We start from the raw sequence: 72,089 nt of genomic DNA, 5'->3' as shown, positions 1-72,089 counted from the left end.
ATTATTACAGATAGAGAAGAATTTTTTGTGGAAAAGTTTGCATTGGTTTCCTGTTGCTGCGGTAACAAATTACCACACACTTGATGGCTTAAAACAGCAGGGGTATATCACTTACAGTTCTGTAGTTCGGCAATCTGAGATGAGTCTCATGGGCTAACATCAGCTGTCAGCAGGGCTGTGTTCTTTCTGGAGGTTGTTGGGGACAATCTGTTTCTTTTCCCTTTCCAGCTTCTAGAGGCCGCCTACATTCCTTGGCTCATGGCCCTCTTCCTGCATCTTCAAAGCCAGCAATGTCGGGCTGAGTCCATACTATCCTCTCTCAGGTTCTCTTTTCTGCCCCCTCTTCCACTTTTAAGGATCCCTGTGGTTGGTTACATTGGTCCCACCTGGAAATCAGGATAATCTATTTAAAAATAGGCTGATTAGCAAACTTAATTATATCTGCTATCATAATTTCTCTTTACCATGTAACCTAACATGTTCACAGGTTCCAGGGGTTAGGATATGGATGTCTTTTGGACCATCCTTCCTACTACAGGAATCAGTTCAACAGGCAACAGGAATATGTAATTCTAAATGTATCGTCTAAATCTAAAACTAAGTCTAATCAAGCAAGAGTTGACAACTGAGAGTCCTCTGCAGCCATGGGTGGGGTGGGGGCACTATCCTGTCAGACATTAGAACAGTGCAGAGCCTCTGTTACTAAGAGCAAGGCCCTGGAGCATGGGTAGCAGACAGCCCAGTGGAGTGGAACAGAGAGATGAGAAATAGACCCAAACGGATGCAGGGATGTACTACAGGATAAAGGTGGCATCGCAGGTCACTGGAATAAAAGTAGGCTTTTTACCAAATGGTTCTGGGAAAACTGGTTAGCTGTTGGAAAAATAGAAAGATCCATAAGAATAAAGTACAGCTAGATCAGCGATCTTGATGTAAAAAAGTGAAACCATGCCAGTACTAGAAGAAAAAAATGGATGAATTCCTCTTTAACCTGGGCAAAGGAAAGGCCTCTGGCTCCCAATTCTGATTACAGAAAAGAATGATCAATTTGACTACCTAAAAATAAAACACTTGCATGGCCAAAAATAAACTCAAACAGATGTCTGACAACTGAGAGAAAATATTTACAACATAAAGGACTAGTAATATTCCTAATAATTAAATGGAGGGAATTGGAAGAAAAAAGAAAAAAGTGACAAAAGACATGAATACACAATTCACAAAAGACGTGAACACACAATTCACAAAAAATTTGTAAAAGTGGCCCTTAAACATGAATAGATGTTCAACGTTATTGGTAAGAGAAATGCAGATTAGAAACGGTGAGTTAACCCATCCAATTGGCAAAAACTAAGAGTTTAACTGCATTCTGTTGTGAAACTGGGGAAATTGGTTCTCATGCTTTGCTGGTGGGAATTCGCATTGCAACAGTTTTTATAGAGGGGGATTTGGCAATATCTAAGGACTACATATTCATTTACTTTTTATCCCAGCAACTAATCTTTAGGAATTTACCCTGAAGATTCAACTCCCACAATATAAATATACACACACATACTCTAGGTTATTTATTGCAGCATTGTTTCTGATTGTAAAGAATTTGGAAACAACCTAATTGCTTATACATGAATAGATGATGGTATATCCATGTGAGGGAGTACTACGTATCTGTAATAAAGGATGATGACAGTCACTGATGTGGAGTGATTTTCAGGCTATGTTGTTAAGGAAAATAAAGCAAAGTGCATAAAAATGCCTAGAGTATTGCTATTTTTTTGTGTAAGAGAAGAGGAAATAAAATATACCTGTATTTGCTCCTCAGTGGAAACACACACATGCACACACAGAGAAAGGAAAATAATGGAATTGTTTGCTTTCAGGGTATGGGAAGGAATGAGATGGAAAGGATAGAAAAAATTGGGGAATTAGGGTCACTTCTCTTTTGTACAGTTCTGACTTTTGGAATTATGTTAATGTTTCACACATTCAAAGAAGAAATAATATAAATGATGACGGAGGGGTGGGGAGGAGGAGTGACCCTGTCTGTATTTCAAATGAATAACATAAACTGCCCTGAAGGCAAGGGACGTAACTCAAGTAGGTTTCGAACATGCTATTTAGATATGTCCAGAGGTTCAAGACAAAAGAACTTTAAACATGTTGAACTCCAGTTAGTGGGTTTCTTTTTTGCAAAAGTAAAAAGTTAGCAGTTCTAGAACTACTTTGTGTGTAATCTAGGATTGAACAAATAAGTATATTGTAGATAATGGGATCCAGTTTTCCCTCTGTCAGAGGAGTTACAGTTATAGAAAAGAGGAAGCATTAAACTGAATCCTGTGATGTTGGACTGAACTAGAGATATTGCATAAACTCCTGGTTTTTAAGATGGGTGGATGGATGGATGGATGGGTGGTTGGCTGGGTGGATGGATGGATGCATGGGTAGATGCATGGATGAGTGGATACATGGATGGGTGGATGGATGCATGGATAGAGAGGGACATAGATATATCCCCTAATTCCATCCACTGAGAGAGACTAAGCTCTGTCCCCTGAGAGAGTAGAGCAATGACACCTGCCCTCAGGTCATTGCTTCTAGAAGCATCTCCACTAAAAGGAACTAGGGACTTCCACTTTCATGTGTCTTCTGATACAAAACAAAGAAAGCTTGAAAAACTGTTCCAGTTCAAAGGAAACTAAAGGCGCACAACAACTAAATGCAGTGCTATAGCAAATAGAAGTGCATCATAAAGCACATTATTGGAAAGTAGATGAAATCTGAATAAACTGTAGATGACGTCAGGAGCTGGCAAACTACAGCCTGTGGCCAAAATCAGGCTACTGCCTGTTGTAAATAAAGGTTTATTGGCACACAGCCACGTCCATTTGTGTGTGTACTGTCTGTGGCTGCTTTCAACCTACAATAGCAAAATGAGTAGTTGTGACAGATTGTATGTCCTGCAAAGGCTAAAATATTTATTGTCTGGCCCTTTATAGAAACTTTCCCAAATCTTAGATTAGATAATTTTGTTTCAACATTAATTTTCTTGATTTTGTTGATTTTACTGTAGTGACAGAAGAGAGCATCCTTGTTTTCAGAAAGTAAACTTACTTAGAAAGTGAAATATTTATAAACATATATATATGTACACATACATACATATGTACATAGTTTACATATATGTACTTGTCAGTAATAAATATTAGAGCTACTTTTATAAGATGATTTAATCAATGAGAGCACTGAACTCTCAAAGTTTTTTTGCCTTCATACTGTTAGTATATGCAATACATTCATTACATAAGCTTTTCAAGCTTTGTGAAATTGGTGTTCCTGAAGAGTGCAGGCCAGTTATTTTGTAAAATGTCCTTCATTTGGGGTTTGTCTGAAGCTTCTTAATTATTAGATTCGGGATATACATCTTTGACATGAACACCACGAAAGTGATGTGTTCTCTTCAGTGTTTTGTATCAGAAGGCACACAAATGTGGAACTCTCCAGTTCCTTTTAGAGATGCTTCCAGAAGCAATGATCTGAGGGTAGGTGTGCTTTTTGCTGCTGGGGTGTCATTGCTCTATGCTCTCTCAGTGGACAGACAGAGCATAGGCTCTCGCAGTGGATAGAACTAGGAGATATATCCATGCACGTAATTGACTATCATTTGTAATACTTGGAAAGGTCTCCTGAAGATTTTGATACTCCCTGCCTCTAATTGAGAATTATTAAAATAAAGACATCTAAAAACAAAATGTCTCCAAACTTATAAACTATTATTGTCCAGTATGTTAATCCTAAATCATTGAAGTGTTCAAGAAGGAGGAAAGATACAGATTAATTTTAGACGTTAAAATCTAGGGTCAACGTCTGCTTCTGCCAATATACTTGTCTAAATGGAGAAAACCTCTAAGTCTAGAACAACTAAACTGTGGTTTAGAGTATTAAAATTATTTTTTAATATACATTCATGAGCTCGCTTGCAAATCCTCAAAGGCCAGAAACAACTGGGCTCCAGTGCTGGAGCTGCATTTGTTCTTGGGGCATCTGCCAATCTTGATGCACTAGAACCCGAGTTACTTTTGCCCACTGATAGGAAGGAAGGAAGGGAGGGAGGGAGGGGAGAAAGAATCAGCATAAACTGAAAACTAGAGGATTAAATTCTCAAAGACATTACACTAGCTATCAAAATTATAACCATGTAATAAAAATATTACAAGTATACATATATGTTAAAATGTTTATGAAACAATTTACTTAAATTTATTACATTGTATTTCTTAAATATATGTACGGAAATCAAGGTACAGAAAGTGTGAAGAATGAACAAGAGACATCAAAAAATACCTGGCATATATGAAAAAGAACTAGAATCTCTCAAAAAGAAAAACACAGTAGTTAAAATTAGAATCTCAATGGATGGGCTGTAGCTCGGTACTGTCAGATTAAAAGGTTTATGTGTACAGCAGTCCTTTGCTGTTCAATGAAAATGGTAAATTTGATAGCAGGTCCAAGAGGTAGGAGAAATTACACAAACAGGTAACCCAGACTCAGGTAGTTCCTGCCTCTATGGTACCAGCTCCTCTCCCTCAACTCATGCCTGTAGTTTTATGGGCGGTGTCTTCTGATCAGCGGTTGGAAGAGGCAAAACCCCATGCCTGGTTCATGTTTAGGTCAGCTTCATGTGTCGCTACAAGCCAAAAATGCATGGCTGCCGTATTACAGACCATTTAGTGGTGACCATAAAGGACAGCAGTGAGGGGAGTAGTCCCAGTGGGCAGATTTCTGAGCAGTGCTTTTGGCCATTCACTATGAGCAAAGTTAGGAGCCTATGTTATAGACTTAAAGACAGTGGCAAATGGCTAGGCTGGTTGCCAGGGTCCTGAAAGGAGCAGGATTGGAAAATTGGAGATACAGGCATCTGGGAAAGATGGTTAAACTCAAGGGAGTAGACACATAGCAGGTAAATCCCTGGGTTTCAATGTTAATGCCCACCAGAGAGCACCCACCAGAGAGGACAATCTCAACTACCAAGGTGACAAGATAACTTTTCTGTTGGATGTGAGCTGGGCTCTGTTCAGTCACCCTACTGCTGGCACAAGTCACCCTACTGCTGGCACCATGGGCCCCTATACGGAGCCACCACGGTGGCAGGAATGGAGATCATGCATGAGCTAGGCAGTATGAGGTCTCTGTCACCAAGGCTGACCTGGCCTCTGCAGAAAGTGATGTTGAGCCCTCCAAAGAGCACGATTCCTGAAAGCAAGCAAATAACCAGCCGGTGGCAAATTGATTATCTTGGCCCTTTCCACTGTGCAGTGCCAAGGGCACTGCCGCATCCTTATTGGCAGTGACATCTAGTCCGGATGTGGTTCGCCTTCCACACTGACAGTGTCTTCTCCGGCATCACATTCCAAGAACATCTAAAATATCTGATGTTGATAAAAATCCTACAGAACACTGCCTAGTCTGTTATATACAAAAGGAGATGTGACACTGGGTATATGACCACATGAAACATTGATTTTAAGCTATTCCATTGATTCTAAATCCTTACCTGCGAGTACCCAGCCTAATAGAATGGTGGCATGTCCTAGTCAAGGCTCAGCTAGGGTGCCAGCTTCGGGACAACAACTTGCCAATCGGGATGCTTCCCTCCAAGAGGTGGAGCGTTTACTGAACCAAACCACGACTAATGTGAAGCTGTGTCCTCAACAGCTAGAAGACAGGAGCGTGAGAACAGAGCATCATTGGATATTGTCCCCATAACTCCAAGAGATATATTTCCAGATTTTTTTGCTTTTCTCTTAAGGTGGTAAGAACATCACTCATTCTCTAGTTTCTACAGGTTAAGCTCTGAGTAATGATCCACAACTGATAAGGACCCAGATGTTTCACAGCACTGTAAAATCAAAGTTACATGCCCTGGAAGAGCCCAGTGAAAGTCAACTAGGCTTAATAAAGAAATTGTTCAGCAAGATAGCAGCAATCATTTTCCAAATTTTGCATAAATAATCTTTAACACATGTCGTAGAAGGAATGTCTTCGAGGAGGGGCTGTACAGCATGAGAAGAAAAGATGGGGTGGGCAAGATGATCATCCTCAAATATTGGACTTTCATGTGGAAGAGTTTTGTTTATTGCTTCCAAAAGCAAAATTGATTGAAGGTTAGAGAAGGCCAGTTTTGACTCAACCCAGAGAGGAACTTTTAAACTGTCTAGACCAGCCCTATCCAATAGAAATAGAAGGTGAGTCACACATGTAATATTAAATTTTCTGGTAGCCACTGTAAAAAAGTGACAAAGGAAAACAGATGAAATTAATTTTAACATATTTTATTCAGTCCAGTCCAAAGTGTTATCCGTTCAACAAGGTCAACGATATCAAAAAATATTAATGAGATATTTTACATTGTTTTCTTCATATTAAGTCTCTGAAATCCCATGTGGATTCTATACTCACAGCACATCTCAGTCTGGACCTTCCAAGTGTTCACCAGCCGGCCACCTGTGCCCAGTGTGTATTACACAGCAGTGGTCTGGACTGTCTCAGAGACCAAGAGAGTCCTGTCAATCAGGTATCATTGGAACCAAGTTAGATAACCACTCATTAAGGACGTTTAGAGGAATGTCCTGGTTATGAAAGGGACAGTTTCCTGGTCTCTCCTCCCCACTTACCTCATCTCCACTTTATGTAGCAAAAACAGGAAGAACAGAACCCCACCTAACAGCATGCATCTTCTCTGCCCCTATCCACCCAAATTATGGCAGTGAGGGCTGATATGCCTTCTGGGAAGGATGAGCAGTTTTCCAGGAGTCTCCTAGCTTCCAATGAGTTTGGAGGATTTTTAAAACAACCTGCAATCAACTCTGCATTGAAAAGCAGGGAAACAAAAGCATCTATTGACTCTTGACAGCTCATGAGGAGTAAGTACGGTTGACCCTTGAACAACACGGGTTTGAACTACACGGGTCCACTTATACGTAGATTTTTTTTTCAATAAATAGATTGGAAAATTTTTTAGAGATTTTCCAACAATTTGAAAAAACTTGCAGATGAATCACACATAGCCTAGAAATATTGATAAAAATAAGAAAAGTTATGAATGCATAAAATATACATATGTACTAGTTTGTCCTTATATAGGTGTAAGGTAAGTGATATTTAGGATAAAATTAATAATATGTTAGTTTTCTTACTATTTTATGACTACGCTTTCAAAGAATTACATCAGTACACAATATGTCCCTCTCGCCTAAGATATTGGAGATACTGCATATCAGTCTATCATCAGAGGTTTTTTTTTTTAAATATAACAATATTTCCAATACTGTATTACGAATGTGACTGTAATACTCCATGCTATAAAAGTTTTATAATGATTCATTCATTAGGATATAGGCTAGTCTACTGTGAAGCAATCAGATCGATTACACTAGGCAACCATAAAGCAATCACATTGCTGCTTCTTCAGATCAATGCAATTGTTATACCTATAAATAAATATGAATTTTTTCACATTAGCTTTTAATTTTTGAGGTCTAGTGTTAGTAATATGTATAATATCTACAGTGTTTTGTGTCATATTAGACAATGTTGATGCAGGTACTGAGAGACAGACAATTCATCTTGTAAACAGATGACATAAACTTACGGTATTGATAAACACAGTACTTTACTAAAAATGTATTTTCTCTTCCCTAAGTAACATCTTCTTTTCTCTAGATTCCTCTACTGTAGATACATATATAATATATATAAACATACAAAATACGTATTAACTGTTTCTGTTATCGATAAGGCTTCTGGTCAACTGTAGGCTATTAGTAGTTAACTTGGGGAAATCAAAAGTTATATGTGGATTTTCAACTGCACTGGCGGGGTGGGGCTGGCACCCCTAACCTCCAAGTTGTTCAAGGGTCAACTGTACCTCTTTTTAAGCAAATGCTATGCCTGGGTATCCCCTCACTTGCGAACCACTGATAACACTGCAATTGGAGGAAGATGGAGGCTTGCCTTTTTGACGGAGTTGATAACCTTGGGTAATCTGATCATTTTTTAAGGTCCAGCAAAGTAATAACACTCCTGTGATTTTGTTGCTTCTCTAAGGAAAGGAAGTTTTCAGAACCCAGTGGAAAAGACAGTGTAATTTTATCTAAATATGTAAAGACAAGCTAAAACCAGGGTGGAAATTTTCTTCATTTAAGTGATGGACAATGTTCTCCTGGGTCAGCCGAGACAGTGGGAAACCAGTTCTTCCAACATCTTTTCAAGAAACGAGTGAACTTGTAATCAAGACAGTATGGTACTGGCACAAAAACAGAAATATAGATCAATGGAACAGGATAGAAAGCCCAGAGATAAACCCACGCATATATGGTCACCTTATCTTTGATAAAGGAGGCAAGAATATACAATGGAGAAAAGACAGCCTCTTCAATAAGTGGTGCTGGGAAAACTGGACAGCTACATGTAAATGAATGAAATTAGAATACTTCCTAACACCATACACAAAAATAAACTCAAAATGAATTAAAGACCTAAATGTAAGGCCAGATACTATAAAACTCTTAGAGGAAAACATAGGCAGAGCACCCTTTGACATAAATCACGGCAAGATCCTTTTTGACGCACCACCTAGAGAAATGGAAATATAAACAAATGGGACCTAATGAAACTTAAAAGCTTTTGCACAGCAAAGGAAACCATAAAAAAGATGAAAAGACAACCCTCAGAATGGGAGAAAAATTTTGCAAATGAAGCAACTGAAAGGATTAATCTCCAAAATATACAAGCAGCTCATGCAGCTCAATATCAAAAAACAAGCAACCCAATCCTAAAATGGGCAGAAGACCTAAATAGACATTTCTCCAAAGAAAATATACAGATTGCCAACAAACACATGAAAGGATGCTCAACGTCACTAATCATTAGAGAAATGCAAATCAAAAGTACAATGAGGTATCATCTCACACCAGTCAGAATGGCCATCATCAAAAAATCTACAAAGAATAAATGCTGGAGAGGGTGTGGAGAAAAGGGAACCCTCTTGCACTGTTGGTGGGAATGTAAATTGATACAGCCGCTATGCAGAACAGTATGGAGGTTCCTTAAAAAACTAAAAATAGAACCACCATATGACCCAGCAATCCCACTACTGGGTATATACCCTGAGAAAACCGTAATTCAAAAAGAGTCATGTACCCCAATGTTCATTACAGCACTATTTACAATAGCCAGGACATGGAAGCAACCTAAGTGTCCATCGACAGATGAATGGATAAAGAAGATGTGGCACGTATATACAATGGAATATTACTCAGCCATAAAAAGAAATGAAATTGAGTTATTTGCAGTGAGGTGGATGGACCTAGAGTCTGTCATACAGAGTGAAGTAAGTCAGAAAGAGAAAAACAAATACCATATGCTAACACATATATATGGAACCTAAAAAAAAATGGTTCTGAAGAACCTAGGGGCAGGAAAGGAATAAAGACACACATGTAGAGAATGGACTTGAGGACACGGGGAGGGGGAAGGGTAAGATGGGATGAAGTGAGAGAGTGGCATGGACATATATACACTATCAAATGTAAAAACGATGGCTAGTGGGAAGCAGCCGCATAGCACAGGGAGATCAGCTCGGTGCTTTGTGTCCACCTAGAGGGGTGGGATAGGGAGGGTGGGAGGGAGACACAAGAGGGAGGAGATATGGAGACATATGTATATGTATAGCTGATTCACTTTGTTATAAAGCAGAAACTAACAACATTGTAAAGCAATTATACTCCAATAAAGATGTTAAAAAAATTTTTTTTTAATAAAAAAGAGTGGATATATGTAAAAAACAAAAAACAAAAAATGAGTGAACTTCACTTATCACGTGTGTGCATCCACCTGACCAAAGCGTGTAAACCCTGGATGTGAATCACAAGATTTCTCCTGGGTGGAGCTGTAGGCAAAGGTTTCATTCTGAATAAAAGAGGAACCAGGCCATTTTCCACGTGAGTCACATGATGGGAGGAATCGCCAAAAATCAGTTTTGACTTAATAATATTCTCCTAATTGTATGCCAGTGCCTAGATGCTAAGAAGAGCCACTCAGGACAACCGGCAAAATGCCCCACGTGTAGTAATCCATATGGTGATAAAAACCCATTTTCAGGTATCCCATGTCAGTTAAATAACAATTTAAAAACTGGAGTAGGTTGTTTGTGAGGTTGGGTGGTGAGTGATGTCAAAGGAGAATGGTCCAAGAACTTCCAAATCCATCTGGCAGCCTTAAGCCGATTGGATGCCTTCCTGTAAAATCTAGATTTCCAGCGAACTGCTACACAGGTTTCTGAGCCCACGTCCCCATAAAACACAAAGAACATGGATGGAAATATGGGAGCAGCCGCTTGCGTCTTGCCAGAGACACTTTGATAGGGACTGATTTCAAAAGGGCAGGAGGCTTTTGTGTTCCACCCTGTCTTCCAGGATGCAGGTTATCTCGGCTCAGCGGTTGTTTTGATGCTCCACCTGATGTCTTCCCTGTGCCCAGAGCTGCTGCTCTCGATGCGGGATCCCCTGCAGGGAAGCGTTTCTTCACGTCCACTCACGCTCTCCTCGGGGCAGCCTGGGGCTCCAACCAGGGCAGCCAGACACACAGGGTCCACACTGAATGGCCTGAAGCACGTGGTTTAGGCAGAGCCAGACGTCTGCGTGATTCTTACCCCTCCCCGTGCTGTCACTCGGTCTTCTAATTGTCTGAAAAATGCTGCTGTAATTCACCTGGTGGGCAGGGCCATTCCTGTGGCTCCAGGCTTTGTGGATATCAGGCCACTATCACTCACTCCTGGCTGAAAACATAGTCTCCTAGAGAAATAAACCTTATCCAAAGGCTGGAGAAAGTGCCCTTAGATACTAGATATTCTTGACAAAGAGAAGTTTTGTTTTCTTAGTTTTTAATTTTTTTGATCAGCCCTTGAGATGTCAGTCCTTTTGTCATAGAAGTGGAATGGATGAGTTTACGAAGACTTGGCAAGATAGAAAATCTGTGGCGAATTTAGAGCTGAATCCCTAATAATTAGGGAAAAAAATTAAAAGACCCAGCCAAGGTGTAATTCTTGGGGGGACAGGGTCGGGGGCAGTGGTCATATACCTGAATTCATAAGTTTGGAAGACCAAATCCAAATGTAGGCTAAATTTAAAAATTAAATTAAATTAAAATATAATAATAAAATTTTTAAAATTTTAATTGATAATAATAAAATTAAAAATAACAATTTAAAAAAATAAAAATAATTTTTTTAATCGCAAAAAATAAAATAGACAAAACCAAATCAAATTACCCTGGATGTTTGCGAAGAGAGGTCATCTGCACTGTCAGCACAGGGAGTGCCAGCTGGGGGCCGACTGAGGACATGCCCCCCTCCCCCCGGGGGTGCAGCAGCCGTGGCTGCAGGTCCAAGTCCTGGTCAGGCTGTCAGCACCAACAGGCAGGCAGCATTGGCCCTGCACATTCAAGTGTGCGGCCCGGCCTTTGACTGCAACCCAGGGTGAGAAAGCTGTCTGCTCTCATCAGGAAATTAACTCCAAGTGCTCGGCTATCCAGGTTTCATCATATTTTCAGTTGTGAAAAATCATATGCATAGAGGGGACCCCGAAAGCCCTGATTCTCAAAGTGTGCTCCCTGGGCCACAAGTTGGGCATCACCTAGGAGCCCCAGTCCAGACGTACTAAACGGGAACCCGCCCTCAGCCAGCCCTGCAGGTGATTCTCTGCAAGGAAAGCCAGGGAGGTGTCTCCGAGGACTTGCAGTCTTCGTTCTAGACCCTCGCTCTACCCTCGTGCTGGCCCTGCCCTTGAGGAGACACCCTGAAGAGGAGCCTTGGGACAGTGCTTTTGTGTTTCCTGTCAAACTAGGGGGAAGGCAGCACCCACATCACCAAGTAACGTTCCTACATGAGACCCCTCGCAAGTGAGAAATTCCGCCAGGCCTCTGCATCCGGAGAGGGAGGCTGGTGGATCCTGTGATCCCGAAACCACCACACCTGCCATTTCGCCTTGGCCCACGGGGAGCTCAGAGCCGTGCCCGTGTGACACTGGGTTTTCTTCCTAAACTTGCTCTTTCTCTCCCTCTATTTACCGCCCACAAACCCTGATTTTTTTTTTACTTAATCCTCTTTATCCTGAATGAACTTCTCTAAATGCCCTCCATATTTTTTTCTAGAAGAGGTGGGGAATCCATTAGTAAATTAATATTATTCATGAAAATGAATAGTCTTCTCTGATGGTGATGTTTCCTCAATGGATAAAGGAAGCCTTCGTGAAATTTTCCAAAGGACCACTTGCTAAATTTCTTGACCCCGACATTTGGCCTCACGTCCGCCATGGCAGCTGCTCCTGGGAGCCAGGCGTGACCGTGCAAAACAACAGCCGGGATTTGTGATCCTCTGTCCTTTTGTCATCAGAAGGGGAAGACACTCTAGCTCTCAGAATTGATGTTAACTTTTGCCTTTAGTATTTTTATATATTTAGTGTTCGACTAAGGTTTGTTATTTTGGTCTAGCACACTGCCATGTTCTCCGTATACATTGTTTAATTCCCACAAAACTATGGGGCTGACCTCTGTGTCTCCATTTTGTAAATGGTAAGAGCGTGGCTTCAGTGAGCCCAAGGTCACACAGCAGTGATGGAGCTGGTCATCTCAACTGTCACACTGTCCCAGAGGAAGGAGACCAAAGGGTTGGCCAGAGTCATTCTGAGGCCACAGATGATGACGACTGATTCCACAGGAAGTTTCAGAGAGAAAACTGAGATATCTTGAAATCCTTAGTATCAAATGTTCAGATTAAGGAAGCAGATGTAAACACCCCAAGAATTTCTTATCCACGTGATCCAGTAATTTTTCTCATCATTTCTTTCTAAAGAAGTCATCTCAGATGTATGCGGCTAAAGATTCTGGGAATGATAATATTTACCACTACATTATTTAGAAAATTACAATGGCATTTCCAAAGGAAGCAAATATATTGTTAAGAATGGCTTAAGCAAAAGGCTCTGTTCTCATACTTGTGCTGCATTTTGGCTGAACGGGGCAGGCTCTTCTTCCTTCGGAGATGCGTCTTGGGGTGAAGAACACAGGCAAGGACTAAAATTAATTAATGGTCTCAAAGTTCCAAAGGATGCTTCCGTGCTCGGCCCCTGGGGGTCACGGGGGCAGGCTTGCTCCTGGTGTGGACAGAGCACCCTGCCCTGCAGGGGGGATGGCTGACCCCTTGAAGAGCTGGCTTTCAGGCGTGGGGACGTTGGCTCTCGCCACTGTCCAGCACCACCACGTCAACCCTGATGATCAGCGTTCTGCTTCCTAGTTTATATAGTGATGCAGAAAAGTCACAGTGTCTCCCAGTCACTGAAACACGCTTCTAACAGCCATGGCAGGTTTTCACTCCAACTTCCAAAACCAGCTTTGGGCGCACAAGTCTTCACGGTTTTAGAAAAACAGCCTCCAACACCTGATGAGTCCTCGGCGTGCTTTCCCGTTTATCCCCCCTGCCCCAGAACCCTGATCTCCCACCACGTTCCAGACATCTGAAAAGTTACGTGCTCATTATTTGTTGTACGCTCCTCTAACTGAAATCATTCTTTGGTGTTTCAAATCCAGCTTCAAGTGGTAAGAAAGATGATTAGAAAAAGAAGCCCATTGCCTTCAAGATTTTTAAGAGAAGAATCACTTTTGCTTGAAGTGCTACCCCTAACTGTCTTAGTTAACCTGCCTTAAAGCTAGCCGACCATGACCGAGGGGTCTCACAGGGGCGCTCACAACGCCCCCTGCTGCCCGGACCTTTCCAGCCATGCAGTCACGTGACCCCAGCGTGGCCCCAGTCACGCTGTCGCTGCTGTCACCCTGGGCTTAGCTGGGGACCCTGGTCTACCCCATCTCTGTCTTCCCTAATCTCCCCCTCCACAGCACGGCACAGACCAGTCTACACATTTTAATACAACTTGCCAAGAATGTAAGGATGTGGTAGAAAAATGCATTGAAGTGAGTGACTTTTCCTGGTGTCAAACAACTGTCAAGGCTGCAAAGAACAGAGAGCTTGATTTGGGGTCTTAAGAATTGCAATTCAGGAGACACAGATTAGGCTAAATCCCCAAGAGTGTTCTGGGGAAGAAAAAGAGTCAGGGGTTTACAAAGACAAAAGCCACAAGGTTGTTAAAGTTGCCTGGAAAGAGTGGTGACTGACAATGACACAAACCAGAAAATACTTGTCCTTAAGGAATCACAAGTTATTTTAGGGTAAGGGCCTGATAAGTATCTGGAGCAGGGCAATGAGTGGTCAAAAGGTCACACTGGTGAAAATGGAGGTCCTTTCAGAGAGTCACCAAGTCGTTACGGGACAGACACACAATCCCCAGTCCTCCTGGGCTGTCTGCCCATCACACCGGGGGCCTTGGCCTGTGCACCCTTGTCTGAGCCAGAAACAACTTCCGCCTCTGATAGCACAGGAGAGAGAGGGGCGCCCTTTGGAGTGAGAACTCTATTTTTCCAATCTAAGAGTGTCATGATGCTGGGTGAGTGTGTTTCTGGGGGGACATTTGCAGAATAGAGCTGGTGTTCCGAAAGGAGTTTCGAGGGAGTCACGCACCCCTCTCCCTGTCTCCAGGGGTCCACTTTCTATGGAGCTTGGCTAAAACCAACCTTAATAGTGTCCGCCCAAGTCACCACAACCAGGCTCCTGGTAGGGCACCCTTCCTCCCTTTCTCTCTGTGACCCACTAATCCTTCATTTATAAGAGAAACCAGACCCCAATGACAGAACAAAAACTGTCCCCAGACACCAGCACTGGTCATGACCAAGGTCCTCCGCCTCCCTTTGCCTCTTTTCTGCCAGGCGAGTGGAAGATTTCTTGGAGAACTTAGTCATTCAATTAACTTCAAAATATATTTAGAAACTTTGGCATTTACAAACCCATCCTGTAATTAAAAACACAAAAAACTGAAGGTTTTTCCATTGTTAAAAAGCATCAGTGTAGACTAACTGAATTGTTATGATGTCATTTTCTGTGTCCAGTTTGGTGTAGACAAAAATTAAGAGGGGCACTAAATGCTCAGTCTGTTTTCTGACATCATAATAGGATTGTGAATTTTAACAGACTAAATATCCTTAATGTCAATCCCTGAAAAGGAATTTGCAGCACTTCAAAAATTGAGAATTAAAAAGGCCCAAGTCTAGAAATGCATCTCCTCAGCATTTCAAAAAAAAGAACCAGCATTTTTGTCTACTTGACTAAATCTTTCTACCAGGAAGAGGATTTTGTTTCTTTCAAGTTTGAAGTGTAAACCTGAACCGCTCTGGCATCGTCCAAATTTAAAATGAGTTTAAATTCAAATACATTATCACATACAAACATATATATGGATGTGTGTACATACACCAAAGCACCAGATCACCCACTGAAAGTTCAAGCACAGCAGAAATAAGTCACCAAAACTCACCTCACTTGTCTTCTTCCTCCCCTACATGTTCTCTCCCTTTCCCATGCACCCCTGCTGTCTGTCCCACAAAGCACAGCTGCATGGGCACCCTCTCTGGACAGAAGCCCTCTCAGGGGTTGGGGTGCAGGGGTGGGTCAGCACGCGGGGCAGGGGAGGGGCTAGTGCTGGAGCCCGGCCGCAAGGTCCCATCCAGACCAGCCCACCCAGCTTCCCTCCTGGGCCCAGTCGAGGCCACTGCCTGAGCTTCACTTTAAGGATGGCTAAAAGGTTCCCGTGTGGACCCAGGCTTTGAACCAGGGTCCAGGCATGGGCTGCAGGGTCTCTGCAGGTCAGCAAATGCATGCAACCATGGGAGCAGGGCACGTGACTTCCCTCCGCATCCTAAGGGGACACAGGTGTGGAGCACCTGGGCCCAGGCCAGCCGTGCCCCCGCACCTTCCCGCCACCAGGAGGATCAACCCTCAGCCCTGCTCCCCACCCAATCCTCTCTACTGGGGGAGACCCGAGGCTGGTCCAGGACCCTCTGGGTTCCTCGTACCCCACCTACTCCTGAGTCAAGCCTGAATCTGGTCTTCAGACCCTCCCTTTAGGAAGTCTGAGCCCAGGGTCCCACGAAGGCCCCTCCTCAAGGCCACCGGGCCACCCTCCCCGGCACCACCCGAGGATCACACCATCTCTCTCCCCTCTCCGTCCTCCACATCCCACTCCCCTACTCGGACCTATTTCCCTCTCTTCGATGCTTAGTTTGTTTTCAACCCCACTGCCCCTCTCCACCTCCTCTTCTTTTCCTTTCTCCATTTCCTTCTGAGCTGAAACCAAATTTTGTAAAATTCAGCCTACAAGGCCCTTTCCTTGAAACCACTGTCTCCCCCCCACTGATAAAGGGAAGCCGAGGCTGCGACGTGAGGGTTTCCCCGGCCTCTTGGCCCGAGCGAGCAGTGCCGGGTCAGCGCCTGGAGCCCTGCCTCTTGTGCAGGGGTCACCGCCGGACGGGCGGCGGCCTTGACTCCACCGGCCTCAGACTCACGCTTTGAGCCGAGCCATGTTCCGAGCAACTTGGGTTCTGCCTTCTGTAGTTTCTGAAGGAAAAGCGAGGCTATGAAGCTGGTTCCCACACTCCTCCAAGGAGGCGCCTACACGGGGCTGCGCTGCTTCCCCTTGAACCTGCTCCGAAGCCTTCCTGCAGGGCCGCCAGCACTAATTAGCATTCATTATGCTAATGAATGCCTGCCAAATTCACTCCTGATGCCTCAAAATGCAGGACGGCTGGTCTGGTTAGAAGGGAATTTTAGACTTGCATTTGGGCCTCTGTAAATCACTGGATTTAAGCTCCTTGGACAAGCAGTTAAGTTTGCTAAGTTCATACATTTCTGGCGGCTAAAATGTCCTACTTTCCCTTTTGTCTTAAAAAAATGTCAACCAATGCCCTGAAGAAGCAAAGACAGAAAGCATCACTGTTACCCAGCCGTTCCTCCGGATCCTTATCAAGGGATCTCAGCTAAGGGCCCGCCAGAGTCTCAGGACAGCATCTTTATTTACTAAAACCTCCTGTTTCCTGGGATTTCTCCGAACGCCACATCAGCTCAAGGCAAAACATCTCTAAAGCTGCTTTGCTTCTGAGCTCGCTCAGCTGTGTCGGTGGTGAGATTGGTGGCGGGCTCTTGTTTTCCGGGGTTCTGCACAGGCCGCTCCCTCCGCAGTTGCAGAGCAGCAGGCCCGCCTCTAGCCTCTGTTCCCCGGGGAAGGTGGGGGCCCCTGGAGGCCTGGCACCCACGGAGGGAAACCAGGCCGGGCACCAGCTGGCACTTCCTCCGCTCACACCTCCTTCCTCAGTCCCTGGTCCAGAATGACCCTGCTTTTCTCTCCCAGCCTCTCCTCCCTCACGTCTCCCGCCGCCCAAGAAACCACCTGGAAGAAACCCAGGTTCTCCCAGTGGCTAAATAAACAAGAAGCTCGTGACTCATCACGGGATGAGGCGGCTGGAGGATGGAGTGAACCCACTGCCAAACCCATGACGGGAACCCTGACTCAGAGCGGGAAGCGGGAGCCGGCATGGATGGGGCGGGAGCCGGGCATGGATAGGGCGGGAGCCGGGCGTGGATGGGGCGAGCGCTGAGTGGGAGGGTGCGCCTGCGCGCGTGCGCAGTCAAACCACTCGCGATGGCTGATCTCGTGCTCTCTGCACCTGTGCTTGCCCAGCCCCTGCTCCGCCTGCAGCTACTCACAGAAACGTGCCCGGCCCCCGCCCCGCGGCTGGTTCTAACACTCCACCTGCTACTTCACTAAAGGGAAACTCTACCCCGGAGATGCTTGTTAAGCTGAGGGATGTGCCCCCCCACCCCCCGCCCCGCGGATGGTTTCCATGGTAACTGAGGAGGCCGCCTGACATCAATCCTCGTATAAATGGCAGCCTTCTCCTCCCCTGAGCAGGGAGGGTTACTGCCATCCATGGTGGAGTGTCGCTCCAGGACCTTAGTGTCGGATGTGTAAGGCCCCCAGTCCAATAAACAGTTGATGTCCTTGTTGCTGTCTCTGGGCTCGTTCTTCGGCCTGTCGGCCAGGCAATTACAGGCCTGCAGGGCTGCGGGCTGCGGCCCAACAGTGTGAGAGAGTCTGTGTGTGGGTCAGTGAGTGCGTGTGAGAGGGCGTGTGTGTAGGAGTATGTGAATGTGTTAGCCTGTGTGTGAGCATGAGGAAGTGTGTGTGTGTGTGTGTGTGTGACTGAGAAACTAAGTCTGTGTGTGAGCTTGTGTGTACAGGTACGTGTAAGCAAATGTGTATGTGTGAGAAACGGTGTGTATGTGGGACTGTCTTCGTGTGTGTTCCTATGTACCTCTGTGTATGTGTTACCTGCACACACATGCTTCTATTTCCCTGATTCCCCTTTGCCTTCCCCAAACTGCTTTCTCAGGAATAGGCCTTGAAACAAGCTTCCTCGACTGGCTCCTGACTTAAGTCAATGCTACAGAAGCGGGGCCGAGATGACAACCAATCGATCACCACCCCCTCCCTACCCCTGCTCCTTGGCCAACCTGGGCTGAGCGGATTCTGAGGCTTCACAAAGCCTTCTTCAGCGCATCTCACCTACTTGCATCCTTAGGGGTGATTCTGTGGTGACTCAGAAGCTGATAAAGGTCTCAGGTTCTGTTTCAGTTGCGTGGCGCTGTCGGTTCTGCCCGGTTCATAAGGAGAAGCAAGACTTCATGCAGCAGCTGGGCAAGCTCGCCGTTCCTCATGACGTTTCTCACCCACTGTGATAATAAGGGGGAGAAACAGCACATTAAAAGGAGAAGAGGGGTAACTAGAAACCCAACCTCAACCAGGAAAGAAGCATCAGGTGAGGCTTTACTGAATGCTTTACAAGTTGAGACCATTCACTCCTGCAGAGAAGCCTGTGGGTCCTGTACTGTTTTACAGCCTGAGGAAATTGCCCCCCACCCCAAGGAGCTTGACCTTACACGGTGGGAATGGTGCAGCCCAGATCCTAAACTCCCTCTGATTCTAGCCCATTCTTTCCGCAATATCAAGTGGATACCAATACCAAATATTTTAAAAGGTATTAGAAAACATAAACCTTGTCTTTTTTATACATTTTACAGGAAGAACCATCTTTGGAGCTGGGAAGAGCCTGAGATTGTCTGAGAAGGTAGCCTTGGACAGTGAAAGCCCTTATGAGACCTTTGACCCGGAACCCTAACCTCGCCTGCATTAGATGCTCAGCAGGGGAGCGGATCATAAAACAAATCCAAAGAAACTGTGTGGCTGTCAGAACTAAAATGTATTTGTCCAGATCCTGGGATGTCCCTGTGGCTGAACATGATAACCTCAATCAGTGGTTCTCAACCAGGAGCAATTTTGGCCCCCAAGGTTCATTTGGCAATGTCTGGAGTTATTTTGGTTGTCACAATTGGTGGTGGAGGTCACAGGGTCCAGGGATGCTGCTATGCCCCCCACAGTGCCCAGAACAGCCCCACCACAGAGAATGATGTGGCTCAAAATGTCACTAGAGCAATTCCTTTCTTTACCTACTGGCCACTGGCATGAGGACACAAGTGATGGTAGCCTCAACCCCAGTGGACCCATTACAGCGCCTCCTAGTGAACTCAGGACCATACTGCAGTGGAGCCTAAAGTTGCGACTTCAATGGGCAGCGCAAATTCCCTGGGGGTGACGAGACATGCTACTGAGGACAAGGCACCGGGTTTCCGCTAAAGGCTTAGCCCACGTGCGGCGGCCTGTGAGTCAGGCCCTGCCTTGTTCACTGTTCCTTTATTAAACTCTCTCACACTCCCCAGCTTGAGTGTGCCATCTGTTTCTTGCTGGCACCCTGACTGTCACTACACCAATCTTCTTGCAGAGTAGTTCCCAATGCACACTCCTTGTAAACAGCAGGAATAGCCCAGATCTGGAATTCTGCATTCCTGATCCAAGGGTTTCTGTTTAACTTAAGGAGTTTTCCAAAGTGGTTTTATCAGTTTACACTCCCATGAGCAGTGTATGAAAGTTACGGTTGTTTTACATCCCGATCAACAGTATTGTGTGTTTTTAAAAAATTTATTATTTGAGTCATTCTGATGGGCGCGTAAAGAAACTTCACAGTGGTTTTAATTTGCGCTACTCTAAGGACCAGTGAAGTTGAGCATTTTTTCATATGTTTGTTGGTCATTGGATATCATTTTTTGCCAAGTCTTTTGACCATTTTACTGTTGGATTGGTTGTCTTATTTTACTATTGACTTTAGGAGCTCTGCATATGTTCCGAAGATGAGCCTTTTGTTAGATATATATAATGCATATGTATCTTCCTCCACTCTATGGGCTGCCTTTTCACCCTCCATATGTCATTTGTCTTGATGTTAGTACCTGGAGTTTCTTTTCATTGCACTTGTTTATGCCCACTGATTCTTGAGTTGTTTCTTTTTCCTTAGATTCCTCTTTGATTTTGCTGAATTTTATTCCAAAGCACATTTTGGGACATATAGAAGATAATATTCTGATTTCTTGAATGTTAACAGGTCTTTATTTTGCCTTTATTCTTTATTGGTAGTTTAGCTGGGTATATAATACTTTGAGAATGCTCTTTTTCTCCAACTGCACCAGTGAAACGGTTATGAAGAAAATAATACTTCCTTACATCTCATTTACAATATATATTTCAAATTTCTTAACCTTGGTTTCTTTTTGTTAAGTTTTCTTGTTTCTTAAAATACCTCTGTTTCATAGAGATTCAATTTCCCTGAATGGGCCAACTGGTCTTCATTTTTTCATCTGCAGAAACTAGTGAGTTTTAGATGCTTTTTTTTTTTTTTAAACCCTTACAGAGGGAAATCTATTCCAGGTAAAAGAATGGAACATTTTAGAATTCTTGGCATCTCTTTTCGGTAGATTTAATGTAATTTGATGTGCAAGGCAGGTAATGGAAGGTGGCACACACCTGGGAAGTCTTCTGGGGGAAACAGTCTCCCCTCCCAGTGGGCCATCTGCTGTGGCAGTCTTCAGCTGGCTGGGAGTACTTAGCCTTTAACTCCCATTGCCAGCTGACAGAGGTCAGCCGGAGCTGATGCAACAGAATTTTCTGCTCCATGCCGAGAGTTGTCCTCCCCACCTCTCTCTCTAGGCAGGTATTATAGGCTGAGGTTGCCCCAGACTGGCTGCAGCAGGACTGAAATTCAACCCCTATGCACTCAACCACCATAATCTGTAGCCCCCTCTGGAAGATGTAAATGGTGGGATGGTCCACATTTTCCTTCAATCTCTTTTTTTTTCTGGTACCCTTCCGTATTTCAGAGCATCAGGAATTTAGGAATTTGGATGGTGCCTTTTCCAATTCCCAGTGATCATGGAGAATTTTCCTTATTATTCTGTTAGGTCATCTTAGTGAGGATTTGGTAGAGTAAAGGATATAAAACCTATGAAAGGTTAGAATATCACCCTGAATGAGAAGATCTAGTAGAAGCTTTGTGATGGAAATCATCTGTAGATTTAAATGCATGCCAAACAGCAAATTCAGAGATTTAGGGATTAAATGTGATTAAAACCCAGACTTTTGACTATTGCTTCAGTTTCTATTAAAACCCATAGCCAATTGGAGGGTCTCCCTTATTAGCTCATTCTGAAATCATCAGCAATTTACATCTTACTCGAGTGATCCAACAGCTCTGGCTTAATTATCCATGAAACTGAAGGTAGCCTTCAGCTAGAAGAGCTAATTGACCTGCTTCTTAATTCAGTTGCAGGAAATCCAAGGTATGTCTCTGAAAATGCCTTGATTACATACATACTTTGGGGAGATTCTCAATTAATCTTTACCGAGTGTTCCCATAAATGCTAGTTTGAATTCTTTTTAAATCAAGATAGCATGTCAAGGATTTCTATAATTAGTTCAACTCGACCTCTTAATAGTCAACATGTTTATTTTTGGATGACTATTTGCTATTAGCTCAACACTAAAATACAGTTCCTTAATCTGAAAAAGAATATATCTATAACTGAATCAATTTGCTGTACACCTGAAACTAACACAACATTGTAAATCAACTATATTTCAATTAAAAAATAAAATAAAATAAAATACAGTCCCTTTCCTAACTAATTTTACTTCCATAAGCTCTATGTTGTTAAACAGATCAAGTCACATGACCTAATGAAAGTTCAAGTATATTTAAATTTTCAATTTTCCCCAAAGTGATTAATAAATGAAATTCCCAATGAAAAGCTTTGAAACCCTATAAAAGTATGCCATCTTTTTTTCTTGCTTTTTATTTTGAAATAATTTCAGACTTACAATTGCAAAAATAGTATAGAAATTCTACTATACTCTCTTCTTCCAGCTTCTTCAAATATTAACCTCTAACATAACCAATAGTACAATTATCAACACCAGGAGATTAATGTTGATATAACACTACTAACTAATCTACAAACCTTATTCACATTTCACTTCCATTGTCCCACCCATGTCCTTTTCTGGTCTAGGATCTGATTCTGAATCCCACACTGCATTTGGTAGTCCTGTCTCCCTGGTCTCCTCCATCTGGGACAGTTCCTCAGTCTGTCTTTTATGACCTCAGTGTGAGTGAAGAACATCAGCCATTATTTTGCAGACTGTCTCTCAGTTTGTATTTGCCTGATATTTTCTCATGATGAGGCCGAGGTTATGCATTTTTTGCCAAGGATACCCCAGAAACAGTGCTACTCCCTTCTCAGTGCATCATAGCTGTGGGCACATGAGGTCCATGTCTTATTACTGCTAATGGTCACTCTGATGATTTGCCTAAAGTGGTCTCTTCCAGGTTTCTTTACTGTCATATTAGCATATTTCCCTTTGTACTTAATTAGCATCTGGTGGGGAGATACTCTGAGACTATGTAAACATCCCATTTCTCATCATACTTTTCACTCACCAGTTTTACCATCCATTGAATGCTTTTTGCCTACAACAGTTATTAGTATGTGTTACCCAAATAATGACTTATTATTTTCATCATTCTTTCCACATGTATTAACTGAAATTTTATTGTAAGAACTGTTCTTTCTCTTATTTTATATGTTCAATTATTTATTTGTATTAATATGAACTCTTGGGTATTTAGTTTATTCTAGGAGTTATAATCCATGACTATCATATGATGAGTTTTTTTAATTGCTCGACTTGTCCCAGATTTAGTCATTGGTGATCCTTCGAGTTGGCTCCTGTTTTGGCAATGACCCCATCATTTTTGGATCACTGTCATATTTCCTGGCACTACAGAATGTTCCCGGCTAATCTTGTACATTCCCTGGGCCAGCTCTGGTGTCATCTGTTTCTCCAAGGAGCCCTGTTCCTTTAATTGGACAATGTTATTTAGAAACCAAGACCTGGGTACCAGATGTGTTCATTGCTAGTGGGATGTCACTGCTTCTCAGCCCTCTCATTTTTCATTTAGGTTTATTTGTCACTGTGTTCCATTTTGGATTCCCCCCACATTCTGTTTGTTGAAAAAAAGTAAGATGGTCTCAATTTCCTTCACTGAAGTTGCGTTTTACCTCCTCCCATTGGAGGCCAGAGCTCAATACTTCTAACTACTTTCCTACCTCGTTTCCGCCTTTCTTTCTTTACATGTTAAGAGTATAGAATGTTTGACAAATTTGACATACTTCCTAAGGGAGCTGGATAGGAGCATCCGTCCTAGAGCCTGGCTGATGTCCCCAGGTGACCTCAGGTTCGGGTCTGAGAGGCCTGTAGTCCATCTGACCTTGTCCTTGCAGTTCAGCTCTGTCTCAAACACACCTTTTAGGGATGGAAGGGATTAGTCATGCAGAGAGAAAACAGTTTTCCTCAATAAAATTTAGAATCTTTCAAATACCACCTCAACTTAGTTTTTTCGGGGCTTTTTCCCCCGGATTTGCTTCAGTTCACCTGATTGAAATACTATAACTCTGGCTTGGGAGGGAGATTTCCTGTTGAAATATGTGGATGGATGTTCTGATCTACAATGTGCATCTTGCGCGTGGAGTTGTTTTTAAAATAGCAAGTTGTTGTTGGGTTTTTTCCCCTATGCTTCAGATCACCCAAAACCAGAGAGGGTGTGTGTAAATAGGCACTTTAATGCACTGTTGGAGGGAAAATAAATCATTTCAAGAATTTTTGAAATAAATTTTGCAACACATTTTGAGATTGAAAAACGTTCATATTCTTTTACTTCTTAATTTCTTCTCTGGGAATCTATTCTGGGGACCAAAGCAATTTAAAAAAAAAAAATAGGCAGAGGTTCATTTCAGCATCTTTGCAATAATAAACTTGAGGGGGGAAAAAACTCCAAAATATCCAATCATAGGAAATGTGAAAAAATTATTACGAATACTTTTGATAGAATATTAAAGAGCAATTAAGCAGATTCCCCAATAAATTCATAACATGAAAAGGATTATGACATAATAAGTTTAAAAAGGAAGATCCTGGGTTAAACGTTTGTACAGAACACACACACATTGTTGCTTATGCATGTTTAAAAGACCAGGAGGAAATATACCAAGGTATACATAGTGGTGATGGTACTTCGTGTATTTTTTTCTTTCTACTTCTTTGCATCTTGTAAATCTTCCTGAATGAGCACAAATTACTTTGATAACACGTGGAGAAAATAAGGTTTTTCATTTCTAGTAAGAATAAGTGGTTGGGCTCAGGGGATGGCACACAACAGAGGTCCTGCCGAGGGATCCAGCTTCAGAATCCCTTGTCTGGGCTCTGGGGTTTGAGCTGTAAAAGGGCCAGGGAGCATGGACCCAGCCTCCAGGCCTCCAAACCAGCCATTTGTCCAACATGGTCATGGCAAGACCTGCGGCGAACCTAAGTACACATTGTCCAGAGAGCTACCAAGGCCAGACCTACCATGGCCCTTTGAGCTGGTCCTGGTGCTGCTGGGGTCTCCTTGTGTGGTTGAGGAGACCAGGGGTAGGAGAAGCAGCAGATGTTTAGAACAGTAGGGCTTGATCATCAGGTCAGGATGCAGCCTCAAGTCATGCACCAGGGTAGACTGGATTGGCCAGTGTAGGGATCTGGCACCCTTTGCAGTAGGACTTCGCAGAGCAGACCATGGCCCCAAAAATGTCATGTCAGTCCCTAGAGACCTCCTTGCTGTTCCATAAATACTGTATCGTCTGTGGGTCTCCTGACACATAGGCTCCAGTGGATTCGGCTGGGTGGGAGAATGTGCAGAGTTTTCCTAACTGGAACCTCGGGACCACAGCCCTCCCCAAGGCCAAGGTCACTGACTCAGGTCCCCACAGGCCATCTTCGCCTTTGTTCGCGGGAACAGCTTTTGGCCAGTAGCCCTGAGCTGTGGGTGGGGAAATTGCATCTTCAGGACTTCAGGGAATAGTTAGTACTCTTCATCGTATACCCTTTCTAATGACAATCAAAAGATGAAAATCATCTAGAGACCTGGAGTTTCTAGCCACGGGCACACACCGAGCCTGTTGCCCCTAGGTCCTCATGTTCTCCTGAGAGAACCGCCAAGGGGCAAAAGGTGTGAGGTCAGAAAGGCCTGGGCAACCCCCTCCCAACCTCTCTCCTCCTCCAGGCCAGGGCTGCCCAAAATCCTGCTCCCCATCCTGGATTAACTCACTCTGCAGAGATGTTCTGACCATTAAAAATGTTCAGTATCTGGTTCAAGACGGCAAGCCCCTCAATCAAACTTTGCTCTCTGCAAAATTCCCACGGAAAATAACGGAACAAAAGTAAGAATAGTGCTGGGGAGTGAATCAACACTGGAAAACAGGGAAGGTTGATATTCACAGGCAAGAAACCTCAGGAAACATCTTTAACGTACAAAGTAGATGAATAGAAGGAAAGAAAGGATGGACTGATGGGTATAATTGCACATATCTTAGAAAACCTCCCCTGGAAAGAAAGTGAGGGAATCCCTGCAGAGGCCCCAAAGAGCCGCAGGCTCAGCGGCCCAGGGCCTGGAGGGCATGAGGCTACAGGACAATTTGGGGAAGTGTGGCAGGGTCAGCGCGTGGGGGACAGAGGCTGTAGGTGCTCTGATCGGCCCAGGTTCCACTGCCTAAAACAGACATCACCAAGGAGAAGTGTTATGTTTCTCACTGCACCACAGCCTCCAGCAGATCCTGGCCTCTTCTTCCCACCATCCACTGGCTTTTTAATCAGGCACAAACACTCCTGAAGTCAGAGCCACAGTCTTTCCAGGAGGACCAGCAGTGGGGCAGTGAGCAGACGGGGAGGTAGAAGAACTGGCCGGGGGCCACTTGGCCTGAAACACGAAGCTGGTCTCCCCTTAGTTGGTGGCAGGGCCAACCTTTATCTATGACCTGAGATGGGCCCAGTGGACCTCAAGAGACTGAGGCAAAGGGACAGCATGTCTTTGGAGGCTCTGACGGTCATCCCAGAGACAGAGGTTCTTGTCCTAGGCCTCCCAGTTACCAGCTCTGTGACCTTTGGGCCTCAGTTTCCTCATCTGTAAAATAGGTCTAATCTCAGTACATGACTCATGGGGATTTTGTGCAGACTCTGTGTGGTGATATCTGTAAATCAAATACCCTAAACTATCCCCCTGTGACTCTGTGCTGGGCACTGAGAACTCTGACAGAGGTAGATGGTCAAGCATGATTTATTGAATTTACTCGTGTTGTTTGTTTTAATTTTCCGATGCTGCAAAACAAAGCCCCCCAAAACTCAGTGTCTTAGAACAATGATAAATTATGTACTTCTTCATATGACTTTGTGTGGGTCAGGAATCCAGGAGCAGCTTGCCGTGTGCTTTCTCGTGAGGTTGCAAAGGCAGGTGTCAGCTAGGATTTCAGTCATCTGAAGGCTGGACGGGCTGGAGGACTCACTTCCGAGGTGGCTCATTTGCATGGTTGGCGAATCGGCGCTGCCTATTGATGGAGACCTCACCCCTCTCCGTGTGGGTCGGTCCATGTGGCTTGGGCTTCCTCACATAATGGTCTCTGGATTTCAAAGATGAACATCCTGACATTGAGAGAGAGAGAAAGAGAGAAGCAGAAGAAGGAGAAGGAGAAGGGGAAGAGAGGGGTCGGGAGACCAGCAAGAAGCTGTATCCGTCTCTTTTCTTATGACTTAGCATAGGAAATCATATAGCCTCAAACTTCTGTCATACTCCCTTGGTCAGGCCGTCACAAGTCCCTGCCCAGATCTGAGTGGAGAAACTAGACACCACCTCTCAGTGGGAGTGGGAGGAGCCTCAATCACGCTGTAAGAATAAATATGTATGAATATTAATATGTGTCTTTGGAACATCTAGTCCGACACATTGTTGCTCTTATTATTAGAAACTGAGAGAGCAGATTCACACCCTGCTTTTGTCAAAAACTACTGGCTGTCAGAAATCGGTCTGGTCTGTCCGATGTGTGAACAGATGTGGACCTTTCTTGCCAAACACCTAGTTTGACAAAGACTGGAAATATTTATAAGAATAAAAAATTGGCTGGGTTAGTGAAGCAGCATGAAAAACAGAACACCAGAGAACAATTCAAGCATTTATCAAATTTATATCATATTGCAAAATTTCTTGCACTTAATAAAAACCTGGCTGTGGGGATTAATGACATAGTTGCCCATGATATATGGCTTTGAGGAGGAGGGAGGTGGAAACACAGGAGGGAGGGAATCTCCCTCTCTCAGATTTATGGTCTTCACTCTACTCAAGCCTCTGACCCCAGGCAATTCTTAACTCTCAACACATCGCCTTCCTTCTTCCTGGAGAAAGTAGAAGCCATCACACGGAGTGCTCTAATTTTGCATCATCATTCCCACTCGTGTCTTCTTTTATCCTATCCTCTCCCTCTCGCCTGGTACAATGGAGGAGTGGCCCCGACACTGACTACAGCCAGCCTCTTTGGAGCCCATCCGACCTCTCCATTCTCAGGACCGTTTCATGCTGATTTTCATTCTTTCCTGTATCTTTGACATGTTGCTCTCATTGTCTCCTTTTCATCATTTCATGCCACTCATCTTTAAAAACACAGCCAAGATGACCATGATCACCACCAGTGAAAACCACCACCAGTACAAACAATCCTTTATGCATGCTTGTTTTATTCTGGGTTCTCCCAGAAATGGAACCAATATAGATACATTGATGTATAGTTGTATACATATGAGAAAACGGGAACAGTGAGTGAGGACAGTTTGGGCAAGTTTTTCTGTGAAGGGAGCAGAAAGACAAGATAATAGCTGCAGGGGGATGAGAGTGGAGAGTACAATGTGATGCTTAATTTTATGTGTTAGTTTGAGCCACGGGATGCCCAGATATCTGGCCAAATATTATTTCTGGGTGTGTCTGTGAGGATTTTTCTGGATGAGATTAACATACATAATAAGGAATTGGCTCACGGGGTTGTGGTTATTATGGAGGCTGGGAAGTCCCCAGATCTGCAGCTGGCAAGTCCGCAAATCTGCAGCTGGCAAGTTGAAGACCCAGGAGAGCTGATGGTGTAAGTTCCAGTCTGAGTTTGAGTCCAAGGGCAGGAGAAAACCAACATCCCAGCTTGAAGACAGTCAGCCAGAGCTGAGCACATTCTCTCTTGCTCCGCCGTTCTGTTCTACTCAGGCTTTCAACGAATTAGGTGAGGCCCACCCACAAAGGGGAGGGCAATCTGCTTGCCTCAATCTACTGATTCAAATGTTCATCTCCTTCACTGGACTTGGAAACCAGGGATATTGGGGTGGGAAGGACCCTTACTCTTTTCCAGACTCAAACTTCAGGACCTGCCCAAGTATTAAACCTTCCTAAGTAGACATCCATCACAGCAGGTGTAGCTTGTGGGTTTGGGGCCCCAGTGTGCTCTGGAGATCAACTGAGATCTTGTCCGTGTACAGGGGTCTAGATGGAATGTTTACTCCAAGGCGCTTTTGTTCATTTTGGTGTCTGAATATTGCCAAAATATAGAACTATTAAATAAAAATTCCAGTCTTTGCTGGAAGGAGAAAGAACACCCTGTCTTCTCTAAATCCCTAGGGACTGGGAGTTCTGTGGGAGAAGGTACTGATTGGTCGGCCCTCCACTTTTCCTATATGTCTTACCTGTCTGCCCATCTGTTCGTCTCCCTCTGTCTTATATGTCTGTTTTTCTTGTATGTCTGTCTTAAATATTTGTCTGTCTGTTGTACAGCACTTTCACTGATGCCTCAGTGTGACAGATTTCTTAGGTTGACCCATGACTTTGACCTCTACTTCCAGCTCTAAACCCAGAACCAAAGATGCAAGTCAGAAAAGGGCTGAGATCTGGTCTTTCTGTTGTGAAAAATGTTCATTCTGCCTTCAAGGATCTGTTATTTTATTTTGTATAATCCTGTCTGGCCAATCCTCCTTGGTTTATCATGTGTAATTGATATTTCATTTTTTCATCAACTTTTGAAGTTGATTTGAGTTTTATTTCTACATTCACAAACACTGAAATGTAATGGATGGGAAGAAAAACTCAATAGGATTTCACTCTAGTCAGCATGTATACAATGGACCTCCTAACTCCCAGTCTGTTTTCTCTGAAATATTTCAGTACCATGCACAAAGCCAGGGGAAGCTGAATACCAGTTTGGTTTATTGTCGTCTCAAACCGGATAGTCAGGGAGCTGTTGGCTTTCTGATCTTTAGTTCCCTTAAAGAACACCCAGATCTTACTTTAAAAACAGATCCCGCAGCCTGGACTTTTCTCCTGAGAAAAACCTCTTGTGCTCTGCTCACATTTTCCCTCTTGTGGGAAAACCCTGAAGACAGAGGCATGTGCTTCTAATTTCTATGTTGAATATACTTATTGTCTCCACACTCCATTTCCTTTTCTACACCACAGATTCCTGCAGTGTGGGATGAGAGAGCTGGTATTGCCTGGTATAGGATCTGTTGAGTCATAGGGTTTCTAAGGAAGAAAATACTTAACATATTGTTGTTTTAATTGTTTTCCTTCACAAACTCTACAAGCCTCTTGAAAATTCCATAACTTATGAGATCATTTTGCAAGACCTAAAGAGACACATCAGAAAATAAAATATCAGAAAATATATACATGTATACTCTAAGTAAACACAGACTTCAAAGTGAAGTCAAGAAGCTTGGCAGTTTGTGTTTTGCCAAACTCAAAACAGTTGTATTTTTTATAGTTTTAGATGTTCTAGAAACTCAAGAAATGACAAGCTTGCTCATCTCTCACTTTTATAAGGAACACTGATTGTGCCACATTTAGGACAACGGGGGGCAAAAGGGAGAGCCTGTTGAACCCAGGAATCTTAGGATGAGTTTGGAATTTGTCAAAGAACTCCAAGGACGCTGGGAAAGTGTGGTCAGAGGCTTGTGGGGATGGGAGTGACAGACATGGGAGCTATATCCGAAGGGTACAAAGGTAGAAAGGAGCCACTCTGGGAGGAACACATGCTGCAGTCCTCATGGATGCTCTGGATGCTGCAGGACCCATTCAGGAACACACAGGCAGGGCAAGAGTCGGGGACACTCAAGAGCCTTGGCTCCCGGATGGGAGGGTGAGGACCTTGTTCACGGAGGCACCACCCTTTACCGCCCGGTCACCAGCTGCGACCTCTGTGTTGCCAGTTTTTAACTGTAGCCATTCTGTTGGGTTTGTAGTTTTGTCTCATCGGGTTTTTAATGATTATTTCCTTGATGGCTGATGATCTTAATGATGCTGAGCACATTTTCATGTGCTTAGTGGCCATTCATGTATCTTCTTTTGTAAAATGCTCAGAATCTTCAGCTCATATCCTATTGGGTTGTTGATCTTCTGATTATTAAGGATTTCTTTATATGTTCTGGAAATAAGTCCTCTGTCAAATATGTTTTGAGACTATTTTCTCCCAGTCTCTGAACACCTTTTTATTTTCCTAAAAGTCTTTCAAGGATCAAAAGTTTTAATTTTGATGAGTTCAGCTAACTGATTCTTTCTTTTTATGGTTAATGCTTTTTGAGTCCTGTGTAACAAGATATTTGCCTACTTCATTATCGTGAAGATTTTCTCTTATTTTTTCTCCTAGAAGCTTTAGAGTTTTAGCTTTCATGTATATATCTGTGACACATTTCATATCAAGTTCTGTATATGCTCTGAGGTAAGAGTCAAGGTTAATTCTTCCCCATATGGATATCAAACTGTTCCAGGACCATTTGTTGACTCTTTTGTTCTATTGGTTGATATGGATACCCTTAGTGAATATCACTCTGTCTTTATTACTGTAGCTGTGTAGTAGGTCTTGAAATTATGTAGTGTTAAGTCTTCAACTTTCTACGTTTTCAAAATTGTTTGGCCATTTCTAGTACATTTAATAATTATCCATAATAATTTGAAAATAAACTTGTCAATTCCTGCCAGAAATCCTGCTGGGATTTTGGCTGAGGTTGTGTTAAATCTATACATTTGACAAGTCTGAGAGAACTAATATTTTAACAATGTTAAATCCTCTAATTTACGAGAATGCTATTACTTAGGTCTTTTTAAAATTTTCTCAGCAATGTCTTGTAGTTTTCAGTGTACAAATCTTATGTCTTGTTACATTCATTCCCAGATATTTCAAGGTTTTGCCTGATAGTGTAGATGGTATTTTTATTTTCCTTTTCTGTTGTTGTTTTTAGTGTATAGAAATACAATTGATGTTCAGGTATTTACTTGTATGCTGCATCCTTGCAACATCCACTAATTAATTCTGGTGGCTTTTTTTTTTTTGTAGAATTCTTAGGATTTTCCATGTATATAATCATGTCTTCTGTGGGAAAAAAATACAATTTAACTTCTTCCTTTCCTATTTATACATATTTTATTTTTTCCTCTCATCCTAGTGCACTGGACAGAGATTGTACTGCAGTATTGAAGTGAAGTGGTTAGAGTAGAAACCCTTACCTTGTTTCTGATCACACAAGGAAAATATTCAGTTTTTCACTATTAGATATGATGTTAGCTGTAAATTTTCCATAGATGCTCTTTATTGGATGGATAAAATTATCTTCTGTTTTTAGTTTACTGAGAATTTTTATCAAGAATGAATGATGAATTGCGTCAAGCTTTTTTTTCTATATTTATTGTGATGCTCATATGTGTTTATTCCTACTACATTCTATTAAAGTGGTGGATTGCACTGATTGGTATTTGAATATTAAACCAACATTGCATTCTTGATATAGTCCCCTCTTGGTCATGTTATATTATCCTTTTATATGTATTGCTATGTTTGGTTTAATAACATTTCATTAAGAATTTTTGCTTCTATGTTTATGAGGGATGTTCTGTAGTTTTCTTTTCTTGTAATGTCTTTGTAAGTATTCATCCTGGGGTTATGCTGGTTTCATAAAATGAGTTGAGATATGCTCCTTTCTCTTACTTTCTGAATTTATGTAGAATTATTATTATTTCTTCCTGAAGTGTTTTACTTATATAAATGTATAGCTTAGCATTCAATCTAAGACTCAAGGGGACTGCTAGACACATAGCTCATGCTCCTTCTATGTAGAGCTCTCTCCTCTCCAGCACTCTGAACAGCAAATTCTGGCCACTTCATCCTGCCCCAATTCTGACCTCTGACTTCTCAACCCAGCAAGACCACCACGGTAAGGTACCCCTCTCAGCGCTCTGGTCTGGGCTGTGCTCAGAAACAGGCAGAAGGCTAGGGCAATTGTAAGGCTTACTTTATTTATATTTTATCAGAGATTAGAATCCTACCCTGCCTGTCAGTTTATACTTAAAAACAGTTGTTTCAAGTATTTTGACCAGATTTCTAGTGATTTACAGTGGGAAGGTAAGTTTGATACCAGTTAGTTTAGTGACTGGTTTGGCTCTACACCGACGGAGTAGAGTTGTTTTGACAAAGACTGTCTGGGCCACTGAGCCTGAAATATTTACCATCTGGCCCTTTACAGACAAAGTTTGCAGACCCCTGGAATAGATGATGCAGAAGCTTTACTAGAGTGTTGCTTCGAATTCATGTTATGACAATTGTTTACTTTCAGCTTTAAATTTGGTCTTTTCTGAGAACTGGATATCTCTCTGTTGGTTGTTGTCTCTGTTGAAAGATGAACCATTTCAGCTCACGGACTTTATATAAACATTCATAAGCCCCGTGAGTCTTCACAGAAACACCCATGAGACAGAGGCCACACACCCACGGGCACTCAGTAAGGGAAGCGGGAGGTTTCACAGTCCGCTGTTCTCCTTCCTTGCCAGTGACCACGTTTAACCTCAGCTGATGACAGCTGAGTCCCAGGGACAATGTCTGGGGCTTTCCGTCTTGTTTTGAGACATCATATTGCTCTTTCTGGCCCTGTTTGGGGTGTTCATATAGTTGAGTTGCCATATTGCATAACCAGGACTAATTTTCCCAGCACAATGTAAGACCAGTATGTGTATGTGATAAAATGTTAGTCACAAGCAGTGGTATCTACAAGAAAATTCTTTGTGTTATCAAAAGTTACATATTCTTGTTCTTGTATTCTATATAAGTCAATATGATTAGAAATTTGAGTTGTTCTTTTTGAATTAGCAATTCCCTTTTTATCCACGAATATACCTGTATGGTGATAAATAAAAGAAATATTTCCAAAAAGGTATGGATTATCTACCAACCTCTCATTCTGTTTTTTTTAATTTTTATTTTATATTGAGGTATAACTGATTTACCGTGTTGTGTTAGTTTCAGGTGTACAGCAAAGTGATTCAGTTATACATATATATATATATATATATATATATATATATATATCTCCATTCTTTTTCAGATCCTTTTCCCATATAGGTTATTACAGAGTATTGAGTAGAGTTCCTTGTGCTGTACAGTAGGTCCTTGTTGATTGTCTATTTCACACTTGGTACTGTGTGTATGTTCATCTCAACCTCCTAATTTATCCCTACCCCCATCCCCACATTTCCCCTTTGGTAACCATAAGTTTGTTTTCTATGTCTGAGTCTGTTTCTGCTTTGTAAATAAGTTCACTTGTACCATTCCTTTAGCGTCCATATGTGAGGGATATTTGAGTTGTTCTTATGAATATATCTGCTGGGGTTCCTTACTGATAACCTTTACCAAGTGCTAAAGCACTATAATCAATTTATGAGAGAATACATTTTGTTCTCAGTGTAAGAGTTTAGTGGAACTTCTCAAGCTCCGGCTTCAAGCTTGGGCTTCGTGCTAAGCACCCGTGCAGACCACCTCGTGCAGTCTTGACAACCACACTGGGATGCAGCATTCACGTCCCCAATTTACAGAAGAGAAAATCAAGGCTCAGAGAGGCCTGCAGAGGAAACACCTGGGTGACCCCAACGCCCATGCCCCTACCCCTCTACCAGTGAATCCCAACATGTATTTTCAGTCTTTTCATGGTTTTTTTGGTTGTTGTTGTTAATAACTGTGGAAACCACTGAGTTAAATATAACCCAGAATGTTCTTTTTTTTTTTTTTTTTTTTTAAAGGACTTGATCATTTTTTTTTTTTTTTTAATTTATTTATTTATGGTTGTGTCGGGTCTTCGTTTCTGTGCGAGGGCTCTCTCTAGTTGTGGCAAGCGGGGGCCACTCTTCATCGCAGTGCGCGGGCCTCTCACTATCGCGGCCTCTCTTGCTGCGGAGCACAGGCTCCAGACGCGCAGGCTCAGTAATTATGGCTCACGGGCCCAGTTGCTCCGCGGCATGTGGGATCTTCCCAGACCAGGGCTCGAACCCGTGTCCCCTGCATTGGCAGGCAGACTCTCAACCACTGCGCCACCAGGGAAGCCCCCCAGAATGTTCTTTACTGCCACATTTGTCAGCACCATTACAGGCACCTTAGAGCACTGGCAATCCTAGAGGGGCCTCTACTGTCAGCTGACACAGGCCAGGCCATCAGGGGAGAAGGATGGTGTACTTAGCGTTCCATGGAATTCCAGCCCAAGAAGCATCACACCATATTGCTTCTGGATTATCTCTACCCCAGAACCAACGGGACAACGACCTGAAGAGGCAGCTGCTGTTGTTACCCCACGGATGAGGACGACGCTTCTCTTCCAGAGGGCGGTGACCTGCCTGCTCTCACCACGACGGGCGGACGCTGGGATCCGGCCCCAGCAGCCCCGCTGCCCAGCCCGAGGCCTTGCCCCCTCCCTCCCCGTGCAGATCGTCGCCTCCACGCCGGGCTCGTGCGGTCCCTCTGCCACGGCCCCTGCCCAGGCTCATCACTGAGCACGCAGGCGGCAGCCGAGCCCCCCTCCTTCCGGATGCTGCCGCCCTTTCCGTCCCGCTCCGGGAACCCCTTGCTCCGCCAGACCAGCTGCGGGATGGGAGGCACAGCCCAGCCTCTGGACAAATGAAGGGTCCTCTTTCTACTGAGGCTTTGTTCTCACCAACAGCTCGTGCCGGCGTCGGCGTTTACTGTGGGCCAGCTCGGCTAAGGCCCGTGGGCTGGGACCTCTGAATGTCGCTTAGGAGATACGGGGGAGGTGGCCTGGCTCTCGGGCGCCCCGGCTCTAGAGCCATTGCGGAAGGTCTGCCTTGGGAAGGGAGGCCCTGATCTCCCCGCCCTGAGGCTGGAAGCCTCTGAGCTGATCGGGTGTCCCCCGGTCACACAGCTGGCCCCCTGAGTGCTTGCTCTCCCTGTACCCATCCCGTTTCTTTTGGCAGCAGCCCCCCCAGTCTCCTTCGGCGAGCGCCCCTCCTCCATGCCACTTGCTCCCGGGAGGACTGTCGCTTCCTGCCACCTGCACTTCGGGCCACGTCCCCCGACACCCGGGGGCCAAGCAGACACTCTCCTTCCTGAGGGTTTGGCACTTGAGCAAAGGGGCACCGCCAGGGTGGAGCAGCCCCTAGAGAAGCACACCTTGGTTCCCGCTGAGGCCACTTTGCACATTTCTGTTATTATTCCTTGTTAATCAGTTACATGGAAAGATTTTTTAATACTAGCTGGCATCATAGGAAGGTTCCAGAACGAACAAAAGTGAAATAAGTGAGCTCACTGACTCATGGGGCAAGGGGCTCTGAAGCCTCCATCATTCTGGGGCCCCTTCCTTCTCCTTCCTCCACACTGACCACCCGTGGGACTCTGTGGAGGCAGAAGAACCTTCTAGAACCAGACAGGGAGACTCAAGCAGAAGCTCGTAAGCTTATTAGTTATTCCTTAGCACTGCTGGCTCTGGCTTCTTACTGGGCAAGAGGAAGTGAAGAGAATGTCCTTTTTTAGTAGCTACACTGATTTCTGGACAAGACTAGACAGACAGACAGACAGAGGTCAGGAGCAGGAAGGCAGTGAGTTCCCCGAACACAAATGGTTTAGCTCCTCCGGCTTTTCCTTGCTGTTGAAAGAACAGGTCGAGTTACAACAGCATCGGAAAGTAAACAGATCTGCTACCAAGTGTTGGCTGAAGTGAACGTGGAAATCCTGAGAGGAGAGAGTGCGTGCGCCAGGGGCGAGGCTCCCAGGCATCTGGGGACGGCGGTGTAGAATATTTGAATCATAGCCTGAGCCACAGTGTAAATTGTGGGGCTGGGCGTGGGGTGTCCTCCCTGTGCTGGCAACCCTTGGAGGGTGTGTGTGTTTGCGCATGTGTGCGTGTTATGTGTGGTGTGTGTGCATGTGTGCGTGTTTGTGTACATGCTATGTGTAGTGAGTTGTGTGCATGTGTGTGTGTTTGTGTACATGCTATGTGTGGTGTGTGTGCATGCTATGTGTGGGTGTACATGCTATGTGTGGTGTGTGTGCATGTGTGTGTGTTGGTGTACATGCTATGTGTGGTGAGTTGTGTGCATGTGTGTTTGTGTGTACATGCTATGTGTGGTGTGCGTGCATGTGTGTGTTTGTGTGTGTACATGCTCTGTGTGGTGTGTGTGCATGTGTGTGTTTGTGTGTGTACATGCTCTGTGTGGTGTGTGTGCATGTGTGTGTTTGTGTGTGTGTGCATGAATGTGCAGCCACTCACACCAGGAGGGCCCCCCAGGGCTGGAGGCAGCAGGGTGCGAGAGGAATATCCCCCAAAGAATGAAGAGGAAGAAATCTCTCCAGGCAGTGCTCTCCTCCCGTGGGCGCAGCTCTGACTGCACAAAGGGTCCAGCCACGTGGGTTACAGATGCAGGTCTCTGCAGGAAGGTGTCTCTGTTTTGCTTTATTTGGCATTATTTCCAGAGCAGTTCATGGTCCCAGAGCACAGGTTTTCTCCACCACCACAGTGCAGCCTGTATTTCTCAGACTAGCTCCTGGCTAACGGGGCCCTGAGCCTCCGAAGATGTAATTAGAAACACATATGAGGGATGGAAAATACCAGGAGGGGGGCAGAAAACCTTTCCCAGTGGAGTCGGTGAATTGGGAGTCCGTGACCCGCTGGGAGAAAGAGAAGTGACATCTTCTGGGCCCACTTACACAGGCCCCGGGGCTGTAATCCCCACGGAACCCCACAGGGCCCCTGCCCAGGGAACCTACCAACACCGTGACCCCTACTGCTGGGGCTGGAGACCCCACCCCAGCTCACCCCAGAGACTGAGACAGGGTGGACCCTGGGACCAGGGTAGCCCTTCCAGCGATAGGCCAGTGACCTGCGTCCTGTCTACCCCGGCTCCAGGCAGGAGCTGCCCATTCAGTGCTTCTCTGGGGATGCAGGTGAGGGAACTTGAGGGATTCAGCGGCCGGCAGAGTACAGGCCTTGCAGACACTGCCGTCCTCAAACAAACCAGAGCTAGGGGGGTGCAGGAGCCATTTGAGAGAAAGAGGAGGATGGAGGAGAGGCATGGGGGCAAGAGGCCATGAGCACGTGGTCCCCAGAACCAGCTAGACAGACGGACGGCTGACTCCAGACCCAGTCTCCACGCACCAGCATCCACGGATGCTGGGAGATGCCCCAGCTTCCTGAGTTAGCTTGAGTGGTCCTTGCAGTGAAAAGAACCCTCTTTGATTAGCACAGTATTTTATTTGATTCTCACAATCACCTGGTAGGCAGTGCTTATTACCCCATTTTATAGGTGAGGAAGCTGAGGCTTAGAGAGCCAAGGAACTTGCAAGAGGCCACAGAGCCGGCCCACGGCAAGGCCGGGAACCGACCCCACGGCTGTCCTACCCCATTCCCATCTCACCACTCCACCTTCCAGGATCCCCTCTTTTCCCTTGAAACTCTCTTCTTTGGAGCACAATTTGACCCTCTTGGGATCTACAGGGTTTGCCTCGCTCTTGAGTCTGTAGCTCCAGCTCTGGACACGTAGCTGGGTGATCCTTGCTGTCCTTAATTAAAATCACCCCAGCAAAATGTCCCGAGCGCTTGCTGCCGGGAGCTTCCCAGCACATGCTCTCATGCTCTTTGTCTGAGTGAAGTAATAAACAAGTGTCAGACAGCCCAGCCCGCCAGCATCCGCGGCAACAGGATCACAGGGCGTTTCAATCGCATGAAAGCAGCTGCTGAGAGCATGGCTGCCTGTGACAGTGCTGCAAGTTCAGTCTTAGCTGCGGAGGGGCTCAGTGCTGGAGGCACGAGTGGGCTTCGGGGCAGGGAGGCCGGGTCGGGGGGCCTCAGCACGGAGCCCCAGCATCTCTGCGGGGGCTCCTTCCTCACTTGAAGCCCAGAGATCTGGCTGGACTCCCAGGGATTCTCCAGATCTGTGAGGTCCCTCAGAGGGCTGCCTGGGGCTGGGATAGCTCGATATTTCAGTTTTTCTTTTTCTTCCCCCGTGAATCTGACTCCTTTCAGGATCCCACTCAATCTGTTTACCGAGCGCTGACCACGTTCATATTCTCTGCCAGTAGCTCCAGCTCTAGGGCTCCAAGAGGATCCTCCCTCCCCAGAAACTTCTCCCCCAGGGTCACTGATAATCTTCATCAGTCAGTACACACAGCCCGTCCACCCCCGGTTTCTGTAATTCTCTCTTCTGAAAAACATTCCCTTTGCTTGCTCTGCCTTATTTGTCCTGCCTTAAACGCCTGCTTAATCAGGAGAAAGGGGATCCCAATGCAGAGCATGGCAAAGGGTGAACCCTGCTGTGGCCAGGACCATGGTAAGTTCCAGAGGAAGAGCCTCCAGGGAAAGTAATGGGCCTGTTAGACTCTTTCAAAATATTTAAACATGTGGAAAATAATATTGCTGGCCATTTGCCTGATCAGATGGATCATTTGCAAAAAGTTGTGGTAGACAGAGAGCCAAGACAATAAAAAATGATGCAATTATTAAATCGAGGAAGAACAAAAAGTTGTATAAGAAAAAACTCAACAGTGAACAGTATTTACGTGATTTTATCAAATCTTATGTTTTCGTCGCGTTGGGAAGATGAGAAAAGAGAGTAGAATTGGAGTGGGGTTAACAGCTAAACCTATCCACTCTAGACCCTCAGCAGAGAGATAATGTCTAGTATTGGGTAGCCCTGATATACCAGGGCAAGCATATTATTCAGAAATACAAGAAGAAATAGAATTTTTAAAAGACTGAAAGTATGAACTGAGGGTGGAAAAGTTCGAGTGATGGGAAAATGCGTTTTTCCTCAATCCTTACAGCACTGCTTGGTATCCTTCAATTATGTGCGTGTACCACCTTGACAAGAATTAAAATTAATTTTTAAAAGTATGTTAGAAGAGAAGGAGGAGGTTGGAAGAAGGGTCTGGCCAGCTGAAGTCAGATGTTGCCATGTGAGAACTTGGGCCTTGCATAGCCAAAGACAAGCCAGAAATTCTGATTTTCACAGGAAACATCATGATTTGAAGTGGTTTTAAATAATTCAAGAGAGACTTTAAAACACTATGAAGGCAAAAGCAAGCATACAAACACCATGTCTGCAGGTCATATGCATCTTGGAAGTGCCAGCGTGATGCTCCTTGTTATAATTCTCAGACATCATCTGTATTGGTTTCTGGGGCTGCTGTAACAAATTATCACAGATGTGGTGACCCAAAACAACACGAACTTAATCTCCTACGAAGAGTTCTGGGCCAGAAGCCCAAAGTCAGTTTCACTGAACTAAAGTTGAGGTGTTGGCAGGACTGGCTCCTTCTGGAAGCCCTGAAGGGAGGATCTGTTTTCTTGCCTCTTTCACATTCTAGACGTCTCTTGCTTTCCTTGGCTCATGGCCCCTTCCACCACCTTCTACAGTCTGCTTCTGTCCTCACTTCTTCTCTGACTCTGACCCGCCTGCCTCCCTCTTATAAGGACTCTTTTGGTTATATTGGATAATCTCCCCACTTCAAAAGCCTTAACTTAACCACATCTGCAAATTCCTTTTTGCCATGTAAGGTAAGACTCACAGATTCTGGAGATTAGGATCTGGACATCTGGGGGGAGCCATTACTCAGTCTTTCAGCCTGTGGGTCTCGACCACTAATGAGTCATGGGAACAATTTAATGGATCAAAAGTAGTGTCCTTAAAAATCGAATAGAATAATCAACACACTACTATACATAAAATAGATAAACAACAAGGACCTACTGGGTAGCACAGGGAACTATATTCAATATCTTGTAATAACCTATAATGGAAAAGAATCTGAAAAGGAATTTATATATGTAGATGTATAACTGAATCACTTTGCTGTACACCTGAAACTAACACAACATTGTAAATCAACTATACTTCAATTAAATTAAAAAAAACAAAGAATAGAACAATCAGAGGCACCACACTTGGCGCAGGGAAGTGCTGCAGCATGAAACTTATCTCAGTAATATTGATACATACATCTGCACATACAGCACATGTGTGTACACAGGGTCCCAAGGTTAAAGGTCAGGCAGAAGTTGGAAAACCACTGGTGTAGAACACCTGCTGATGGACTTTGCATGGAGTGCTCAGTGAAGAGGGCGGGGAGGACTTGCCTCTGCCTTTCATTGGCTGTGTGACCTTCTGTAAGTCAATTAACCTCTCTGAGTTAGTTTCCTAGACTATAAAAAGGGGATAATCAGACTATTACCCTGGGTTTTGTGAATTAAATGAAACAAACGTGAAAGTCTTTTGGAGATGCACGGCACTCCAGAATTGTAAGGTCATGTAGCTGGTGCTGGAGGGTTATTGAATTGCCCCAGATGTAAAAGGTCTTGTAAGGGAATGTTCAGTGTTTGCAGTTACCACTGCCTTCCACAAGATGGCATCCTTGAAACACAGGGAGGTGGCCTCAGGGGGCAGCTGGTATCAGCGACACTGACTTCAAACTTTAGGGCCAGGGTCTCCTTGCAAGGGCGGTCTTCCAAAAACACGGGATTGTCCTGACTTACTTTTTCCTACCAGCGGCATATCCCTCCTGAACTGTCAGCTGTTTGCTGAACCGAGGAGGCACTTGCCCGCTCTCAGAGCAGTTGCAGGTCACTGTAAACAGTTCCTAAATAAGGGATCCGGTGAATCAAGGAATCCCCTGGAGGTTTCCCAGCTTTCCCGTTTGGCAAACCTTTGTTGGGATTTCTTCTCAGGGGGCCTTCCTTGCAGCATCCGCATGCGGGGGGAACAGGGATACAGAAATCTGTGTCCTGTCCCTCGCAGAGGTGTAAGTAACATCTTGCTGGACAGAGAAGGGAGAGCAGACAGCCCAGCAGCGCGAGAACAGGCCCTTCTCACTGAGGGGAAGGTGATGGGGCTGAAAGGGCAGGTGTGCTTTCTCCAGGCCGCTCCACTCCCCCTGGGCAGGCGGGCCCCTCCTCACCTGGTTGTTCACACCAGGCTTCCAACGTGCTTGTCCCCCATCACCAACGACAGTCAAACGGCAGACCCTAGTCCCTGCACCCAAGGTGACTACCTCTCTCCTTCCTTGTCTCCACCGCCAACTTTCTAGAAGAGCACCCTCACCTCGACTCTCCTCCTGTATCAACTCTGATGCTTACCCCACAGCTGCACAGATGGCAGCTCCTTGCCCTGGACGGCCTCCTGGTTGCAAATTCCACATCCTCTTTCAGTTTCCTTGCTGTGATTTCCAGGCCTCGGGCAGCATCCACGACTCCCTCCTGGGACCCTGGGTCTCCCGGCTTTTCCGAGCCCCTCCCCCTGCCCCCCATCCTGGCTCCAGGCCTCCGCATGCTCTCCCACCTGCCCGCTCTCCCCCACCAGCCTTCCTCCAGGGCACTGCCCTCCCTCTGCTGGCCTCTGGGAACCTCTGTGCCCCTGGTTCCTTCCCTTCACAGCTGCCTGAGGCGGGGGCAGGGGGCTTGCAGACCAACCTCTCTGATCCAGCCTCTCAGCCAGCAGGGCCCTCATCTGTCCTTTGAGAGAAGGGACCGGCTCCCATCACGGTGTCCCCATGTACACAGGCCTGGGGCTTTAGCCAGAGGGACGTCTGCTCAAGGTCATGGCAAGGTAGCAAGCAAAAGAGGCCAGAGAACTTCCAAGAATGACTCAGACTAGAGATAAGTGGAGTCTCAGGAGGGAAGGGGCGTGAGGAATTCTTTCCTTGGGGCTAAACAGAGGCCCCAAAGGAGATGGAGTTTGGGCTGTGCTCTTCAACCAATGTGAATTTCACACACTTACCATTTAAAAACAAAAAACTCAGCGTGCAATTGTTGAAAGGGGGTTGGAGGAGCGCACAGGAGGGAGAGGCGCCCCCCGACACGGTAGCAGAGATTGCAGCATCTTTCTTGGGCATCTAGTTTGGGCCGGACTCCTGGCTAAGTGCTTTCCAAGGACCACCTCATGCGGTCGTCACAGCAACCTCGGGAAGAATCATTATCGTGCCCATTTTACAGCGAAGCAAACTGAGGCTCAGAGGAGTGAGTGAGTCCCCCCAGGTCCTGCAGCCGGCCTGGGGGTCAGAATCTTCCTGTCCTCCGTCTGCCCGGGGCTCGCGGGCTGGCGGCTGGGGCTCCCAGGAAAGCACCCTTGACCTGAGGTCAGGTTGTGCTGGGAGCCTCCTGAGGCCACACGTTTCCTTTTTTTTTTTTCCTTTTTTTCAACACCTCTGAATGCTGCTTACTTTAACTGGAAAGTTCTTTATACCGCTACATACACAGAAGAGTGAAAATTCTAGCAACCAGCTGCAGAAGGTTCCAAAGAAAATGCCAGTTAACTTCACACGGGCAGTTCTGTGAGTCCGCCTTGCTTTCCCTTTCCTCAAATTCAAACACTGTAATTAGAGAAAAATTCTAACGGTCCTTCCACATGGAATGCTGTGGAGGGGAACCGCAGTCAACAGAGACCACGTGATGTGCTGTGGTTCCTGTGCAAAAAGAACAGCCCAGGATAACAGAAAATGAGAAAAAAACACAGAGACCTACAAACGCCCCCTGCCACCTGGTGCACAGGGCGTTCTGACGTCACTGGGTCTCCTTTGCAGAAACACCGGGTCATTTGGTCTTGGGCTTGAAGTTGCCACATCCCTTCTGGTCGGTAGGATCTGACGCTGCATCTCGGGGAGGGAGCTGGGGAAGGGGAGGAAGGTTTACAGATTCCACGTTAATAAGGGTTCAGATGAGCAAGACCATCCTCCTGTGTCAGACGTTCTCATCCCCCACCCCCGCCCCTGCCGCCCCCCCCAACCCGATCACCATGGAAACCACGGATCAGAAGCTGGCTGCTGGCTGGGCTGTGGGGTCGCAGGGCCTATGAGTCACAGGCCTGGCTCTGCAGGAGCTGCTGCTCCAAGTCAGGTCCAGGGGATAATCTTTCACTGGACGTTCAGTTTCTTCAGCCCACTGGTCTCCTGGACGTCGCCCAGGTGTGTGCTCTCTGGCTGAAAGGACAGTGTTCCAGGCTCCAGTGACGAGCACATCTTCAGAGACCAGCCTGCCTGCCTGGGGATTAACCCCTGGAGTCCTCAAAGCAGCTCAGGAGGAGGTTGCCCCTCTACCCATTTCACAGACCAGGAAAGCAAGGTTGAGGCTCATCAGCCTCAGGCTCAGACCATTTCTGGGGCTTTTTCACTGGAGTCCATGCTCTTGATCCGCGTCATGCATTGCACCCCAAACTAACTGAGCACAACCTGGAAAGCACTTCTGACGTGGCCCTGTGCTTCTCTGTGGCGATGGCCACAGAGATGTGCATGCGGGTCGCCCCCCACACCGGGTGCACAGAGGAGCCCACTGCCCACCCAGCCTGGGGCTGCAGACAAAGGGTTCAACCTCGCACAGTCTCTCAGCTTCTCTGGACTCAGCAGCTTCTGCAGAGAGAAGAGGGTGCTGGTTCCCCTCTCCTCCTCGCCTGCCCTGCTCGGCCACTCAGCAGATGGGAAGGGGAGCAGTGGAAGACCTGCCCCCCCAGGCTGCAGTGAGGTGCCTGCGAGGTCCTGAGCCCCCCGCTCAGGACTTTACATACGTTGTCGCCGTTGGTTCAACAACAGCCCTCAGCGCTGGGTACTCACTGCCCCCATTTTACAGGCCCGGAAACTGAGGACCAGAGAGCTTCAGGGAGTTGTCTGTGGTCCCTCAGCCGTTAGGCAACAGGGCCAGGATTTGAACCGTGCGCTGCTGGCTTCAGAGCCTATAGTCTAATTTATTCTGACTTTACCTCCCTCCTCCAACCCTCCGTGGCTGGCTGTACGTGTGGCAGAGACCACTGAACGGTTTGCATACGGAATGAATGAAAGTGCTTCTATACCGCTGCTCTGCTGTTTTGCGAGGTCCTTCTTGCTTGACTTGTCATAATATCCAGCAACTCCTCTGCCTCGAGGAGAACTTGGTTGTGCTTCAGCAGAGTCTGGATTTTGATACTGCTCTCATCCAGGGACAGACAGACAGCGTGTCTCGACTACAGACAGAGCCAGTGGTCTATCTACGATGGCCAGTTCAGACAGGCTCTCACGTGCTGTGTTAAACCTCAGGAATTTTGTGAGGGAGTTGTTAAACACAGCCATTGCTACAAATGAAATTGTACACGTTTACAATTAAATAAGTCATTATCAACAAAGGTAATAAATTCCCCCAATTTACCACTTTTTCTTATTGTATTACAGTTCACTATTACCTACTATTTATTTAACTAAATCCAAACGGTCAAGTACTATATAGTGGTGTGATACTGTGTATCTCTCCCCAGCTCTGTGTTCAGTTACTTCATGTGGGTAGCTTAAAATTGGCCATGATGGAAGTATCGACACCCTGGAAACTGGCAAACACTGCAAATCAGGTGGTTTCGGTTTTGGGTTTTCCCAGAGAATCGGTTATTAAACATTTATCTGCACCTCATTGGAGAGAGCATATCTGCAGCATCTTTTGTATTCAAAGCAACATTTATTTACAATAGTTTTCGTCTAAGTAAACGTGGATAGAAAGACAAAGCCTTTTGAAAGTCTAATGAAAGATGACAGGATTCTCATTGAAGCCCGGGGAGACCATCCTCACAGCATTGCTACAGGTAACGTGGAGAAGAGAGCTGCACGCTCCTGGCCTTGGATGAGGCTCGGATCAGATGAGGCTAGATCTCAGTGTTCTCGCAAAGGCCCGCCCTGACTCAGCACACATGAATCAGACCAGTCCTTACATCGCGTTCACCATGGAGACAGTGGACCTGGCTCCGGGGTTCTCTTTTTTAATTCCTCCGAAGGAAATTACAAATTATTTCTCTGTGGGACCACCCAGAAAGGCTTCCTGACCCACTGTAGACATCACTAGGCCCTCATCATAAGACTTGGCCAGTTTGTGCAAACAGGGCACGTGGATGTACATGGCAGACGAAAATGCAGTGAAGATACTTTGTCTCCAATAGAAGAACAGAGTAATAAACGTGGATGGAGGGGCTTTGCAGCTGGGAGAGAGAACCGTGGGCCAGGCCTCCTGGGGCTTGTTAAACTGAGTACAAGAGGAATTTTTTAAAGGAAATGCTAGAAAATAGTATTAGAGTTCTCTTAGGAGACCCTTCTTTAAAGTTTTGTTGTTTTGAGAAAAAGCCTAAATATAACACAGCCTCGTTTTGTATCCCCAGTTAGTTTTTGATGACCTGTTTAAGCAGGTGACAGAGGAGAGCCCTTAGGGGTCTTCAGAGAGGAGTGAGGTGCACAGGAGGGGGGCTGCCGAGGAACGTGTTGGGGACAGGCAGAGACGGCTTCAACCGGAAGCTGATGTGAGTGGCCAGTCCTGGCCGCCCCGGACTTCCCGTGGGGTGGCTTTGGAGAGACCAGACAACTCCTTCGAGATGAGAGAGAGTCCAGGTGTTTGAGCTCAATCCTGATTCTCAGCAGGAAGGGATGCGCTGGGGGCTCAGCCCTCAGAGATCCTCCAAACCACTTCTATGGGGGCCCATCACAGTTCCCTTAATACGTGGGCTGGAGAGAGATGGATAGACAAGGTTTCCATAGAGGGAGACAAATAAAGAGCTTCCATGATGACCGGGGAATGGCCACCTTGATCACTAAGCACATCAGGAGGCCCTGGGTCAAGCACTGGCCAGAACGAAAAGGAGGTATGGTGTCCTGACGGTGCCGTGGGGCCAAGGCCAGCAGAGAAGCCCAGAGGCTGAGCCTGCAGCTATGATGAGGGGCTGAGGCTGCAGAGGACTCTGAAAAAATGGGGAGATGTTTTCTCACCCACAGCTGGTGGGATGGGTCCCGGGCTGCCCGTCCTCAAAGGCACCGTGACTGTGTTTTTCAAAAGACGTAAACACATATATCACCTTTGACCTTGTAAGTCCATCTCTAGGACTGATGATAAAATACCCTTTGTGGCATTATTTGTAACAGTAAAAAGTAGGAAACTGATATTTCCAATAGTCGAGGGTGTCCAAAGTACTAGTGTACTAGCCAGTGTGAAAAATCAAATTTCTGAAAGTATTTGATGACATAGGGCAACTCTAATAATATGACGGTCGTGAAAAAAGTGATCACAGAAGTTCATGTGTGACACACTCTTGTGAAATGCATAGAAAAAGAGAACTGCTTCAGAACTCATCAAATGTTTTCCTTTGATTGTTTTGAATTAGGAGTGAGTCCTAGTTCCTTCTTTGTATATTTTCTTCTATAAAACTGTTTTATTAACAATAAAAATGAGGATTAAGCGGAGTCATGTGTCAGGTGAAGAGAGAAGTTTGGAAGGAAAGACTTGGGTTCCCCAGGGAGGCTCCTGATAGAGATACTAATCAAAGCCACTTCTTTTCTAGATTTTCCCACACCCCCTTGGTGGGCCACCAAAACTGGAAAAAGTCATATCCTAGAGCTACACCTTTGTCATTGAGAACTGTCCTATATCGCTTAGTATAGAAACTCGGATCAGGTAAAGAATAACTATTCAGTCAACCTCAGATGGAGGGATCAGGAAATGCAGACTCTAAGTTCCACCCAAAGATTTAACCACAATGTTTCGCATCGTTTCCCTCTGGAACCTCTTTAGCTTGTCTGAGTGATGAAATGTATCTCCCCAAAGACTCAAAGCTAAAGGAGAGGCATCACATGTCCAGGGCGAAGGGGGCATTTAGCAGAACAAGAGCAGCAAAGTAGACTCTTTAGACTAAAAAGCTGAACTAGTTTCCTCACTCTGCGGGGGGATGGCTCTGGGAAGGGAACCGCGGGCGGGAGCTCCCCGGAGGTTCTTACTAAGCCGTGAAGGGCTGGCCAGGGAGGCTGGTGAAGTTCTGTGATGTCTGTGACAGTCTCCAGAGGAAGAGTGGGCAGACCACGTCTCAGGGACAGCCCTTGGCTCAGGAGGCTTTCTCAAAGGGTCACCTGCCCTCCAAATGTCTCCTTAACCGGACTGCCCCAGGGTCCGAAATACCCACTGTTATTGAAGTCACTAGAGGCCCATCGACAGGTGACCATGCGACCTAGAAGGTCACCCATCACCATCTGGAGAGAGAGAATAGGCCTAGAGCTGCAGTGAGGACCGAGGGCAAGTGAGGCAAGTGTATTAAGTGGGGCTGGGGGAGACCCGGGGCTGCCCATTCAATGATGTCAGCCCAGTTACCCCCAGCGCCAAAGACAGTATTTGTGGGTCTAACCATGTCTGAAAACTAGTTGCAAATTTTTACAAAATTACTTTTGCTTGATAGTTTCATTTTGTAGTACCTTCTCTTCAAATTTGGGCATTTGAAAAGGTGAGAAGCAAGTATCTCATCTTGTTTGAATCAACATTAATTTGGATTTCCACTAATTACTAGTGAGACTGAATGTCTTTTCAAAAGTTTATTAGGCATTTGGGTGTATTCTGCTATCAGTTGGCTACTTATGTCTTTTGTTCATTTTTCTGTCAGGGTGTTTATCTTCAGTCCATGTGTTTGTTTGTCAGGTTTAAAGGATTTCTTTATCTAATCCCAATACTAATCTTTCATCAGATTATATAAATTGCATGTTGCTTCTCCTAATCAGAGACTGCCTTAACTTTGGCATGTCTTTTGTTGCACAGAAGTTTTTAATTTCTAATTCATTAAATTTATCTTTTTCTTTCTTTCTTTCTTTTTTTTTTTTTTTGGTGTGTGTGTTTTCTTTAAGAAATATTCCTTTATCCCAAAGTTATAATGATGTTTGCTTACAGTCTCTTCTAAAAGTTTTCAAGTTGTACTTGTCACATTTAAGTCTTTGATCCAATTGAATTGCCAATTGTCACCGCTCCATTTTCTAGATGGCCTGTTTCTTCTCCATCGATCTGCAAATACCATCATGGTTGTAGCTCAAGTTCCCATATGTGTGTGGGTATCTTGCTTGGATCTTGATTCTGTTCCACCGGTGTATTTGTATTTTCCTGAGCCAGTAACTCACTGTTGTAAATCCTGTAACAATATAATAGGTCTCTATATTTGGTTGCGTGAGTCCTTCCTTAGTCTTTTTTAAATAGTTTGGCCGTTTGGGGCCATTTAATCCTTCACACAAATTCTAGAATCAGTTTGTCACATTCATTAAAAACCCTGTTAAGAGATTTTTTGAACTGGCATTAAATTTACACATTAATTTGGGGAGAATTTGAGTCTTCCCATATGTAAATATAATCTTTCCCCCTCTTTTTTTTTTTCTCTTTCCATTTATTTAAGGCATATTTGATATCCTTCAAATAGAATTTTCTTATTTTCTCTCCAAATAACCTGTTTTTAATTATTCCTATATGCTTCATAACTTTGTTACCATGAATGAGATCAGTATTTAATTTTATTAATTTTGTAATTTGTTTTTACTAGTATGTCGTAATGCTGTTGCTTTTAGTATATTGATTTTATATCCGAGAATCTTGCTGAATTCATTTTGAAAGAATGATAGTATGTAGATTCTTTCAATTTCACATGTCAAGAATCATATCCTCTGCTAATAATGACGATTTGGTTTCTGCTTTTCCAATTTTTTACCTCATTTAATTTTTCTTTTGCTATTTCAGTGTCTGGGACTTTCAGTAAAATGACAAATAGAAACTGTGACAGCTGGATAGTTTTTTTGGTCTGATGTTTAGGAGCATTAAAGAGAATATCCCCATGGTTTTAGCATTTAATGTGCGATTTACTGTGGTTTTGTGGTAAATACCCCCAATCAAATTAAGGAAGCTTTCTTCGTTTCCTGGTAATAAGTTTTACCAAATGTGTTTTCTACATTTATGTATATTGAGTTGACCATATGATTCTCTCTTTTAATCTGATAATATAATGAATTATATTAACACTCTTCTAATGTTTAGCTCTTCTTATATTATTGGTCCAAATCTCACTTCATCGTACTTAAAAATAAATCTTTTGAATGCATTGCTAGACTCAGTTTGCTAATATTACATTTAGGATTTTTGTATTTATGCTCCTTTTATAATTTTTTGTATCATATTATCCTTGTCTCATTTCAGTGACTTAACTTATAAAATGAGTTGGAAAATATTCCAGCTTTTTCTAGTCTCTGGAACAGTTTGGAACACCAGGATAATCTGTTCTCTTCAAGCCTGGTAAAACTTCCCCATAAAACTGCTAAAAGTGAGACTGGCCTATATATTTCTTTTCTCCTGCTGTATTTTAATGTTAAAAATCACTATGAGGTATGAGTCTCTTTTAAAAGTGAATTTGATCCATTTTTAGGGATAATGATCACATTTAATTCTATGATATTATTTTGTGTTTGTTATTGACTGTAATTTTGTTTACCCCTTTCCTACTATGGTATTGATTGAGGTTTTTCTTTCCCTTTTCTCCATTTTCATGCCCCTTTCCTCCTTTTCTGTCTGTCTGTCTCTTTCTGTGATAACTCTCTCTCCAGTCTTTATTTCTCTTAAATTTTTATACTTCCGTAACCTCCGTCTCATCATCTCTCTTGCTGAATTCCGATGTTCCTCGTCTTTCAGTTTGCTAATATTTTTTGTCACCTGTGTCTACTCTACTGCTGAATCTTCCCATTGAGTTTTCCCTTTAAATGACTATATTTTTGACTCTAGTAGGCCTATTTGGTTCTTTTTTTAAACTACCAGCTTTTCCTTTATAGTTTCCATGTCTTTTTTTATCTCTGTAATCATTTTAAAGATGCTTTTTTTTGAGTCATCTTTAATAGATTGTCCTAATTTTTTTTAATTTCTTGGAGTAAAAATCATACCATTCACTGCACATGCTGTCCTTCCTCATGGTGGCTAATTTCCCTACGTAGTTTGTATCTTTTATCGTGAGTTCACTGTCAGTGGACATGGTTTCATGGATGAGATACTGTACCTCAGCTGGAAACTGTACCTCTGATACTGGTTGTGATTTGGTTTGGGGTCTTAGAGGGTGCTCTGCACCCCAGACACATTCTGTTCATTTCTAGGCTCCAGATTGTCAGAGCGCACAGGCCACTCCACTTCTTATCTGTTGCACGTGAGCTCCTGACTTGAGATTATTTCTCATAGGAATAGCTCTTCTCCAACCAAAGAAAAGCCTTCCTTGTCATGTTTCTGGTGAGTGGCGAATTTTAGTCCCCTCCTCACACAAAGAATTTTATGCAGGCATCTCAGTTCTATCTGCCTAACTCAAATGCATCCAAAGTCCTGTCTCCTGCCTGATATGAACATGAAAACTCAAACATAGGGTCCCAGAATGCCCTGGCACTGGTGGGACAGTGCCATCTTAGCTTCGAGTTCTTTTTATGTTTGGGGCATCTGGCGATTCCCCTCCTTGCTTTGAGTGTGGCTATGCATTTACTAGGAGCATGTTCTTCTCCTGGTCCAAATTTCTTGTGTGCATTTGTAGGGTGGGAGGTGGGGGGAAAGGCATCAGCCTGGTCTACCTTGCTTCCAGAAGGCTTCCCTACTCACTCTTCAGTACCTGGAACCCTTGTGTACCACTCTACCCAGACACACCGATGACTCCCCTCCCGCCGGATTCTGACCTCTGTCAACCCTCACGGCGGTCGAACTTTAACACAACTCCACGTGGTGGTTCCCACACTGTGGAGGGTATTTTTTCTCATGGCTTCCGTGGCGTGGCTTCTGGTTTTCCTCCGGTTCTGCTGGTCAGTCTTCCTTTGTTTCCTATGAGAGCTCATTTGCCTCCACCAGTTCTCCAATACCTTACCTCTTGATGGTATCAGAGTCAGATATTTCCTTTTTCCTTCTGAATGGCACAAAAATAATCCAAGAGCTACCTCAACAATTGGAAGCTACACTTCCACTAAGTGTAAGAAATATTTTAATCTCTAGATCATCTGCAGATACATAATTAAACTCTGCAAGGGGATATGGGTCTAGAATTACATCCTAACACATATATAAGGTGAAAGAAAGCAAAAAGATTAGGTTGTGTATGTGAGTCAAGGATTTTTCATTTTTTTTTTTCTTGCTATGAACTTTGTAAACCCGTGTATTCAGAGAGTTGGATTTAATATAGTGAAAACCAAGTACAATTTTACTCTTCATTCTGAGACCCCTGGAAGCCTGGTCTCTTGAATCTTTCTTTCTATCTCTGTATTAAATTCTGGGCAAAATTTCATTGCTTTTCCAACTCATTGAAGATAATGACAAAAGGATAGTCTCTTTCTTCTTGGCTTTGAAAAGTTAAGTGTAATGTCAAACCTCCAAACTCTTGTCTGATTTAAAACATCTTTCTGTCAGACCAGCCTAGGGCTTGGACGCCTGCAGAAGAAGAATTAGGTTGTACTGATTTATTTTTTGTTTCTCCTCTTTGCATTTCAATTCGTTCTCCCAGAGTCACACTGTGCTTTTCCAGGTAAGAAGTCTCCCCTCTAGGGAGAACCCTAGGGTTCAGAAGAAAAGGCATCCATCCTTGGCCTCCCAACCCCAAAATGCTCCTGTATATAGTTAATGCTGATTCTTAGCTCTGCCACCAGGAGAACCAGTGTGGTCACAGCCTTCAGATTTTCCTGCTTAAATCACAAAACACCAGTCTCAGCGTCCCTCACACTTGAAGATCTCTCATTTGACTTCAGGTGAAGGAGGATGAAGATGAAACATTCTTCCCATGGGGGGAGGGTGGAAGGTCACAATTCCAGACAGTGATCTCCAAAAATCTTCTTTGGTATATTTATCACCCTTTCCAACCATCTAATAAATTCTTAGCCTTCCTTTATGTAGGCTGCAAAAGGATAATAGGCTAATGCTGGCAGAAGTGGCTTTGGACACTCTTGCTTCTGGTAGGTGGTTTAGCACCTTGGTCAGGTTAAAGGGTGCTTGGCAACTCTTGCATTACTCTCAGCCTTTGGTGCCTCTGAAGAAATGGAAAGAGTAACATTCTGTTGCAAATGATTGATAGAAGGACTTCACTTGTTACATTCCTTCTGCAAATGTGATACTAATAACACTCTATTCCCAAATTTAAAATTAAAAGCACACTTGAAAATTGAGCATTTTTATTTAACAATTTTTTAGCATTTGAATAACATACTAAAATTCAGCTTAGAAAAATTCCGTGTCATGAAAAAGAACTAAGATGTAATCCAATTTGAGCAAAGTCTTGAGCAGGACAGGAGCACACTGAGGATGGTGACAAGGAAGCCAGTTCTCCCTTTATCTGAAAGTAATTTGACAGGTAAAATTCCCTTTTCATCAAAGGGCATGAGCTTGACTCACTTCTGTAATGCTACTTACAGTTTCGTTAAAAAACAAAACCAAAAAAGCAAGCCACCCCAAATAACCTTAAGTTTCAACTCAGCCTTAAAATCAAGACATTTCTGAATTGCAATGACAGCCACCTTCTAAAGTGCTACAAGAGGCACTGTGTCCCCTACACTGTGCTGTTTTTCTTCACAGTACCCTATGAAACAGGATTGTTCCCTCTTTCCGTGCAAAGGAAAATGGTGCTCAGAAGGGTTCATGCATTTGCTGCAGGTCACACAAGTTTACAACTGAAATTATACTGAACATAAAGCTTAATGACTGAATTTTATATTTTGCTGAACTCCCCAAAACATCACCAAAACGTTGCTAATAAAGCAAAACTAGGATTATTGGGGTTCACTGCAGAAAGGGGGAACACACCTGGCCAGTGTCTCAGCAGTGATTGCCGGGAGTGAGAACAGGACACCTACAGGCCAGTAGGGTCTGGGTGAGGCAGACTTTTTGAGGCAGGAAACGGACTGGGTCTGGACAAAGTCAGTGACACAGTGACTTCACAATGATGGACATGAGAGGTGAGACTCTTGAAGCAAGTCTTGAGAGGTAAGCTGGTGTTTATAAGTGAGTTGTTTAAGTGAGCAGTGTTGTCTCAGACAAATTGATCTTCAGGATGTTTCTGAAGCAAAGAGCAAAGTTACTGGTGGGTGTATTTTATCTTTCATGGGCAGAGGCAGAGCAAAGCATGAGATCATGTTGACACAGGTGGTTGGTTCTCATTTTAAAAACCTAATCTTCTAAAAACCATTTGAAGTAACAAGATGTGGAGTTAAAATGGTATTCTTTTTCTCCATCTTTCATTTTATGTTGTATTCAAACTATCGCAAGACGTTTCACTATTGAGGCTGGGTTTGGTTAGGTTTTACGACGGAGGTCTCACTGATGCTAAAGAAGGTACAAGAGGTAATTTGAAATAATGTGAGCAGGAAAAATCTAACACAAGTCTCTCTCCGACCCTCCTATTCCCTCCCGCCACCCTCCCAACACCTTTCTTCCCCATGATTTATCCTGCATCTCCTACTTCAGCTCTCGTCCCATTTTTGCTCTTACTTGGCAACAACCATTTCTGGTTCAAGTTCCACCTAATAACTAAAGTGTCACCTGAGAACTCACATGGTGGCCTTTTCTAGATGCCTGGGGTAAAGGAGATGGGATGGGGTGAAGGAGAGAAGTACCCTGAGCTCACCATGGCACCTACCTTCAAAACTAATGATTAACATCACTATTTTATTTTATTTTATTTTATTTTATTTTATCTCTAATGTTTTTATTAGAAGTACTTTTCCAAAGGATAAACAACTATGAGTTACATGCATTTTCTTACCCACAGATTAATAATTCATTTTTTTCATTTAGGTACATTTAAGTTCCTACCAAGTTAAACTCCTAGGGACATCAATTCCTTTCTTCATATGCTTTCATAATTTCAGGGTTAAAATTAAAAGAAGTTTTCTGTGCTCTCTCAAGAGTGAAGTGATCTTAAGAATTTCTATAACCCAAGAAAACTGTACTATCTTAAAAACAGCTGTAAAAATAGATAGCTATTTTCTCCTTAAAAGCAGAACATATATTTTATGCCTATTTATTCATTGATACTATTTGTATTCATTTAAAAAATAATTTATGTAACGTTTATTTCTCGTTCAAATGAGAAAATCTGTTTGGCACCTGGAAATAAATGAACTCAACATTTTCATTAACTCCTCCAAAAAGATCTACTTTTTTTCCTGAAGTTTTCAAACCTAACTTTGTCAAGTGTCCCTCTCCCTGGCTTTCAAAAACTCAGAGATAACATATATGATACTCTAAAGGTTGCATTGTGTGCACCTCACAATGAACTCTTAGAGTTAAAGCTGAGCAGATGTTCCCTGACCTTGTCTCATGAGATGCCGGCAAAAGTCTGGTGGATGCCATTTCCACTTCCTTGCATTTCTTATCTCTCCATCTAGACATTTGAGGGTTAGCATCAGGATTGAACCATCTATGCCCTCCATCTGGGCAGCCTGGGGAAGTTGCCAACTATCTAGGGCTTCTCCCTCTATTCACACCCTGAGTTCTCTCCATTGAGGCACACACATTCTTGACATCTTACTCTTTTTTTTTTTAGATCCTCTTTACATGGTCACCTTTATTGTTTTTGGTTTTTTAACATCTTTATTGGAGTATAATTGCTTTACAATGGTGTGTTAGTTTCTGCTTTATAGCAAAGTGAATCAGCTATACATATACATATATCCCCATATCTCCTCCCTCTTGCGTCTCCCTCCCACCCTCCCTATCCCACCCCTCTAGGTGATCACAAAGCACCGAGCTGATCTCCCTGTGCTATGCGGCTGCTTCCCACTAGCTATCTGTTTTACATTTGGTAGTGTATATATGTCCATGCCACTCTCTCACTTCGCCCCAGCTTACCCTTCCCCGTCCCGTGTCCTCAAGTCCATTCTCTATGTCTGCGTCTTTATTCCTGTCCTGCCCCTAGGTTCTTCAGAACCTTTTTTTTTTTTCTTTTTTTTAGATTCCATATATATGTGTTAGCATATGGTATTTGTTTTTCTCTTTCTGACTTACTTCACTCTGTATGACAGACTCTAGGTCCATCCACCTCATTACAAATAACTCAATTTCGTTTCTTTTTATGGCTGAGTAATATTCCATCGTATATATGCGCCACATCTTCTTTATCCATACATCTGTCGAGGGACACTTAGGTTGCTTCCATTGACATCTTACTCTTATTCTCTTTAAAGGTCTCTGCATTTTGACTTGGATATATTTTTCCATTGCCACCTCCTAATTACAGTCTTGTATTTTAAATCCTGAAGTTCACCAGGTTATTGTTCATGCTCTGGGCACCAGGATACAGATTCCAGAGATCTTATTTCCTGTTTCTTAGCTCTTTCTCATCTTTTTCTCTCCTGAATAACCATATGCCTTTTGCCCTTCTGGTCTAACTTCCAAGGCTTCTGCTTATATCAGAAACCCACTCTGGCACAAGAAAAGGGTAACAGGGGGCTCTCAAGCTTGATAAAAGGCTGCAGAACCAGACCCAAGAGAAAATAGGAGAGGCACACAGCCAGCATTTTACCAGGAGCTGCCCGCTTGTATGAAGCTGGGGACAGTGGGTACCACTGTGCTTGGTCTGGCGCTGCTGTTGTGGCCTTTCGTTGCTGCAGCCAGGACAGCTCATGATGCAAAGCTCCAGGTGAAGTCACCTAGTTTGCTGTCCCTCACTGGCTGCCTGTAAAGTGTGAGGTGGAGTCCTGCTTCCCATCTATCTAAAAAGTCCCCCCAAATACGTGGTAATTAGATACTGAACAGCCTCAGTAAGAAATCCCCGCTATAACGACGTGAAAATGGATGTGTACACTCGTCTAAGCATTTCTGCCACATTCTTGCCCACGGATGCTCCACAGGTAATTAATATCATTTCTACCTGTAATGATAATACTTTCAGCCCTTAACTGCTCCCTACATCCCATCAGGCCATGAGTTTTGGGTTCCTTTGCTGGTGATTCTGAATATGGTTTAAAAATACAGAATGCACGTGTACTGTAGGATCTCCTTTCAGTAGGGAAAATAAATGAGTAAGTAAGTCTACGTGTGAGTAGAGAAGAGAGAAACATTGTTATTTAATATTAAAACCTGTTTATAGCTATGTATTCCTTCTAATAAAAGCAACCATAGCCACATCTGCAGGAACATAAATCTCTAACAGCACCCCTTCTACCTGCAGATATTGGGAGAGAGAGCAAAGGGACAGGGGACCTTCTGATACCCGCCACCACTTCTGCACTGAGACTGAGAGAGATCCAGGTGGGCTATTGTTCAGCAGAGCATTAAGGAGACTGAATATATGTGATAATATATATATAGTACATATGAGTCCAAGCCAAATAGAGAAATTTTTGAGGGGAACTCAAGGGGAAGGGACCCTAAAAGCAGAACGAGTTGAAGTCTTTAGGAGAGAGGAAGCTAAGCAACACGACTTGAAAAATTCCTCAGTTGTTTGCTAATTAGTAAATCTGCTAATCCCACAGACGCCTTGTGTAGGTGGAAAGGGTGAGTGAAAATGGAGGGGGAAAAGCTGTGAAACACTTAAAACAATACAGTTTACATAAATTAAAAATACATGTGCATGATTCAAAAGTACACACTTTGTAATAACACATGCCAAAAAAAAAGATCCGATTTAGAAGGAAGTACAACAGAATGATTTTACTAACAGGAAAGGGGAGCAGCAGAAATGTTTAGTACGTAAAAAGAACGGATGGAGAGAGAGATAGATAGATGATAGATAGATAGATAGATAGATAGATAGATAGATAGATAGATAGATAGATAATCGATAGGTAGGCAGACAAAGGTAGATGCATGGATGGATGGATAGATGGATGGACGAATGATGATGATTGGATGAATGGCTGATGGATGGGTAGATGGAGAGATAGATAGATAATGGATAGAGGCATAGACGGAAAGACAGGCAGATGGGTGACTTAGCAGGGACCACAGATGACAATGATTCATGAACTAAAGAGTCGAATTAACTCAGCTTTTGCACCTGAGGCTTAAGGGAAAAAATTAGTATGTTTGGGATAACAAAGCAATCATCATTTTCTGAAGTAACTGGGTGAAAACTGAGCTAAAAAACAAAGGGGACAGGGGTGGGATAGGGAGGGTGGGAGGGAGACGCAAGAGGGAGGAGATATGGGGGTATATGTATATGTATAGCTGATTCACTCTGTTATAAAGCAGAAACGAACGCACCATTGTAAAGCAATTAAACTCCAATAAAGATGTTTAAAAACAAACAAACAAACAAAAGGGACTAAGAAAAAATGATACCCTATTTCCTTCCCTTATCAAATTCTCAGACTGGTTGGGAGGAATGTGGAATTCCCACCACATGTGGGATGAAGTCCCAGAAAACTTTATTTGAATCTTGAAAGACAAATTTCCTCATCTGACATCTGGTTTTCAGTCTGTATGTGTGTGTGAGTTTGGATATGTAAGTATTTGCATATGCATTGAAGCAAAGCTTGAATGGAACATTTGAAACCATTAGGAATGATTCTTTCAGGAGGAGGAAGGTGTTGGGGGAGGGCTTTCATTTTTATTTTACATCTGTTTTAAAATTCCTGAAGAACATGCATTACTTTTGTAGTAACTTCAGATCTACTCAGGGGATACATTCAGTTCTGGAAAGTATTTCTTCAATTTTGTGGCAGCGTTTGGATGTGGGTTTTATTGTACAATGATTTCTCATTGCCTTCACTCTCTGACCAGTAAAGAAAATGAAGAGCAGGGAAGAGACCAACTACTGGCATTTCAGCCGTCTGCCCATGGGTGGCTTTCTTTTACAAACCTAGACATTTTATCTTTAAAAAAATAGCCCTAAACTCCTAATTTACCCTTCCCCGCTTTCCCCTTTGGTAACCATAAGTTTGTTTCCTATGTCGGTGGGTCTCTTTCTGTTTTGTAAATGAGTTCATTTGTTTTTGTTTTTTTTTTTAAGATTCCACATATAAGTGATATCATATGATATTTGTCTTTGTCTGGCTTACTTCACTTAGTATGATCATTTCTAGGTCTAATCTTTGAGATTAACATATACACACTCCTATATATAAAATAGATAACCAACAAGGGCTTACTGTATAGCACAGGGAACTATACTCAATATTTTGTAATAACCTATAAGGGAAAATAATCTGAAAAAGAAATATATATATATAAAACTGAATCACTGTGCCATACACCTGAAATTAACACATTGTAAATCAACTATACTTCAATTAAAAAAAAAATAGCCCTGTGGTGTTAGATTCTAGCTGTTCAAGACATTTAATTATTCCTGAAATATACCATTTAATCAAACCACTCAAAATCATAGCATGATTTGAGCTGACACTATTGGGGTAATGAAAGTGAGGTTTTAAAGATCTCTCCCTTCAAAAATTCACAGACACAGCCTTCTCCTTGAAAGACACCAGGGTGAGGAAGCAGATTCTTGTACCCTCCAGCCATTTCTTCACACAGCGTGCTGATCCTATAAACTCAGTGGCTGGAATCTGATTGTTTCCAAGTTTCACCATTTCTTCCAACACTGAACTGAGAGCAGGAGACCTCATGATGCCAGGATCCTGTGGGTTGGCCATTCAGGGTTAATAAATGTCTCAATAAAGCAGCACCTCCCTCACTACAGACTAGTACAGACAGTCCTCTCAGACCGTTCCCATGCTCGCTTTCCAGACCACATCCAGGCTCGCACGGCGAAAGCAGCACGAGCCGTCTCCCCGGGCTTCTCCCTCCTACACATCAACCAAGAGCCAACGTTGCTCTGAACATCACAGACTTTGAGTCATAAAGCACAACCCTTACTAACATACATCAATGATGTTATGTACCACTCCTTGGTGTCATTTGATAAATGAATTTTGTTAATGGAAATTTCAGATTTCTCTGAGCAAAATGTCATTGGCTTTGTGGCTTGTTGTGTAAGCATCTCAGGAATTGAGAAAGTCGCCATCTGTCCAGCTAGGCGACTGCCTCCTGGAATAATGCCTCTCTGGTTTCAGTCTATTCTCTGTCTTTAGCTCCCAAAATTATCTATTTCATACCTAAAATATTGACTTCGTGCTTACTTATTAGAACACTCTCCCTCCTCAATAGTTATCAATTAATTTATAGGAAAAGTCACTGTACTACTTTGCTAACAAGTGATCTGAAATTTTGATGGTTTCATGTCAGTGTTGAAAACATTTCATAACAGACCGTAATGATAGAGCACTAGGGGTCCAATACCCAGCATGGCCTTATGTATGTTGAACGACACGGCAAAGAAAGAGAATAGTGGTGAATTTTTGGCTTGGGGTATAATTTGGACATAGAATTCGTTACTATCTGTTTTAATTGTTTCAGAAGTTTCTGAAGGCAGAGGCAGAATTGGGTACCAGGTGAGAGCAGAACATGATGTTGGGTCTCAACCCCAGGGAAGCTTGGGGACACAGCTGGTACCCTTGGGATCACTGGTGTTAAGCCCCCTGGGTGTCAAGAGAGCAGACCCAGGGGAGTTTGAGGGTGTTCAAGGAGGCTAATAATTTCCTTCTCCCCACATTCCCACCTTGGTCCATGGGGGTGGTCATTTCTGGCTCTCTGTCCTCACTGGAAGTGCCAGAGTTGGGGAAGGGGTGAAGATTTCCCAGTTGCCCTTCTGTCCCCTCTCCAGTTCCTCTCCAAGAGGAGAGAGGTCAACAACCTGGTCAGAGCTGGATTCTCTTTGGCCGTATCTGTAGTATGGCAGTGTTACAGACTGCATGTTTGCATACCCCCAAACTTCATACGTTGAAACCCTAATCTCCAATATGATGGTATTCAGAGGTGGGGTTTTGGGAAGTAATTAGGTAATGAGGGTGGAGCCCCCATGATGAGATCAGTGTCCTTGTACAAAGAGACCTGCAAGAGCTTGCTTCCCTTCTGTCTCCTGACCACATGAGGACACAGCAAGAAGGCGTCCATCTACAAACCAGGAAAAGGGTTCTCTCCAGGAGGCAAATTGGCCTGCACCTTGATCTTGGACTTCCCAGCCTCCAGGACCATGAGAAATAAATGTCCGTGGTTTAAGCCGCCCCATCGATGGTAGTTTGGTTACAGCAGAGGAATCGTAGTATGTAGGTCAGTCTCCACTCATACTGCTCTTTGTCAGGATATTCAATGGCTTCCTGCTTTGTGAGTTGAGCACACCAGCTTATATCAGGGCCTTTGGCTCTGTTCTGCCTACCAGCTGGTCAAGTGGACTTCAAGTCTGAACTACAGACCCAGGGGCACAAATGTGGTCCAAGAAGCTCCCCTCAGGGCCTCCTCACCCAATGCTCATCCTCCCCATCATTGTCAACCGGAGGAGACCTGTGTCCTCGGGGGGTAAGGAAGGAGGTCGCCAGGCATTTGCTCACACTAATGACCAGAGCTGTATCCCACCTGGCTTGGGATCCTGGTGTGGATCACTCCTGGAGGGGGTCACTGGAGCAGAGAAGGAGTGAATGGTAGGATTCGGATGTCAGAGCTCATTTCACACAACTGCCTGTTCAAGCAGGTGGTCCTGGACCTGGAGGTTCTGGATGCTGACCATCTGTCTATACATCCCCAACAGAGACATGACTAACATCCCACGTGATTCTACATCCTGAGGTCAAGAAATGCAAGCCCAGGAATGGAAAGTTTATTGGTTGACCCAGGAGCCTGAAACTTCACAACAGCTGCTCTTCTTATGAGTAAAATTTGGGGAGTGACATGTGAGCCACACATGTCCAGCATCTAGCTGACCAGCCCTGTCTTTTTCCCATGGCTTCTGGGTTCCAATGGCAGCAAGAGAAGACAAACCATCATGGACACTTTTCAAGCTGCTACTTATGTCATACTTGCTTGTGACCCATTGGCTAAAACAAGCTGCATGATTAAAGGGAGAGAGAAATAGACTCTACCTCTTAATGAGGAGGGGCTGCAAAACTTTGCAACCATATTTTTTTCTTTTTTTATTGAAATATAGCTGACATACAATTTTATGTTAGCTTCAGGTGTACTACATAATGATTTGATATTTGCATACATTACATTATGAAATGGTCACCACAAAAAGTCTAGTAACCATCTGTCTCCATACAAAGTTATTACAATATTATTGACCATATTTCTTATGCTGTATATTACATCCCTGTGACTTATTTATTATATAACTGGGGGTTTCTACTTCTTAATCCCCTTCACCTATTTCACTCCTACCTCCAACCCGCCCTTCTGGCAACCACCTGTTTGTTCTATCTATGAGTCTGTTTTCATTTCATTTTGTTTTGTTTTTTAGATTCCATGTACAGGTGAGATCATGCAGTATTTGCCTTTTTCTGACTTGTTTCACTTAGCATAATACCCTCTAGATCCATCCACGTTGTTGCAAATGGCAAAATTTCATTTTTTCATGGCCAAGTAATATTTCATTGTATATATATCATGTCTTCTTTATCCATTCTTCTGTCGATAGACATTTAGGTTGCTTCCATATATTGGTTATTGGAAATAGTGGAAATAGACATTATAACTCAAATTAGAGTTTTTTCTTCCAGTAAATACCCAGAAGTGAACTAGCTGGATCACACAGGAGTTCTATTTTTATTTTTTGAGGAAATTCCATACTGTTTTCCATAGTGGCTGCATCAATTTACAAACCCACCAAGAGTGCACAAGGGTTCCCTTTCCTCCACATTCTCATCAACATTTGTTATTTGTTGTCTTTGCGATAACAGCCATTTTGACAGGTGTGAGGTGATATCTCATTGTGGTTTTGATTTGCATTTTCCTGATGACTAGTGAGGTTGAACATCTTTTCATGTGTCTGTTGGCCATCTGCATGTCTTCCTTGGAAAAATGTCTATTCAGTTCCTCTGCCCATATTTAAATCAGGTTGTTTGTTTTCTTGATGTTGAGTTGTATGAGTTTTTTGTATATTTTGGATATCAACCTCTTATCAGATATATCATTTGAAAATATCTTCTCTTATTCAGTAGGCTACCTTTTCATTTTGTTGATAGTTTTTTTCACTGTGCAAAAGCTCTTTAGTTTGCTGTAGTCCCCTTTGTTTTTTGGGATTTTTTAAAATTTGTATTGGAGTATAGTTGCCTTACAATGTTGTGTTAGTTTCTGCTGTACAGCAAAGTGAATCAGCTATATGTATACATATTTCCCCTCTTTTTTGGATTTCCTTCCTATTTAGGTCACTGCAGAGCATTGAGTAGAGTTCCTTGTGCTATACAGTAGGTTCTCATTAGTTATCTATTTTATACATAGTATCAATAGTGTATATATGTCAGTCCCAATCTCCCAATTCAACCCATCCACCCCACCCCCCATTCTCCCTTTGGTATCCATACATTTGTTCTCTACATCTGTGTCTCTATTTCTGCTTTGCAAGTAAATTCATCTGTATCATTTTTCTAGATTCCACATATAAGAGATATTATACGATATTTGTTTTTCTCTTTCTGACTTACTTTACTTTGTATGACATACTTTTGTTTTAGTTTCCCTTGTCTGAGGAGACAGATCAAAAAAGAAGTATTGCTTAGATGAAGGTAAAAGAGTGCACTGCCTATGTTTTCTTCTAGGAGTTTTATGGTTTCAGGTCTTACATTTAGGTCTTTAATATATTTTGAGTTTATTTTTGTATATGGTGTGAGAAAGTAGTCCAGTTTGACTCCTTTGCATGTAGCTGTCCAATTTTCCCAACACCATTTATTGAAGAGGCTGTCATTTCCCCATTGTATATTCTTGCCTTCTTTGTCATAGATTAATTGTCCACATAAGTATAGGTTCATTTCTGGGCTCTCTATTCGATTTCATTGATCTATATATTTGTTTTTGTGCCCGTGCCATACTGTTTTGATTACTGTAGCTTTGCAGTATAGTTTGAAAGCAAGGAGAGTGATACCTCCAGTTTTGTTCTTATTTCTCAAAATTGTTTTGGCTATTGGGGATCCATTATGCTTCCATACGAATTTTAGAATTTTTTCCCTAGCTCTGTGAAAAATGCCATTGGTATTTTGTTAGGTATTGCATTGAATCTGAAGACTGCCTTCGGTAGCATGGCCATTTTAACAATATTGATTCTTCCAATCCATGAGCACAATATATCTTTTCATTTGTTTGAGTCATTTTCAATTTCTTTTACCGATATCTTTTAGTTTTCCAGGTACAAGTCTTTGACCTCCTTGGTTTGACTTATTCCTAGGCATTTTATTCTTTTTGGTGCAATTATAAATAGAATTGCTTTCTTAATTTCTTTTTCTGATAGTTCATTGTTAGTGTATAAAAATACAACAGATTTCTGCATATTAATTTTGTATACTGCAACTTTACTGAATTCATTTATTAGTTCTAATTGATTTGGGTGGCATCTTTGGTTGATTTTTTATATATAGTATATCATGCCATCTGCAAACATAACATTTTAACTCTTCCTTTCCAATTTGGATTCCTTTTATTTCTTTTTCTTGTTGGACTGCTGTGGCTAGGACTTCCAATACTATGTTGAGTAAAATTGAAAAGAATGGACATCCTTATCTTTTTCCTGATCTTAAAGGAAATGCTTTCAGTTTTTCATAATCGAGTATGATGTTGGCCGTAGGTCTGTCATATATGGCCTTTATTATGTTGAGGTATAGTCCCTCTATCCCCACTTTGTTGAAAGATTTTGTCATAAATGGATGTTGAATTTTGTCAAAAGATTTTTCTGCATCTATTGAGATGATCATTTGATTTTTATTCTTCAATTTGTTAATGTGGTATATACCACATTGATTGATTTGTGGATATTGAATCATTCTTGATCTCTAGGATAAATCCCAATTAATCATGTTGTATGACCCTTTTAATGTATTGTCAAATTCAGTTTGCTAATATTTTCTTGAGGATTTTTGCCTCTATGTTCATCAGTAATATTGGCCTGTCATTTTCTTTTTTATTTAAATAAATTTATTTATTTTATTTATTTTATTTTTGGCTGCATTGCGTCTTCGTTGCTGCGCGTGGGCTTTCTCTAGTTGTGGTGAGCAGGGGCTACTCTTCATTGCAGTGCGTGGGTTTCTCATTGTGGTGGCTTCTCTTGTTGTGGAGCACAGACTCTAGATGCACAGGCTTCAGTAGTTGTGACTTGTGGGTTCTAGAGCACAGGCTCAGTAGTTGTGGCGCATGGGCTTAGTTGCTCCGCAGCATGTGGGATCTTCCTGGACCAGGGCTCGAACCTGTGTCCCCTGCATTGGCAGGCGGATTCTTAATGACTGCGCCACCAGGGAAGCCCCTGTCATTTTCTTTTTTTGTGGAGTCTCTGGTTTTTGTATCAGGGTGAGAGTAGCCTTGTAGAATGAGTTCAGAAGTGTTCCTTCCTCTGCAATTTTTTGGACTAGTTTGAGGAGAGGTGTTAAGTCTCCTCTAAATATTTGGTAGAATTCACCCATGAAGACATCTGGTCCTGGATTTTTGTTTATTGGAAATCTTTAAATTACTAATACAATTTCATTACCGGTAATTGTTCTGTACATATTTTCTATTTCTTCCTTGTTCAGTTTTGAGAGGTTGTACATTTCATACTTTTCACATTTCTAGTTGTGGCCTTTTCTTTTTCACTTAGAGAAGTCCCTTTAACATTTCTTGTAAAGCTGGTTTGGTGATGTTCGACTCTTTTAGCTTTTGCTTGTCTGTAAAACTTTTGATCTCTCCATCAAATCTGAATGATAGCCTTTCCAAGTAGAACGTTCTTGTTTGTAGGTTTTTTTCCTTTCATCACTTTGAATATCTCATGCCACTCCATTCTGGCCTGCAGAATTTCTGCTGAACAGTCAGCTGATAGTCTTATGGGAGCTCCTTTGTCCTTAGCTAGTTGTTTTTCTCTTACTGCTTTCAAGATTCTCCCTTTATCTTTAATTCTTGCCATTTTAATTATAATGTATCTTGGGGTGGGCCTCTTTGGGTTCACTTTGTTTGGAATTCTCTGTCTTTCCTAGAACTGGATGTCTGTTTCCTTCCCCAGGTTAGGGAGGTTTTCAGCCAGTATTTTTTCAAATAAGTTCTCTGCCCCCTTTTCTCTCTCTTCTCCTTCGGGGACCCCTATACTGTGAACGTTATTGTGTTAGCTATTGTCCCAAAGGTCTCTTAAAATATCCTCATTTTTAAAAATTCTTTTCTCTTATTTCTGTTCAGCTTGGGTGATTTCGCCTACTCTGTCTTCCAGTTCGCTGGTCTGTTCCTCTGTATCATTAATCTGCTATTGATTGCTTCTAATGTATTCTTTAATTTCATTAATTGTATTCTTCAGCTCTGTTTTGTTCTTTTTTATATTTTACAACTCTGTTGAAATTCTCACTGTGTTCATCCATTCTTCTTCCAAGTTCTTTGAGCATCATTTTGATCATTACCTTGAATTCTTTATCAGGTAGATTGCCTATCTCCACTCTGTTCAGACCTTTTTCTAAGGTTTTGTCTTGTTCCTTCATTTGGAACGTATTCCTCTGTCTCCTTATTTGCCTAATTCTCTTTGTTTATTTCTATGTATGAGGTAGGTTGGTTATGTTTCCCAATCTTGGAAAAGTGGCCTTATGTAGGACATGTCCTATGGTGCCCAACAGCACACTTCCTTCTGATCAGCAGAGCTATATGCTCTCGGTGTGCCCCCTATGTGGGCTGCATGGGCCTTCTGTTGTGGAGAGTTCAACTACTGTGAGTGTTCTGGTACACTGGGCTGGCCCCTGGCCAGGTTGGCTGCCAAGCTCTGCCTCATGTGGTAGCTTCTGGCCCACTGGTGGGTGGAACCAGGTCCCAGCATGTCTGATTGTGCAGCCTGGGGGTGCTCAGGGCTGATGCCAGCCTGCTGGTGGGTGTCTGCTGCATGGTCCAGGGGTCCCAGGACTGGTGCCAGCCCACTGATGGATAGGTAAGCCCCTGGTCCTAGTAGGCTAGAGAGAGGATTTCAAAATGGTGTTTGCCAGCACCGGTGTCATCATAGAAGAACAAGCACTCAAAAACGGATGTTGCAGGCATCTATGTCCCCAGGAGGAGTCCGAGTTGCCCCCTGCCTCTCTGGGACACTCTTTAAGATCAGCAAGTGGGTCTGACCCAGGATCCTTTCAAACTACTGCCTCTGCACTGGGACTAGGAGCGTGTGAGATTTTGTGCATGCCCTTTAAGTATAGAGTCTCTATTTCCTACAGAATGAAGTCTCTATTTCCTACAGCCCTCCAGCTCTCCTGTTCTCAAGCTCTGCTGGCCTTCAAAGCCGGATGTTTTGAAGGCTCATCTTCCCAGTGCAGGACCCACAGGCTGGGGAGCCTGATGTGGGGCTCAACCCCTCAATCCTTAGGGAGAACCTCTGCAATTGTAATTATCCTCCTATTTGTGGTCGCCTACCTGGTGGTATGGGTCTTGACTATACTGTGTCTCTTCCCCTCCTACTCATCTCATTGTGATTCCTTTTTTAGATCTTTAGTTGTGGAAACTCTTTTCTGCTAGTCTTCAGGCTGTTCTCATAGATAGTTGCCCCATAAATAGTTGTAATTTTGGTGTACTCACAGGAGGAGGTGAGCTCAGGGTCTCCCTACCCTGCCATCTTGGTCATACCTCCTCAACCATAGTTTTTTCAGTCAACTAGAGTCGTAAAAGCAAAATATTCCAAAAAGATCTCCTAGAATATTTACAGAGCCCTGAAAACACTTTCTTGGACCCTTGTAATGAGTAGCCCATGTGAGGGTGAACTTCTTAGCTGAAAGAGAATAAGCACATTTCGTTGATGCTCCTGTGATGCTGGGATTTACAATCAAATAATAAGGATTAAATCGTATTTACACTCAGGTGTTACAATGTGGTTATTTGCCAAGTGATATTAGGAAATACAAGGCACGAGAAAAGGTCTTTCATTTCTGGCTATTGCCAACACGTTCTGGTCTCCACTGCTAGATGCTTGATGTCAGTACAGGATGGCATTCAGCTGGGAAGATTACAGTGGACTGAGCATCCCTGCCTGAGTTCAGGGTCACCAGGAATCTTCCAGGGACACATGGGGAGGAAGGTCCCCAAATATAGTAAGAGATCGGACGATTCAGATTGTGGTGACTCACTGCTAAGTAATCTATAGTATCAAAGGGAAAGACTTTGCAGTTCTAAGGAAGGCGTGGGTGAGTCCTGGGAGCAAACTATGGCTTTTGTGTCACACAGAAGGTTTGCGTCTTTCTCAAGGGCAGGTCAGGAGAGCAACAACTGGATCACTCCTCTGGCCAAAGGAGTAAAAAAACGTCTACAATCATTTCTGAAGTTAATAGATATTTTTGTGTGTTTGTGTGGCTTAAACATTTCTCACAGTTCTGAAGGCTGAGATGGGCAAGATCAAGGTGCCAGCAAATTTAGTATCTGGTGAGAGCTTCCCTCCTGGTTCATAGATGGTTGATAGATTTTTATTATGTTTTCTCCCATGGGAGAAAAAGCCCAAACCTCTGTGCTGCTTACACAAGAAAACCATTGATGCTGGTCTGGGCACCAACTTTGCCTGCAGCAAACGTTAAGGAAACGTTTTGTGTCCACCTGGGGCAACATTGCCACACCCCAGCCACTGGTCTAGCTTAGATGGGGATGGAGTCAGGAAGATCTGTGGCATGTGTTATTTATTTAGTTGATAAGTTTACTGTAGAAGTAAAGTTTGAGTGATGTTAAAAAGCCTCCTTGCCAGTTTCTGGGAAATAATCTGGAACCAGTACTTTGGGGAACAAACATGCAGATGCAAACTGGTAGATTTGGGGTTCAGAAGGAACATGTTCTGAGTCCGTAGTCTGCCTGATGTCCCTCTGTGCAATAACCATGGCAACAGGTGGGCTGGGCAAGCAGGCTGGTTCTTCAGAACGATGTGCATGAGAATGTCTGCCTTAGCAAAGTCCTTCAAACCTGTCTACCAAGCAGGGAAGTCCAGCAGGGTAAGGAAGGGTTGGAATTGGGGGGACCTCATGATGTGCTGAAGCACTGGAAAAAGAAGAAAGCAAACACAGGGCACATTAATAAGCAAGCTTCCACTGTGAGCCCCTGAGGCTCAATCCCCCTGGGAAACTGCACCCAACTCACCTTCGAGGGCAAGGAGTCTGGCTATTGGACCACCACCTTCCACCCATCCTTGCTTTAGGGCTGTTTCAGGGCGTCAATCCCATGGCATTCTGGCCTGCCTTGTCCCCTGGCTGGAAATGTTTCTGGCCAGTGAACAAGTAGCACGTTGTAGCAGCGGCCCACGTCACCTGATACTCAAGACATGCAACTACAAATCACACTGTTGATGAAACCCAAAGCCTTTTAGTGCATCATCTTTGACTATTAAGAAATGAGGACTGAAGATATTTATCTGCTGTTTCCCATGTTGAGACGCCTGAACAGCACAAAAGTGAGATAGTTCATGTCTCTCTCCTAGTTTTCCATTGCTGCTTCTCTCAGTTAACCCTCACCTTCTTCAGTGCACATCATTAGAGGCTTAAAAAAGGACACTTACCTTCCTATTTTCCCAAGATACATTGTTCTTTATTTCAAACGCAATTATAAATAATATTGGGGCCAAGGTGCTATGTATGTTGAGTAAATTTTAAATTTATTTATTATTTATTTTTTATATTTATTTTTGGCTGTGTTGGGTCTTCGTTGCTGTGCGAGGGCTTTCTCCAGTTGCGGCGAGCGGGGGCCTCTCTTCATCGCGGTGCGCGGGCCTCTCACCGTCGCGGCCTCTCTTGTTGCGGAGCACAGGCTCCAGACGCGCAGGCTCAGCAGCTGTGGCTCACGGGCCTAGTTGGTCCGCGGCATGTGGGATCTTCCCAGACCAGGGCGCGAACCCGCGTCCCCTGCATTAGCAGGCAGACTCTCAACCACTGCACCACCAGGGAAGCCCATGTTGAGTGAATTTTAAAAGGAAAGGAATTATACTCACTTATGCACATGATGTCTTGTGTATAATTGGAAGTTGAAAATATTTCTATGTGAATAAATTAAAAAACTAATCAGTCTTTAAGTGCACAAAATCTTTTTCTACTTACAAAATGGGTCTCATTTTACTTATATAAATACACTTAAATAAGCAAGTTCTGTACTAGAGACAGCCCTTCATGCTTTTAAATAGAGCAATATTCTCAGCAAACTAAGTTTGTTTTTCTTTTTTTTTAAATTGAAGTAGAGTTGATTTACAGTGTTTCACATGTACAGCAAAGTAATTCATATAGATATGTATATATATACATATATATTCTTTTTCAGATTCTTTTCCATTATAGGTTATTGCAAGATATTGAATATAGTTCCCTGTGCTATTCAGTAGGTCCTTGTTTGTTATCTATGTTGTATATAGTAGTGTGTATCTGTTGATCCCAAAGTCCCAATTTATCCCTCCCCACCTTTCCCTTTTGGTAACCATATGTTTGTTCTCTATGTCTGTGAGTCCATTTCTACTTTATAAGTAAGTTCATTTGTATCATTTTTTTTAGATTCCACATACAAGTGATATCATATGATATTTGTCTGTGTCTAGCTTATCAGTGAAGTAAGATTTTACGGTATTACACGGATTCATTTTAATTTGTGCTTTTTTTTTAACAAGAAAAAGAAAATGGTCTCATGGGCTGTGAGCCTAGAGATTATGTTTTCTTTCTCATTTTCTGTGTGATTCACCGTCTCATTCTAGGCAAGCTGCCCTGTCTGGGTGTTCACTATCTCACCTTTTTAGAGAAGCCAAATTGTACCTTTAAGGACCATCTCTCCTCAGAGGGTGTGGATATCCAGAAGGCCGCATAGCCTGCTGTCTATAGATGATAAACATCAGGCCTGAGCTTCTCATCACATCGGGAATTTAGATTCTAAATGCCTAGGGGGCCGGAGTTGTGTCACAGAGTCCACTGTACCTTCCCCAGATGGCTGAGATAGTGTAGGAATTCCTCCCTCCCTGTTGGCTGAGTACTGGAGCCCAGTGGATGAACAGTGTCTCTGGGAAGAAGGTGGTGAGAATCATTTCTGAGGAAAGGGAGACCCCTTTGCTTCTCCATAGGTGCCCAGTGAAAATTGCTCTCTGGGCTGTACGTTGAGTTTTATCCTCACTTATTTATGGGCGTGGACAGATAAAGGGAAGGGTGATGGAGACAAGCCATGGGTAGTTCCTCCAGCTCTCCCTGGAGGTGGGAGGGGTAGGAGGGGTGAACTGACTAGTTGTCTGTCTGAAGCCACCTTTCTGGGATATACTGGAGGATTTGTGTCCTCATCCTGTCCTGGGTCTCCTTCCTCCAGACACAGAATCCCACGTTTTACTTTTCTCAAGATCAGAACAGAAAGATCCCAGATCTTGGTCCCCAGTTGTAGAAATGGCTAGGATGCAGGTCCTGTGGAAAACGTGACTTTCCTATCTGGGAGTCTCGTCGCTTAACTGGAGGGTCAGCTGGTGAGTCAGCTCGGGTGCTACCCTGGTTCTGGAATCCAGGATGATAGCACTTCTTCCTGGGAACTGAAGCGAATATTCTGGGCTGGAAGATGAGTGGGAGACGCAGACAAATTCCCGGCAGTAAGTTCCGATCCAAGCCCTCGGGCCCAACTGTGCAGGCATCTTCTCCAACCAGCTTCCCTCTCTGTCCTCCTACATGGCCAAGACAGCAGCTCACTGTAGCTCTGACTGCCTTGGGTTTGGCCTCTGTATCTAATTTCATTCTGTTTTTTCAAGGTTTCAGACAAGTTGGAAAAATTAATTTCATGTGTTTTGAGAATAAAATTTGTAATTATGACAGAATCCCAGAAAATAAAAAGTTTAGAGCTCGGGAAAGGCATCCATCTAGTTACAAACTTATATTGTTGATGAAAGTGAGGGAGAAGCTTCTGTGAATGTAGCCCAGAGGATTTCCTGGAAAGTCCAGCTGGCTGGACCTCGTCAATATCCATTCTTAGACATATAGCTTGGCTTGCAAATCAAGCTGTTTTCAGAAAAGTTCAGCTCAGGGCTCACAAGTTCTTTATTTAACTAGAGGAAATGGTCTATTTTGCAGAACACTCATGACTAAAAATTCACGTGATGTGAATTTTTGGAGACAAAATCTGTTTTTCTGACTGCATAAAACTCAGGGGGAAGGCAGAGTGTTTGGTCTCAATCTCTGCTGATGGGTTGGATCTTCACCGTGACTCCATCTCCACTCAGGCTGGGCGTCCCGTCCCACTCACAGGACTGCATGTTCTTCCTTTCAAGGATCTTTGACCTTCTCCATGATTCAGATCAGCCCCTGGGATAATTGGGAAGGAGAAACTCATCCTCACCATGCGATGCTTCTCTTCTTTTTTATGACTCCACCACCCATGGCTTCACCCTCCAGTGATCAGATACAGGCTTGGCCATCAAACCTCTCTTTTTTATCTTCTTCCTTCTATGCAGCTGAAGGGGAACAAGATACAGGAAGTATCTTTAAGTTCTCATTGTGATTTAACTCAAACAGAATCTGGGCTCCACCTGGTCCACACTCAGCCTGGAGTCAATTCAAAGAAACAATCCCAAAGTGATCAAGACCTTCCCATGTCAATCACCGCAAGCAAGGACTCAGGCACATGCTTGCCTTGTACAGAGTCTGAGCCCTTGATGGAGATGGCGCCCTGAAAACAGGTGAGGTCCAGTCTCAGGTGGGGCTGACGTAGAGTACATCCTGTTGACTGATGTGAAATATTGAACTGCATTTCAAGTAGCTTCATGTTCTCCAAAGA

Source organism: Eschrichtius robustus, chromosome 5, assembly GCF_028021215.1.
Source record: "Eschrichtius robustus isolate mEscRob2 chromosome 5, mEscRob2.pri, whole genome shotgun sequence".
In the NCBI taxonomy this organism is placed as follows: Eukaryota; Metazoa; Chordata; class Mammalia; order Artiodactyla; family Eschrichtiidae; genus Eschrichtius; species Eschrichtius robustus.
Note: the sequence above shows the minus strand (reverse complement) of the source record.